Here is a 72,089-nt window from a genome sequence, read left to right on the forward strand (position 1 = left end):
AGCAACACTATTTCCTATTTGCAACGGAAGTGAGTTGGCGCGAGCCAAAAAGTGGTTGGCGCGGTGTAAAAGGTGGATGCGGCGCTCAGTCTGGGCGCCAAGTGAGAGAGCCCAGTCAGTCGATAGCTGGCTACTGGACAGTTTTGTCTGAGCAGCAATAGAGTGAACTGCGCAGGTGCCGGTTGAGGCTTCCAGTATCTGGATGTAATGTGGAAAAAGCTCGCATGTGTGTACAGCTCTAAAATGATGCTCTAGTAATGGAAAAGGTTCTAATGTTGGAAATGTCGTCGCCAAGAAGAAGATAATAGAGCCAATTACATCCAGAGGAGAGACCATAACCGATATGTACTCGCCACCGATATTGCGCAATCACTTCGGCAGTTGTAAGAGGTCAGAATTTTGTCGAAGTATGAACCAGTACATTTAAGTGTTGTTTAATTTTCAATAATCGGGCAAATTATGTGAAACTTGTGTCCGATCCTTTATTTGGTTCCCCTCATGATACCTCATAGGATCCACTCCATATAAATACTGACATCTGAGTATCCTGTATGTGAAAAACGATTGAAAATAAGTGATTGTTAGTGTTGCTTAGTTCTGAATGCAACAAGATATATAGAAATACTGTGGGTTTTATAGAAATCGAGTGAGGTAGTTAGTATTTTATTCACTAAAACCTTCATAATGTCTGATTTGTTTTAATTCAAGGTATTTGTGCTTCAAAGATTAACTGCATTTAATACTGTCAGTGAAAATTTTGTTATTTTGAGGTAAGTTGGAGTAAAATGCATTTAAAGTCATACTTAAGAACCTGTATAAAAGACCACCGGCATTAACTGTTTTAAAAGCCCTGCAAGGTGAGTGAAATTTGTGAAAGAGTAATACCTAAATTTTCATCTTACAACTCGTCTCAGAAAAGTGGGTTTAGTTTGGTTTAGTGTAGTGGTCAGCTTGAGAATCCCCACATTAGTTTTGCTTAGTATGAAGAAACATTCTTGAACAATGAGTTTACTTATTGCGTTATGTAGTAATTCTAGAGTTTTGTGTGCTTTGTGCAATAAAAACTGGAAAGACACTTTGAGAGCCCCAACTAAGCCTTTGCCTATGAAAGATAAAGTTGCTGTAATTGCTTTTATTCATAAAAATAGAAACACGATTGCTTCATAGAAGGTATAAAATTCCTATTGCAAGTGACTTGTAATTATCTTTGTACTATATGAAAAATAACTATTGATACAGGACTAGGTCCATGTCCAAGTTTGGTTTAGTGGTGTCTTTCACAACATTTGATGATGAGATAACTTATATATGACAAAGTATTATTGCTGAGAAGAAATAAGCCGTTAACGGTTATAACTGCTGGTATTCACCGTATCACTTATCTGGTTATAATAGAATTTCATTGCATTTCTCTGGGAATGAAGTAAAGGTAGCTTTCCTCTACCAAAATTCAATACAGTTTCTTTAAAAGTAATGTTCATATTACTAATTAGCTGGCGACCGTATTTTATTTCACTTAAGTAAACTTGGTCACTTAAGATATTTTCCAGATTTCAATCTTTAGCTTTCTGGTTTCTACTGTTATGTGAAAGACTTATTTCCATAGTGGTACAAGTCTATTTTTGTTCATTCTGAGATACAGAGTCCTAAAGTTAAATGAGCGCTGAAAAATCTTTGGTTGAGATACCAGAAATTTTCAAGTATCTCAACTGCAGATTTTTTAGATCTCATTTAACTTTAGGACTTTGTATCTCAGACTGAACAAAAATGGACTTGTACCACTATTGAAATAAGCCTTTCATGTTAAATTCAGGTTGGATAATCCAAATCCATTAGGTAACTCACAGTCAATTTACTTAAATCCTCCCAGAGGGTAACATTTACTGCAACGTAATACCATATTTGGTAATACACGTTGTGCCAGTATAACAAACAGCGCAGTATAGTGTCATACTTGTCTTTTCCCGTTACAGTACTATCTGTTGGGTAGTTAATGTTATATTTGGTTTCCTTGTGACAGGACTAATTTCTTATCGTCGCTAGATAAACTGCATAAATATAACAAACGTTGTAGTAGTGTTATAAACTAAGAGTCTGTTTACCGAGTAGGATATTCAAAAGAGTTACAAAACAGGGGAAGGTGTAATTACATGTCACCTGACATACAACACTGTCAAAAACATGTTGTCTTTGTGGTTTTCAGTCCGAGGACTGCTTTGATGAAACTCTTCTCGCAAGCCTATACCGCGTGGTCTGCTTCATCTTTGCATAACTGCTGCATCTCGCATCCATTTGAACCTATTTACTATATTCAGAGCTTTGTCTCCCTTTACACTTTTTATCTTTGCCCCACATACTTACCGCCGTTACCAAACTGAGGAACCCTTGGTTCCTCAGGATGTGTCGTATCAATCGATCATTTCTTTCAGTCACATTGTAGCTTAAATTCCTTTTTTTCAGCTAGATACAGGACCTCTTAATTAGTCGATATGTCTATCCACCTAATAATCAGCATCATTCTGTAGCACGTCATTGCAAAAATTTATGGTCATTTTTTGTCTGAACTGTTTATTGGTCACGTTTCTACCAGACAAATATCTGCTGAAAGAACTCCCTAACATTTAAACTGTGTTCGATGCTAACAAATTTCCATTTTCGGAAATGTTTTTCTTGTTATTATCAATCGGCGTTTTATACCCTCTCTGCTTAGGTCATTGACAATTATTTTACTGCCAAATAACAAAACGTCTACTGTTTTGATGTCTCATTTCCTAATCTAGCTCCGTCAGCATAACCTGATTTAAGTCGGGTATTTTCTACCGCCCTTGTTTTACTTTTATTGATGTTCATTTTGCACCCTCTTTTCAAGTTGCTAACCATTCCGTTCAATTATTTTCCCATGCTCTTTGCTATCTCTGAGTGGAATACGTCATTAGTTCTAAAGTTTTTATTTTTTTCTCGCTGAAATTTAATTATCTTTCCAAGTTTCTCATTCACTGTCTGCTTGACATATCATTTATTTAAAAAAGTAAGAATTTGAAGCCAGAGAATATTGTTAAATACATCAAAATTGGAAAACGTAATAAAATATTTTATAGGTAGTATAGTTACACACACTAACCTCGTATGTTTGGTACATGGTCTCTATTTCTGAGAATGGCGTGTCTATAGGCTCGGAAGAGTTGCTGGTGGCTTTACACTATGCGGTTGTAGCTACTACCACTGTAATTAAAGATGATTGTGCATTGAGAACCAGTGGGAATCAGAATTCATCTGTGAATAGCACATTCCTCCATTCATTCATGGTCTATACCCATTCTTGTCGCACGCACAATCATTGCATTGCTGGAAGATAATGTGCTCTGAACGTCCGTCAGACAGTATATCAGATGATCAGAGTGCAAACCTTCAGGAAAGTGTAACTTCTTAAGAAAACTGTTTTGCTAACATCACAGGTTTTACAATTAAATTAAGGCCAGGTATCGGCCCCGTTGGGGTTATGGATCACATTCAGCGCTGTTTGGGGGCCGTCTTTGTTTGAGCTGTTACACAGCGTCCAACGGTTCTGCATATGGCCTGCTTGTGGGCTGCTGTTGTTAACATAACCAAAAGATCACAATTTCTTGATACCAGTAGGGTAAACACAATTAACACGTCATGCGTCTAATGCACGTTTCTCCGTTATCCTTGAGTCACGAACCTATACTGAACAAGGATAGTTTATACTCAGTTAATATTATAATTAGGCTTTGTGGAGAAATCTTGGCAGAAATTTACAGTCATAGTTCATTTCCTTCTGTTTTCCCCCTTCCTCTATAACGCACTACTTCTGAATGCTAGTGCTTTACTCGTTGCTTCACTCATCGTCTAACTCCAGGTGCTAACGAGATTGACTCATTGGACGATAAATGTTATCGAAGACGACTATCGCTTTTCATAAAGGGAATGTACCACCCTTTACTGGAAAAAATTAGGAAAGCAACAAATGAGAAGCGATAGCCCTCTTTAGAACAGAGTTCTAGCGATTCTGCTAATTTATTGGATAAGGTGTGCGCTAATTTCCCACAATCAGTACGTGCCACTAAAGTTTCTCCTGACTCTGTTTCCAGGTGCTATGAACAGAAATGCGCAGATGTATATGCTCACTCAATTTGTCTAAAATGAAGCACACATTAAAATCTCAACCGTTCAGAATGACTAGTTCTTCGTAGACAGTGCTTTCCCTGAGAAACAATTCGAGTCATACGTATTTTTCCAGCTACACAATAAAGATTAGTTCACAACATAAATAAAATATAGTGTGCTCCTTCCATTTGCTTGAAATTATTAAATGTGAACATTTTGTTATTGAAGTCATATGAGGAATAAGTTTACTGTTACCTGTCACCGTTTACTTTTCTCCAACGCGTTTCGAATATTTAAACCTCCTGCATCAGGAGAATTTTTGTGCATTAATATCGCCTGAATGTATTTTGTTACAACTTTGAAATATCCTTTGGCACCGATTTTATCTACTATGCAGTGCCGCAAGTTACTCCAAACGTGTAAACAACACATATATGGCAGAGTAATCCACATAACTCCACCTCATATTGGGTGTTTAAACCTCTGACACTCGTTGTGAAAATAAGTTAACGGTGGTTGGTAACAGTGAACTTCATTTCATTCGACTAATATACTTAGAATAAAACTATGGCCGTCTGAAGTGGCCGAGCGGTTGTAGGCGCTACAGTCTGGAACCGCTCGTCAGCTACGGTCGCTGGTTCGAATCCTGCCTCGGGCACGGATGTGTGTGATGTCCTTAGGTTAGTTAGGTTTAAGTAGTTCTAAGTTCTAGGGGACTGATGACCTCAGAAGTTAAGTCCCATAGTGCTCAGAGCCATTTTTTGAATAAAACTACGGACCTCAGCAACTGGTGCGCACACAGATATTAAGTTCCCTCAGGCTGATGCTTACAGGTACGTGGTACTGGAGTTACCTAACTGAAATGTGGAACGACGTAGGACTTACAGAAACTGGGCATGGTGAATGAACAATATACAGAATGTGATTCTTGAATTCTTCCCATATCTTGACGGATGTGACAAAGTATATCATTGTATCAAGTGGTTTTAAAACAGTCAGTGATTCGCCCTGACAATGGTTATACAGATAACATGCGTGACATCAGAAGATGAAATACTGTTGTCCCGGATATACTTTCGAAAAATGATGGCATATACGAAATCTTTCCTCAGAAAACATGTGACCTCAGGTTGTGAGCAAACTCACTTCAAGAGAAACCATACAGAAGACGCGTAAAAAAAAACCGTTGTGGAAAGTAAATAACTACTTACTAAAAATATTTAATGGTATACGTTACCGAAAATGATCTCTATGTCGTTGACATTAACAGTCTGCAATTCGGATGTACCGAGATTGAAGCAGCGTTGTTTGCTAGAAGTTTGGGCGGAAAACGGGATGAGAAAATGTTTTACTCTGAACCTGACAGGTACACATCATACATGGTGAAAATGTTAAAGTATACCGAACCACTCACGATTAGCACAGATAAATTGTGTCTCATCGTGTAGCAGTCATAGGTAACGGTAAAAAATTTCGTAATACGTGATGTGCACAATAGAACCGTGGTGTGTATGTTGGTTCAGATGGTTTAAATGCTCTAAGCACTATGGGACTTAACATCCGAGGTCATCAGTCCCCTAGACTTAAAACTACTTAAGCCTGACTAACCTAAGGACATAACACACATCCATGCCTGAAGCAGGATTCGAACCTGCGACCGTAGCAGCTGTGCGGTTCCGGACTGAAGCGCCTAGAACCGCTCGGCCACAGCTATCTTGGTTCAAAATGTTTATATGTGTGTGATTCTTAAGGGACCAGATTGCTGAGGTCATCGTTCCATAGACTTACACACTATTTAAACTAACGTATGCTAAGGACAGCACACCAACACCCATGCCCAAGGGAGGACTCGAACCTCCGGCGGGACGGACCGCGCAATCCGTGACTAAACGCGCGGCCGCTCCTCGAGGAAGTATCTTGGTCAGTGTGTAATTTCTCAGCCTGTTGATTGTAGCAAACACATCACCAAGTGTGCTTGTGCTGACGCTTAGAAACAAAATATCGACGAGACACAAATAAACATGATAATAGCAGTTTATGAGAACGTAGCAAGATATCGGAGTATTACAAAAGGAAACACGCTGTAGCTGATGTCAGAGAATGCTAACATGAACGATGAAGAGGTACAATTAGATGTGTTGAAACTTTTATCAGCTTTGGCTCTATGATAAAGTGGTATAACGACCGCGTTCAGGAAATAAGTTTGAGGATTCAGTGATCGAAGTGAACTACGTATATCGGCAGAATCAAGAACATAGTACATCAAATAGAAGGCAGGCAGTTTAATGCTATTGCCTCCTGTCTCGCCTCCCCACACACTCATACACACCCAAAAAAGTTGAAGTACATGACTGTGGCGGCAGAAAACGACTCAAATGAACCATTATATCACATCAGACAAGGGATCTCGCAAATTCAGGTAGTTTATTTCTTAAGTAGAGGCTACGAGAAGGTGTTACCTGGAGAGCGGTAGGGGCATAAACAGGTGAACGGTAAAAGAACAATAGAACCTTCGGGGATACGAAGAGCAGACTAACTGATGCTGGAAAAGCCGCAGATTTTCCTCCTCAAAAGTAAAATACTTGCACATCAATTTAAGTGAAATCAAGTAAAAAGAAAAGAAAGCAGGGCAAATTACGTAGTGAAAAAGGAAATCGAAGAAATTAATTGCCCTTAAGGAGCGCATTAGGTTGGGCTGTAGCTCAATAGTACTACAATTCAGCTCGTGGATGACAATTTTTGAAGAAGAGTACAAGAAAAGGAGAGTAGATACTAAGTTGATGTTTGCAGATCAAATAGCCTTTCCGGCAAAATAAAAGGAAGGCGTAGATCTGTTGAATGTAGGGGGCTGCATATGCAGTAGCTGAGAAAAAATACCTCCACACCTGTTAACTGACATTAACAAGTGATGAGTCCATCCTCCGCCTTTATGACGTCTTGAACTCCGCTGGGGAGGAGTGGCAGTCCATTCTTCCTCAAGAGCAGAAATGAACGATTGGGTCTGGAGCAATGTCAACGTTCTAACACGCCCCAAAGATGTTCCACTTAGAACGTGGGGGATCGATACATTTCAAGAATGCCGTTGTCCACAAACCAATACGTCAAAGTTGCTGCTTTAAGGGAAAGTGTATTCTCATGCCGCACAGTAGACCAACTCGCTTCAGAATCTGGATATAATAGAAAAATACGTATGAAGCGCCACAAAACTGTATTCTTTTTGGATTCTTTTAATCGCTGGCCAGGAATCCGATGATGGAATTACAAAACTCGAAATGGCGAGTACAATTTGGCGGACCAAAAATTATAAATTTAGCGGATTCGAGTAATACTCCGGATACAAAATATTGTGAGGTCACAGACAATGAATCAGACGTCGAAGTCGTCGCACTGAAACGTTTTATTTGATATTTTACATTTCTCAATAGAAATCCTAGTCACATTCGCCGCTTGTGTCATTGCTTTCAGAAGGATCGCTGTCTGGTTGGCCACTGGGAGATGGATCGAAAGGCAGATCTCTCACCTCAACTGGCATCTGTTCATCTTCAGTTGTCAGTTTCTGGACTCTCGTGATGAATGGATGCGAAGATGCCAGAAGCCGATGGAATGTGACATGCATCGTTTTCTCACGGGAATATTTGCGTTTAAATTCCTCTAGGTAAAGCTGGGTACCCTTATTCCGATAGCCGACCAAACGGCAGCAACGTAGCAGTTTAGATTATGAGATGTCCGTACATCAAAGGTAAGTGGACTGTTGTCGGCATGGGGCATTATTCTAGACCTTTGTGAGTCCGGTGCTGTTGGTATCCGACTTTCGAGAAATATACTTTTTTTCAGAGTTCTTGATATGTATATTTGAATCCTAGAGTTGTCTGTATATAATTCGATGGACGAGTTTGGATTTGGTGAATTCCTGCAGAACGTTGCCTACCAAACTGAGTAGTGCCAACAATGAAGCATAGAGAAGTTGGTGTTATAGTATGGATTGGTTTCTCGTGTTTGGGGTATGGACCGACCCTTGTTGCACTTAAGAAAACGGTAAGGAGCGCTACATACGAACACATCTTACAGCGTTGAGTTCTGCGTATAGAGGAGGAAAACTGCGGGGATGACGACAGTCTGTGCCGGCACATAGTGGGTTAACTCGCTCAAAGGTTGGACAGATTAGAAGTAAAAGATGAGCGTTCCTACTTTATTCCCGCTAAAGCTTGTGTGGATTACACTAGTGCACGCTTATCCAATGCTGCGGTGTCATTCCAGTCTCAAGTTGATATGATACGTATCGTGACAGTTGACGGTAAGCAGTGAATGAGACAACAGCACATTTTTCAGATACTATTTGCGTGTCGTGTTTAAAATATGACAACGGTCCTCCATAACTGTCAGGATAATATAAGCTGGGCAGCACTCCAGAAGATATATTTCTGACTTTTTTATTCGTTGTAATGACGTATATCGGTTTAAAACTAAACTGCTACCGATATTATCCGAAATCGTTGGCTACATAATTCCTCTGCGTGGTTACACTTTTGTAAATCGCTCTCCAACTACCTTGATAGTATAGCTAATGAGTTAGAAGGTATTTGCGGGGACATATTTGCACATATTTAGTGGTCGGTCATTTTCCTACTGTGCGGCAGTGCTACACGATAAAAATGGGTCCCTCATTATCGTAATTATCTCTTAAAACTTATTTCCACGAAAAATGTCATTAGCGTTTTCTACAGAATTTCTGGTTAGCTATTCAGAATTGCGATTATATTTTTGCACACTGGCAAATAATTTTTTTTTGCAAGAATAAAATTGCCCAAAGTAATTTTGTTTCGGAGCCCTCCACCGTATGTACTGTGATTCTGCGCTCCAAATCATTCGTTTCTAGACATTTACCGTCAAACTGCGTCGCTCTCTACACCACCTCAAGCGTTGCTTAGCTTTGCCTACAGAAATCTGTAGTTTGCGAGGAACTGTCCGACCATTGTACTTCATTCTTTTTAATTCCTTACACACAATCATTGGGCTAGACGAGTGCTTTTTGCAACTCACGAATGATTCGTTCCTCTCATTTAATGCCGTTTTTAAAACTATCACTGGCACTGCTCGACGGTCCCTATCCATCAGTACATGAGGTCTGCTTGATCTTGGTTTGGTTGTGGTTGTTTCTTCGCAATTTTAGAAGAGCTGAAATGTCGCTGATGGATTTGGTACTTACAAGGGAACATCCCCATCGCACCCCCCTCAGATTTAGTTATAAGTTGGCACAGTGGATAGGCCTTGAAAAACTGAACACAGATCGATCGAGAAAACAGGAAGAAGTTATGTGGAACTATGAAAAAATAAGCAAAATATACAAACTGGGTCGTCCATGTGTAATATAGGCACTATTAAGGGCAGTATGAAACTAGGAGCGCCGTGGTCCCGTGGTTAGTGTGAACAGTTGCAGAATCTTCCCTCGACCGAAAATTTTAACTTTTTATTTTCAGTTTATATGAAAAACTCTTATGTTTTCATCACTTTTTTTGGAGTGATTATTACATCCACAAGAAAACCTAAATCAGGCAAGGTAGAAGAATCTTTTCACCCATTCGCCAAGTGTACTAGTTAGGTGGGTCGACAACATATTCCTGTCATGTGACGCACATGCTGTCACCAGTGTCGTATACAAAATATCAGACGCGTTTTCCTGTGGAGGAATCGGTTGACCTATGACCTTGCGATCAAATGTTTTCGGTTCCCATTGGAGAGGCACGTCCTTTCGTCAACCAATAACACGGTTTTGCGGTGCGGTCGCAAAACACAGACACTAAACTTATTACAGTGAACAGAGACGTCAATGAACGAACGGACAGATCATAACTTTGCGAAAATAAAGAAAGCAAAATTTTCAGTCGAGGGCAGATTTGAACCAAGGACCTCCCGTTCCGCAGCTGTCCACGCTCACCACGGGACCACGGCGCCCCTCGCCTCATATTGCCCTTAATATTGCCTATCTTACACATGGACGACCCAGTTTGTATATTTTGCTTATTTTTTCATAGTTCCACACAACTTCTTCCTGTTTTCTCGATTGATCTGTGTTCAGTTTTTCAAGGCCTATCCACTGTGCCAACTTATAACTAAATCTGAGGGGGGTATGATGGGGATGTTCCCTTGTTAGATGACATCGAATGACTAGTCCCCATTCGAAATCATTTTACTCTTCTACTTATTGTATTTATACCACCGTGCACATTATGAGAGAAGGAAAGAATAACTAATTGGAAGTAGCATTTTTTAATTTCGGTCGGAAGATACACTCTGGGAATTTTAAGATTAAGACTGTCCGGGATGCACAAGTTCTTTAGTGTAACCCTCCATACACAAACCCCTCACGAAGCTCCTAGTCCTTCTTTAAATGTTTTCCATCTTTTCAGTTAACGTACTTGCTAATGAATCTTCTGACGAGTACGTTGTAAGTAATTTCCTTCGTGGGTGGATGAAACTTCTAGTAAGTTTCATTCAACGAATGTCGATCTTGTCACTGCCTTCTTCGTGACTGTACATAATAATGTATGTTGTTAGCATCATATATGAAACATTAATTTGTCAGTGGGGCAAGAACGTTTAATTAATGTGGCACCCACTGAGAATTTCGTAGAAGGACGCACAGATTATGGACGATGGAGCATTGGGAGAGACACCACATTGTTATTGGGAACGCCTAGCAATGCCTCTGGAAAATTTGCAGACAGATTTCCACAGATATTTAATTCATAGCAAATATTTTAAAATAAGTTCCACAGCGAAAAATTCTGCAATCATTAACTTGTAATTAACTACAAAATATTTTATTTGCTGATCATTTTGTAACTGTACTTATTCATTCATCTATCATAGATCCATCAGGCCTTCATTTACACCTAACCAAATACACTACTTCTTTTATATTATGCTGAATACGACACTCATGTTACAGGAAATTTAGGATTTAATGAGGGATACAACAAACAATCACAACGTAAATGTGGGAGCACCAGTAGCTTCAGGAGAAAAAAATATATCATGAAAAGCATAAAATAAAAGAAAAAATGTGACTCAAATGTAATGAATGTATTTCATTCTTCCGAGACCTAATTGTACGGTGTCGGAATACATCACAGGGACAGTAGTAGGAGTAGAACAAGGAAAGGTGTGAGAGAATGAGTTCAACGTTGAGTTTTCCTTCTGTTGCCCAAACTAAAACTCTTCCGTTGCCTGATTTCGTAGCGGTCAGGTTCAGAGCCCCTGTTGGGGTACAGATAAGCGTTGTCACAGTGGACCGTGATAATACGAAATATAATGAGTCAAAACGATTTTGTGTTACACAAAAAACTTTGACTGGACTTCATGAGAAGAAATTTACTGTGCAAGGTTCGACTTAACAGCCCGCAAATCGGAGCGAAGATGGCGTGCAAATGGACATGTCACCAAACAAATCCCTTCTCAACACAACATTAAACTGAAAAAGAGAAAATTTCCAGACACATCATTAGCAACAGGATCTGTATTAGACTGCTACAAAATGCCTATGATTATTGTGATTTATTATTTGGAATAGTATAAGTATCAAGAGAATGCGCCTTTATTAAGGCGGGCACATGAAGAAAGACAGCTCCAGGAGACTATTCGAGCCTCAGTTCATCTTTAATTAGAAAGTGGAAAATCATATCAATGATATCTAAAAAATAAAACCATGAAATTGTGGAGTTGATATGACGTCACAAGCTTAATGACGATGTCTGCCATGACAGCTTCCGTAAACATTAGTTTCTGGTGGAAGCGTTCTGATCAAAAGTGGCAGTTTGTATCATTTACAGGCGTACTAATTGTAGTATGAAACGCAATGGAATCACATTTCTTTCAAAAGTAGACTCATTCAGGAGATATTTTCTTCTATACGCATACATTTTCGGTGCTATATTTACTTTAAGTGTAGTTATTCTATTCCTGTCATTTCCCTTTAGATTTACTGTCAGTCCAACACGAAAAATTCTCCGGGTGAACGCTGCAAGAAAGAAAGAATGATAACCGACGAAACGCAGCCGAACATGTTCTCAGCGTTTTCTGGAAAAAGACCTAAGTTGAACAGCAGTTTGGTCAAACTTCCTGGCAGATTAAAACTGTGTGCCCGACCGAGACTCGAACTCGGGACCTTTGCCTTTCGCGGGCAAGTGCTCTACCAACTGAGCTACCGAAGCACGACTCACGTCCGGTACTCACAGCTTTACTTCTGCCAGTACCTCGTCTCCTACCTTCCAAACTTTACAGAAGCTCTGCAAGGTTCGCAGGAGAGCTTCTGTAAAGTTTGGAAGGTAGGAGACGAGGTACTGGCAGAAGTAAAGCTGTGAGTACCGGACGTGAGTCGTGCTTCGGTAGCTCAGTTGGTAGAGCACTTGCCCGCGAAAGGCAAAGGTCCCGAGTTCGAGTCTCGGTCGGGCACACAGTTTTAATCTGCCAGGAAGTTTCATATCAGCGCACACTCCGCTGCAGAGTGAAAATCTCATTCTGGAAGCAGTTTGGTCAGTTCGTATTAAGGAAAATGGCGAATTACGAATTCAGCCTTTTCATATAACATACTTCTCCTCTTGGTTATTCGAAAGTTATAATAAGAAGAAAGTTACATGAACAATGCACCGTATTACTGGATCAAATAAGCATTTAAGAACAGAGATATCACTTCCTGAAGTTGTATAATTCATGAGGAAACACTAATATTTTCTGTTTAAAGCAACTGTTGCGTGCACACGGCAAAACTTAAAAACAAGAACCAATAGTAATGTTTTGGGCCATCTAACATGGGAGCGTAGGCTTCAAAGCAACGTATAGCGTTAATCTTCAGTGCCATCTCACTTTATTATTCCTACGCGAGTAAAACAAATACAATGCACATTTTTGTCTCTTAAGTATAGCAACAGATTAATTAATGACAAACAACAGTGGCAAATTATAGGTAGATCGATTCAGTTTGAGACATCTGCAACAACGGACATGGGAAAAAGTTTGGGAGACGAAGAGAAAGGAGAACGTGTTAGAATACAAGTAAGAAGGAGAGGGTGGTAAGAGAAACGGGAATGTTACGACTGGTTCAGTGAAGAAACAGAAAGGTACCTCGGAAAAGTGGGAATACTTGCTTTACTATTTGACACAAATAAAATGGCCATATATGCATATTTGTTACAGAAATATTTTGAGAGTAACAAAAGACAGTTATTGTTTCCGTTAACGCAACATGGCGTTGAATTGTCAGCAGAACACGAGGCAGTTTGTTCCAGAGGCCGGCAGCAGAAACAGAATACGAGTTTCGACTGTTTTAGTTTCACGGTTGGGCAGAGATAATGTAGTAGTTAAGTGAGTTCTTTTGTTCTGATTACGATGAGATGACAGGAGCGTGATTTATTATTCAGTTAACTGGAGTACATGAGTAGAGAGCAGCTGATGAATTAGACATACTGTACAGTAGTCTCGCAATCCCTATCGTCGTAACGAATCTAACTGACTTTAAATGACACGGTCAGATAGGTGTTGTAAGTGAAACGCACGCAAGCATTCATGGTAGATGCTGAGCGCCTCGAGTTTACATTGATCGTGTCTCGTTGTATTACATACCACTACTGGAGAATGTATAATTACATAACATAGCGTTTAAAATCCTGCAGAAATATCGTATCAAATTGCTATAGGGCATGAGGCTGGCGGATGTGCTCCTGTACGTGGCAACGGTATTGTCTGCCTAGTTGAGGTGTGCATACGAAGATAAACCTGTTTATTGACGTGGTAAGTTTGCCATGATTTGTATTCTTAATCCGTGTACAATGAAATATCAAGTTTCTAATCTCAAAGAACGTAAAAGAGACTATACACAATTTCTATATGTACCAACCGCTCTGAGAAAGTTTTATAATGTCAGTATAGAGATTTAAGGTATATCTCGTACATTTACATTATCGTCTTCAACCTTCGCCACCCACATTTTATTCTACACCAGAAAGATAGTGAGTGGAATAGATCATCACTTTTGAGAAGTAGGTTTTCATTGGCAATCCTTTATCTGAAACCTTTGTGCTGCCAGATGATGATTCAGCTACTGAGACACAACAGATCTACATAATTGTGGAAAAGAAATTTTAATCACTAGCGGCGATCGTACTTCTTGATACTGCTGTTAATACTCTCGAGGAGAACGTCTTACCCGCGTAGGCCTAGAAACACGAAAGTGATTTGTAGCGGCAGACGGCTGCAAGTCCTGCCGCCGGAACTTCGGGCGCTGTTCGCAAACAATAAACTGCAAGAAATCCCTCTTACCGCTTCGCTAGCGAAACAAGAACCCAACTCCAAGGCAGTAACTCCTCTTTATGAACCAGGCTATCTTCTCATAGACTGAAGTAGCGAAAACATTACAAATGGGCTCCAGTATTAAACTCCAGACAAACGATGTATGACGCTGCGGAATGAGATAAGAGATAAGGGATAAAAATTGCTGGAATAATTCAGGACCTGAGTTCCGGCTAAAATACGACTCGTCCTATACGTCTTCAGCGCTCGCAGAGTGAAGACTGAAAGGGAGTGTTTAATACTGCGCTGTCACAAGCAGTGAAGGTCCTCTACGCAGTGGTCCGGAGAACGACGACATCCTAGTTTGCTATAGGCTTCGAAAATTTCATAGTATTTCGAAATTAATGTCTATTTGCAAAGTATTCCAAACACACAACAATTTTCATTCACTTGTAATTCTCTGGGATGTGACTGCGATCCACCTAACGATATTCACAAGTAAACTTCCCTAATAAACTATTAGCACACATGTGTACACATGTGTTTATTTGTGTTCATTGCAATACGGATATATGAAACTGAAATACTTTTACGACAATTCGATATTTTTTAAAATAATTATCATAAGAACTCTTCTCAATCTGTATATCGCTAAAAATATACTACAGACGTAGAATTTCAATTGTCATTCCATTTTTCTTTCGTCTCCTTTTCACTTGAACTTCCTCGAAAGTAGTGAAGCAAAACTGTTCGCAAAATTCTTAGATATTCTGTAAACTTCTTTGACACCAACCATCTGTTTCAGTTGTGTAAAAACACCTAAGATTTGTTGCGTCAAAAACAGTAATCCTTCTTTATGCAAAACTATAGTGATTAAATAAATGAGAGATCTGTAAAGAACGGTGCACAAAAAGCATCTTCGTGAACATAAAGCAGAAACCGTTAGCAGTCAGCTCCTACACAACTCGCGAAAGTCTGTTTTGGGATAATCAATATAATAATTAAGTATATTAATGTAAAAACAATATCTGGAACTGACAATATACGCAGAAAAATTTTAAAGTGTGGCCACCTAGATACAACTGCTCTATTCAGTAATATTTGCAATGCTTCATTTTCACAAGGCTCTTTTCTAAATAGACTTAGGAATACGATGTCAGAAAACTTTTTACAATAGATATTAATGATCGTCGACTTGTTTCGTTATAACTTGTAACTCTGAAGTTTCGATAAAAGTAATAAAGTACTCCAAAAGGGGAAACACATCTCACATCATATTCCGAGACAATCACAATAGGTTTGCTCAAACTTGACATCTAAAGCTTCATCGATCGAGTATTAAGATTTGAAATAATATTTTGTCTACCGATTTGAAAATCACAACATCCTTATGGGGGAATATAATTTTTGGCTTTCAAGACGCAACAGCTTCGAACTAAATTTAATATTTAACTGCTAAGAAACGGAGAGTCGTATTAGATAGCTGTTTCAGGTCGAATATTTTTTTCTGGACGGCAATGAATTAGAGCTGATTTTCCACAGGGTTCACTATTAGGACAACTTTTGTTATTGCTATATGTAAATGACCTTATATATTAGTGTGACATGAGAAACAGTGCTCTTTGGACATCCTGCAAGCATTATAGTCAAACTCATTTGAGATACAACAGAAATAGTAACCAATGAAAAATTGAGAAAAGTTCTTGATACACGTACTAGTAAATGATCTCCCATTTAGAAAAAAAAGCTAAAAAAAACAAACAAAAAACATCTCTCATTCAGTCGAGTATTGTACATTATGGGCTTGAAAGACATTTGCCTTGCATCTAACTGCTGGTTTTGTGATGATGCATCAGAAAAATTGCTTTTTTGGAATATTTCCATTCATTATTATCATATGGAATAATTCTCTCAAACAGTTCCATATTTAGACACAAAGTAGGTGCTCAGAAAATAATTGTAGATATATTATTTCTCATCTATCCTCATACACGATGCAGGTCACTCTTTAAAATCATGAATAGTGACAGAAGACCCCCAGTACACTTACACTCTTATGAATTTTGTTGCTAAGAATGGTTACAGTTTTAGCTATATAATGTAGCAACATTCAGATGCATAGGCCACTAGGAACTGAAATGGCTCTCTTTGAATGAGTGGTGTTTCTGTTCCTAAATTGAAAATATATGCAGATTAATGTACTGTTATGTACATGGCCTCAATATAGCCATTTTTCCACCGATATTACATATTTTATTTGGAAAGCTGGTGACATTTCCCCGTTCACCGTGAGACGTTAGGATATTGGAGATATTATGGAAGTGACAAGAAAATAATTGGACTAAAGATAATTTAGGGCGAAATACGTTTCTTTCAATATTTTAAACAAATTATTAGGTGTTTGAAGGTCGTGGACTAGCCTTACAAGAATCCTGAAAACATTTACATTGTGTTATAAACAATACCTTGACGAAATTCGTAGCTGAGAAATTTATTTTGTTGCCTTACGTAAGAGCCTTCATTGGGATCAAATGCTACTGAAATGAAAACTCTGTCACTGACGTTTTTCAGACATTTGGCCAGCAGATATGTACAACATATGCATTAGTAACCAATGAAAATAATTAGTTTTTGTGTTGTATCTCCATAAAAGACTAACTTATTGGAGGTGCAAATAATCACGGATTACTCTTTGAATACAGCAGAAATCAACGAGAACCCGAGTAAATACCTTATCTGAAGCTTAAACATATTAAAAATATGCGAAGAAACAACTCAACAAAGGAACTGTGCCATCACTTGTGATGGCAAATGGTGAGCAATATATGATTCACTACCAGCTAGTTAAAAAAGTCGAATTGCTTGTGATGTGATGCTTTTTTTAATGTTGAAGAGGTTCTTACAAATATTCCACAGTTGAAGTACAATCATTTTTGCCGGCTGGTTTCTAATCGACTGGTTCATCTCAAACCTGACCTACTGAGGCTACACTGAAAGTGCCTGACCTTAATGATAATCATCTAAATTTGCCAATACATTCATCACACAGCGCCAGTGGATGAATGTCACAATCCACCATCACTGTGTGATTAATGTTTTACCATCTAGCTTCCAAAAACATACATGTACTTCATCCGGGACAGATTTATAATAAACACTTCATGAAATAAAAGTTTACTCAGGGGCACACATCTTGCGTGAAGTGCGTGACGAGCACGGGGCTTCAAGCTAGGCCTGACATATCTTCCACTCACTTGTGCCAAGTCGCACCTGTTTTCTTTCCTGTCGACCACCCTCGGTCAACTCTTGCTCACTTCCGACCCAGACGGTAGTAGGGCATCCGAGGCTAGGAAGTCTTTCATTTCTGCCTTTCCTGGTCCTTGTCCTAGTGCTTCCGATAGCTCATTCTTCGACTGTCGGAGCTCTCTCTCTTTCCATTTATCTTGTAGTTAGTCAACGGCTTCAACGGCGGACGAGGTCTGAAGACCCAAAGGCGAAGAAGGTGGAAGAACCAACTTCAGCAGCGTCTGTACTCCATGTTAGGAGCGGCTGCATCAGTCGTCTGTTCTCCATGTCAGGAGCGGCCTTTCCTCCTGCTGGCAGTAGCTCTAAAATGCTTGGTGAAAGGCTATGTGACGAGCAAAGACTGATGAAGTGCCCCCAGAAGATTACATCATCATCGCTGGTGATCTGAATGTGCACGTAGGATGCAGAAAGGAAGAACTCACTGCTCACAGTGGGGATGGATTCGGAGAAAAGAATGATGACTGTCAGCGTATCTCGATTTCTCAGAAGCTCGTAACCTGTCAATTGCGAACGCATGGTTCAAAAATCGTGACTGACATCTAGTCAGGTATTACAGCGGCACTAACGCCACGCAGGTCGACTGCATCCTCGGTAGAAGCCGTGATCTCAAAGATGTGCTTGATGCAAGGGTCATCCCCTATCAAACACTTGCGACACAACACCGTCCTTTGGTCAGTAAGCAACGAATCAAGTAGCCAACAAACAAGTATGTAGATCGCACAGAACCTGCGAGAATCAAATGGTGGAAATTCAAGGATAAGGAAGCCGACATCATAGCCCGAATTACTTTGCCACCAATTACCACAGCTGAAGAAAGCTGTGAGAAAGTGAAAGAGTCTGCTCACGAAGCTGTACATGCAATTCTTGCGACAAGACTACCAGGACGACGGAGGAGCAATAGAAATACGCGGCTTTGGAATGATTCCGTCAAAGACGCATTACACACAGAGAAATGATTGTAACGTTTCTTGCCGATAAAACACCGGAGCGACCGAATGCGTACAGAACAGCCCGACGAGATGCAAAACAGGCTATAGCAGAAATCAAATCCTCATGTTATACTGATCTATACGCAAAACTTGACACACGTGAAGGAGAGCGGGACTTTTATTGACTCGCCAAAGTAAGACATCGCAATTCAGAAGATGTTCATCGGTTCTGCGGAGTCAATGATGAGACCGGTAATCTGCTTGTTGACTGGAAGAAGGCCACAGAACGATGGCGCAGCTACTTCAAGATCTCAACAGAAGAGTTCCCCCATCCACCATTACCCACCGGTCATGCTGTTGAAGGGCCAGTAAGAGAAATTGCAGTGGAAGACTCAAGACGTCTTTGAGGAAAGTGAAGCCTGGGAAAGCCACCGGCCCAGATGATCTTCCATCAGAGTTATGGTGTTCCCATCATTGGAAGGCAGCCGAATGGTTAACGGAACTCTTCAACAAGATCAGTGACGAGGGACAAACACCAACTGATTGGCAGCGGAGTATCACCGTGCCCATCTTTAAGAAGAAGTGAAATCCCGCTGAGTGCACCAACTATCGTCCAATTCGCCTTCTCTGCCATGCCATGAAAATCTATGAGTGTGTTCTGGACCAAAAAATCCGTGAGATTACACAGATTTCCAGAAACCAAGCTGAATTTGTGAAGAACTGCGGCACAACTGATGCGATTCATGCTACGAGACTCTTAGTCGAGAAACATCATGAGTAAGCCAAGCCGCTACATTTGGCATTCATGGATCTCGAAAAGGCCTTTGATCGGGTGCCACACAGTCTCATCTGGCTAGTATTTCGACAGCATGATGTGCCATAGCAACTTATTAACTGGGTGCAGTTACTTTACGAACAGCCGAGAAGTTATGACAGTACAACCTCAGGACTATCCAAGGACTTCCCCATCACAGTGGGCGTCCATCAAAGTTCTGCATTATCACCACTTCTGTTGATTCTTGTAATGGACAGTGTGACAGCTGATCTGCACCGGCCATTTCCATGGACCCTACTTTACGCTGACGACGTGATGCTGGCAGCAGAAAACAAGCTTGTTCTGCAGAGCCTAACTGAAGAATGGTGTGACCGGTTGGCGCACCACGGTTTGCGCCTTAATTTGAATAAAACTGAGTACATGACATCAGACATGGAATGGGAACCATCACGATTAATGGTGAAGATCTGACTTGTGCGAGTAAGTGTAAGAACCTCGGTTCCACGTTCACCGTTGACGGCCGACTCATCAAAGAGGTCAACACCAGAACTCAGGCAGCCTGGATGAAGTGGCGAACAACAACCGGAGTCACTTTCGGCCGCAGTATGGAAGATCATATAAAATCAAAAATCTATCACACTGCCATTCGACCAGTCGCCTTGTATGGTTGTGAGTGCTGGCCGACAACAGTTGAGACAGAATGCCGCCTAAGTGTAATGGACATGAAGATGCTAAGGAGGACAGCGGGCCTGACTAAGTTACATCATGTTTCTAAAGACAGCATTAGGAAACAGTTTGGTGTCGCACCGATTCGAGACAAGATGCGTGAGAGTCGTCTTCGATAGTTTGGGCATGTTTTACGAGCCGGTGATGACTCTATTGCCAAGGCGAGTAACACATCTGAAGTCGTCGGCATTGGACCCAAAGGACTATCCAGGCAACGTTGGGCTGATACAATTGGGCTTAAATGCGTGTACATCCACCCAGATGCAGCCCGTTATAGTGCGAAATGAAGGCAACGGATCCATTTAGTGGACCCCGCAGGAACGCGGGACAAACGCTGAAGGAAATAAAGGTGTTGCTGGTTCTACATCAACAAAATGTTGAAATTACATAACTTTCCAAAAATGGTCCTCTTGGAGAAGCTGCAGATGATTTGTGCTTCAATCACTAGCTCTGGTGGAAAATTTGATTCCTTTTAAATGTTAGCTCAGCACAAAAGCCTTTACCCCGTACAGAAGTAATGGAAGTGAAACATAGCAACAGGGATGTGGCAACATGTCACACACTGTGCATTGAATTCTGCACATGAATTTTAAATTCTGCTGAAATGTCGACAGAAGTGTATAAAAGAATGTGTTGACTAGTAGTGGCACACTTTGTTTACGTCGGAGACTGGCACACCAAGATCGTTGACCTACTAACGTCATCATCCTTATCACTGACATCAGTGATGTCATCACTCTCATGAGTGATGTAATCATTCTTATCAGTGTTAAACCATGACCCCTCTCCCCCTCCTAACGGCCACTCTCCACTCCCTATATCCATCTAATTGTAGTGCTGCGTTAAAATGAAACAACGAATGGAAGCTCCAAGATGATGGTACTAGAGAAGTTGTTATAACGAAAAATTAAAAATCATGTCCTCCTCGCCCTGTCTCCAACCCAACACTGCACAGTACTCCTTATTTCGAACCAGTCATATAGCCGCATGAAAAATGAAGGAACTAATCAAAAAAATTCAAGATGGTAGAACTAAGCCAATTGTGGGAAACTGAAAATCCTCTCCCCTCCCCTATCTCCGACCACAGCACAGTATTAAAAATGAAACAGCCAATCGTGGGAAAATTAAATGCTCTTTGTCCTCCACCTCCCAACAAATTACAACTAAGTATTAAACAATGAAACAGTCAATAGAGAAAACTAGCTCCGTTGCGCTTTATATTCAGTGCCTCTCTCTCCTCTTTCCAGTCAATCAGAGTGTGATACTAAAATGATATGAAAAATGATAGCCAGTTCTTGATATTCACTTAAAATACTAAAACTTCATATTGTACCACCTCCCTCTTCTCTCCTCGAATCAGTGTCTAGTATTAAAATTAAAGAGCCAACTACAATATAGCTCCAACTGGGCTGTGCTCAAGAGTACCCAAAAGACTAGAACTATTAATATAAAAAATGAAATAGAAATCACTCCTCCAGTCAGAACCTAGTATTCAAATGGCCAAATGCCCATTACAATTTAGCTCCATCCTCCAACCAGAGCCTAGTGGTAAAATGTAGATTGTAGCTACATCTGATCTGTGCACAGAAGTATCTGAACTACCATCATTATTTATCAAAAAAATACATCACCCGTAGATTCGAGTAAAATTTGTATTATTTTTAAGATTTCTCACATTCTTTAAGCACAACGAGCCATCAAATTAAACATTTCGCAGCTAATATAATCTGTAGTATTTATCGAAATAGGCAGACACGGCAGACAAATGGTTCAAATGGCTCTAAGCACTATGGGACTTAACATCTGAAGTTATCAGTCCCCTAGAGTTAGAACTACTCAAACCTAACTAATCTAAGGACATCACACACATCCATGCCCGAGGCAGGGTTCGAACCTGCGACCGTAGCAGCAGCGCGGTTCCGGACTGAAGCGCCTAGAACCGCACGGTTGACTTGTGAGGGCTTATGACGTTATGACACATACAATATCTTACGTAGCATCACTCATCACAACAAAACTACTGATATGCTGCATACAACAGCTAGTATCAATGTTAAAATCCTGAGTTGCTATTGATGGTGCTCTTTTTCCCCCCATAATAAGAGCTGTTCTAAGTAAAGGACTGCTTCCCTGTGTAGCAAGACAATGACGATGTGCACATGTGACATATCATTTTTATGGTGCGTCCTGTATCAATAATAGAAGTACGACTGCAAAACTGATAAAAGTGTATATCAAGTGTAGTTAGTTACTCTGCTTACAGTGAACATCCAGATTTTTTGAATGTTTTCACCTTATTTTAAATGTTAAAAGGGAGTACAAATTAATGGATCACATATGTTGTACTATGCAGATGCTGCCATGATAATAGCATGTTGAGATACAGGTACATCTTGGAACAGTAGAAGAAGTCCCTTCATAGTAATCCCAATTTACGACATTGTGCTTTCAAAGCAAACATGGGCGACGTCCTTTAGTATCAAAAACTAACGTGCATCATACACCTTAATGTAAAAACGTCTGTCGAGGTCCGGAGCACACCTCGCAATGGGAGCCATTACGGTGTCAGTTCCCTGATGCTCTGACACGACATTGCGCAAAAACGACAGCACTTTCTGTAAAAAATTTATTACTAAGTTCTGACGTCGAGAAAAATAAATTACCTATTCGTCAAGAAACCTTTGTTATCTTTTTGAATTGGTTAACACCGAGGAGTGAGAAGAACAATCGCATACCGCACATTAGGTCCTTTACGAATTATTAGGTTTACAGAAGTATGATTCTGAAAATTCAATGTGGTGTACGACAGTACTGGAATAAGACTTCCACCTGTCGCTGCATGGAGCTAAACTGAGGTTGGATATGTTTCTGAAAAACTCCATGCACACTGTTTGAGCACGAGTTGATAAAGTATCAACAATGGATGCTACATGACCACGCCCCAAGTATAACCTTGCTGCATATAATGCTCCAGTAATGTGCTTCAAAAACTGTAATGGCTGCTTTCGCTACGAATACGTAGCAGGCTCCCGGTTGACAGCCACAAATTTGCAATCATAAACATAGAATTAGGCTAATTTAAGTTCAGGAGGAACCCTAAAAGCATTTATTATTCCTATATGTCATCCATGAAAAGAACATGTGAAAGATGTACGCGAAACATTGTACATCCAAATTGTGAAAGAGTGGCTAATCAAAATTTGCAATGCACAAGGTACCGACTCTGCGTTAAGGTTTATAAGAATTATTTAAGGCGGTATCGACCTCACACTTACCTGCTATCGAAGGATGTGTTAATTAGAGAGATATTCCCTTAGTTGCTTTCTATCACTTAGATGTTTTATTTAATGTTTCACGTACAATGCTTTTAACACGCCGTCAGAGAGTAAGCAGATGAAAGAATGCGCAAAAAATTCAGTCGTTCGCTACTATTTTTGTCCATTAATAACGTGAGGGTAGAAGATTGTAGTGCAAGACAGAGATTTGAACACATCCAAAAAATAGCAGAGGACGTGAAGTGAAAGTGCTTCTCTGAGAGGCTACTGCAGAAGAGGAATTTCTGGCGGGCCTCGTCCAACCTGTCACAAAAGACAGGCGGGCCGAACCAACTTCATCCTCTTAGTCGCGAATCGCAAGGATTTTTGGCTGTTATCGATATCAGTATTGGCAAGATACTGATTCCAGAAATTCCAAGGCGGTATCAAAATTTCTACAGTACTTCCTCAGAGTAGCCCGGACATGCAAGAAGAACCTACCAGTGGACTTCAGTTTACATATGTACAGAGAGAAGAGTTAATAAAACATTTTTGGTTACTTACTAAAACATGAATACATCTTACTTTTTATATTCGCATGCAAGAATGCTCGTGTATTATACTTTCGACGGATGACGAATGCAATGTATGTTCAAATGGCAAAAGATATATTTGGTTGATATAATTACAGTTTAACAAGTTTCAGATTTTTTACTTTACTTGTACTGTAGTAGTTCTCAGTCTAGGGGACTGATGACCTCAGATGTTAAGTCCCATAGGGCTCAGAGCCTGCCGCAGCCGCCGCCGCTGCCTCCAACCCTGACCTCACCCCAGCTGCAGCCAACACAGCTTCGCTCTGGCATCAATGGGCTGCCCTCCCTCAAGCTAGGGGGTTAGGGCCACAGATACCAGGCTGCTCGCAGAGGCCCAATTCTGCAGCATCTCCTCATCCGCTGTCAAATCGTCGCTGAACACGTAAGGTACAGCACACACCCCTGTCCACCTCATCACATAAGCCCAAGGCCTGATCATACCGATCCCATATGTGAAACACTTCCGTGCAGTGCGTGTGTTTACCATTGCTCACGGTAAACCTACAGATACTGATGTCACAGATCGTGCTGAAGAAAACTGTTCCAGAATAGCACAAACTGTGATCCTAATGGAACATACGAGCTATGTCCATCCGTGCACACCTGCCCCAACATAACTGACACCTTGCAGCATTACGTCTGTGTGGCTACTCACCATCCAAAAAGGTTCTCAACGTTATTCTGACGTCACATGGATATGTAAAATAAGAGCCACGTTGACCTCTCGGAAGTTGTATAGTGTCCCAAAAATAGTTATGCTCGCTTTCTTGATGTCTCAGTTTGTACGCACGAAAATTCTTGCCCTAACAGAGCCTGTTTACGATAATAGCGCGAAATAACGCCGAATACATTCTTCCTCGCGGTATTAACGCGGCACCATGTCGATCATGTGTTACCCTTCCTGCTTTCAACAGATGCAAACGTTATCACCACTATGTAGATGCTCCCATATCCCAGCACAAAGGATGTCATGTGAATGAATCGAGCATTATGATTGGCTCTTATCGAATTTACCCTCCAAATAACTGATACAGCTAGTATGAAACTACCATCCGACTTTTCTTTATTTTTGCAGACAAGACTTTCAGCGACAAAAAAAACTGTTTTACACAGATAGCCATACTGCACTGACAATTAAACCCTGAAACCCTGCAAAGTGCCTCTACATACCATCAAATATGGAAAGACTCTTACTCATTTACACTCCTCTCCCACTGAGGATGGGAGATTGAATATTAGAACGTGAAACCGATCTCCAACCCAGCAACATATCACCACGTACCATGTCGATGTAGTAAACATACATTTCCTATCCTGCACCATACAAAATCATCCCTTTTACATCATTCATAATATACCATGAAGACAGACAGCATCATATGTACTGCTCGCAGCACTAAATATTTCCATGTGATGTCAGCAGACATACACGCCCGATGGGTGACCAGAGCACCCACAGTGGACCAAAGTCAGTCTCAGAACTGTTCTACAAATTCCAGCTCATTTCCCCTCAGCACAAATGTGTTGCTGTTTCTCGTCCAGATCTGCTTGCTTGCTCTCTTTTCTGCACCTATCTCAAGACTCGGGGACAGCAGCATTCTACCGATCTCTCACGCAACATAATGCCCAGGATATAGAGTGGAATTTATTTCTCTGCAAACCCCAAACCTACAAACACATAACAGTGCCCTCTGCTGGTAGTAAAGTGTACTAAGTCATTTGGACTCTGGACACCATGGCGACTACACTGGCTGGTGGTACTGCCTCTAATTGTTTAAATAAGGACTGGTGCATGCAAAATAATAAAAACTTATGTCTAGCAAATGCCTAATCCACTTCCCACCATTTCCTAGGAGGAGGTGGCAGCTGGATGACTTAGGTTAATGGAGGCAGCCCAAGTGCCCTTTGTCTCTCTCCATTCTCTTACATTAGTAGAGATAGCCCAAGTGACCTTCCTTTACAGCCAAAATTCAAACTTCTCGCCAATCGCTAGCAAGAGGTGGTGGTCAGATGATTTAGGTTAGTGGAGGTAACCCAAGTGACCATTCTTTCCTTACATTTTCTTAGGTTCGTAGAGGTTGCATTGTCCTCATGGAATTTGAACTTTCTTCCATTTCCTGGGGGAGTGGGTTAGGTTAGTGGATAGTGGTGGTAGCCCAACTGACCTACCTTACCACCAAAATTCAAACTTCCTGGCAAAATCATCCATCTTGAATGATGTCATCGCCATGATCTTGGATGATGTCATGAGCTGTTGCCAAGTCTATATGCCGCCATCTTAGATGTCATCATCTTCGCCATTTTGGATACATTTGGCAACAATGCCGAGTGCGCCAGAAAGCTCTTTGCCCCAATACTCGTGTGAACCAATCAACGATACATCATCCATCAATATAGGCTTTCAGAGCCAAAGGCCCACTCGTGTACCCCTGATGACTGCATGACACAAAGCTTTATGCTATTCCTGGGCCTGTCATCACTCATATGGGACTGTTGATGACTGGAAACATGTTGCCTGGTCAGACGAATCTAGTCTCAAATTGTATCGAGCAGATGGACATGCGTGTGTATGGAGATGATCTCATGAATCCATGGACCCTTGACGTCAGCAGGGAACTGTTCAAGCCGGTGGACGCTCTGTAATGGTGAGGAACGTGTGCAGTTGGAGTGATATGTCTAGATACAACTCTAATGAACGTAAATATTCTGTCTGATCACCTGCATCCATTTATGTCCACTGTGCATTCCAACAGACTTGGTCAATTCCAGCAGGACAATGCGACGCTTCACACGTCCAGAACTGCTACAAAGTGACTCCATAAACAGTCTTCTGAGTTTAAACACTTCTGCTGGCCATCAAACTCACCACAAATGAATGTTATTGCGCATATCTGGGATGAGTTGTAACATGCTGTATCCAAGATCTCCACACCCTCGTACTTGTACACATTTATGGATGGCCCTGGAGGATTCATTGTGTCATATTCCTCCAGCAATACTTGAAACATTATTCGAGTCTATGCCATGTCAAGTTGCGGATCTTCTGCGTGCTTGGGGGGCGAAGAGGTGTTCGGCAGGTGTAACAGTTTCTTTGGCTCTTCAGGGGGTATGTGTGTCCTTTGATGTTTTCCTGTCACAGTGTACGTCCGTACACTGGTTAAAATGACGCCACAGTCACTGACATCAGCAATTACCACTGACGTGAAACAGTGTAATTGACAAACCGTAACATCTGCGTCTGGTTCCTGTCAGTTGTGAACCTTTTACAACCATTGTCCTTGCACTGTGGTACATGGCTGCATACGGAATACCATTCCTTGTAGACATGTAGCGCAGTTCGAGTTGATACACTATCAAATGAGAAGACTTCACACACGGTAAATGTCGTGTGACTAGGGCCTATGGGTAGACTGCAGGAGTGTCTTAGTAGTAAAGAATAACTGTATTAAAATTTCATGCATGATGCGGCATTTTTTTCATGCATCTCAGCGTTTATGACGTCACATCTCTTGAACTGTGTCTCAACCAATGATGTATTTGTGTAGGTACATTCAGAGGCATGTGTCGATACTGACTGCAAAATGTGTTGCGAATAGAGTTAGTAGCAAGGGAGTAACAAATTTATCGATCATGCAGAATGCGGCGTTTTTTCATCTGTCTGAGTGTTATGATATCTTATCTCCTCAACTAAGTGTGGTGCTACGATATAATTTTGAACGTTCATCTAACTGCATATGTGGATCCTGACTATGAAGTTTGTTGGGATAGAGTTAGTAGCACAGAGGTAATAAATTTAAACGTCATGCATGTAATTTTTCACGTGTCTTATTGCTTATGACGTCATATCTCATGAACTATGGTAGGTAGGTGTTTTTCCGGTTAGCTACTTCTTCTTTATATACACTGTAACCTTAAATAGTCAGGAATTTTAGTGTAACGCGACGCAAAAATTAAATTTTGCCTGTTTACTATTCTATCTGAATTTAGCGTACATTTCGTAGAATGGCAATTTGTGAATGTAGGATCATCGTATACGGTCTAAAGGTCATAGATACTAGCGTGTTTTATGTTGCCTCTGCGAGACCGCAAGGAATGCGGAGTGTTTAATTGATAATGCTCGATTGTAATGAGGCTACCTATTTTTCTGCTTGCGAACACATGCGTAAAATTTGACGATAAATGAACGATTGTGCCAGCTGGGTATTGTCCAGGTACGAATAACTTTAGCCGGTATTGAATCACCAGTAATTTTCCTCTAATAATGGAAAGCTTACGTGCTACCAAACCGTAATGAGTGTTGATGTTACGTATTTCACATCATTAATTCCATGGATTGCTATCCATACAATTTTACTACATAAATCTAGTAGCTTCCAGTCAGCCGGTAATTAAGAACGTTGTTTAACGTGTGTGATTTTTAGGATGTTAGCTGAATTAACCACACAAAATGCCGATCTTAGAGCTGTCAAGTATTTAAATGCAAACAGAGATAATTATATGCCACACACGTATATCGGTTTGTAACAGTTGTTTGTTGTCCGAAGCTGAAGGAGAAAATTTTTACTCATGTACAAAAATGATATTAACCTAAATGAAGAATTTAGTGATAGCTGAGAGCTGCAGGGGAAAAGTGAACGTAGTTACAAATAGGAACTCGTAAAACACCGTATATGAAACATAACAAACTGTTGCTGTTGTGGTCTGGTTTGATGCAGCTCTCCATGCTACTCTATCCTGCGCAAGCTTTATCATCTCTGAGTAACTACTGCAACCTGCATCCTTATGAATCTGCTTAATGTATTCATTCCTAGGTATCCCTCTACGATTTTTACCCTTTTCACTTACTCCAATACTAAAATGGTGATCCCTTGATGCCTCAGAAGGTGTCCTCCCAACCGATCCCTTCTTCTAGTCAAGTTGTGCAAAAAATTCCTTTTCTCCCAAATTATATTCAGTACATCCTCATTAGTTAGGTGATCTACCCATCTAATCATCAGATCTGTAGCACCACATTTCGAAAGCTTCTATTCTCTTCTTGTCTAAAGTATTTATCGTCCATGTTTCACTTTCATACATGGCTACACTCCACACAAATACTTTCAAAAAATACTTCCTGACACTTAAATCTATACTCGATGTCAACAGATTTCTCTTCTTCAGAAACGCTTTCATACCACTGCCAGTCTACATTTTATATCCTCTCTGCTTCAAACATCATCAGCTATTTTGCTCCCCAAATAGCCAAACTCATCTGCTACTTTAAATGTCTCATTTCCTAATCTAATTCCCTCAGCATCATCTGATATAATTCGACTACATTCCACTATCCTCGTTATGCTTTTGTTTATGTTCATCTTATATCCTCCTTTCAAGACACTGTCCATTGAGTTCAACTGCTCTTCCAAGTCCTTTACTGTCTCTGACGGAATTACAATGTCATCGGCAAACCTCAAAGCTTTTATTTCTTCTCCATGGATTTTATTTACTATTCTAAATATTCGTTTTGTTTCCTTTAATACCTGCCAAATATACAGAGTGAATAACATCGGGGATAGGCTGTCTCACTCCCTTCTCAACTATTGCTTCCCTTTCACGCCCCTCGACTTTTATAACTGCCGTATGGTTTATGTACAAATTGTAAATAGGCTTTCGCTCCCTATACCTTACCATGCTTCAGAATTTGAAATATAGTATTCCAGTCAACACTGTTAAAAGTTTTCTCTGAGTCTATGAATACTATAAACGTAGGTTTGCCTTTCCTTAATCTCTCTTCTAAGATAAGTCGTAGGGTCAGTATTTCCTCACGTGTTCCTACTTTTTAATGGAATCCAAACTGATCTTTCCCGATGTAGGCTTCTACGAGCTTTTCCATTCGAATATACAGAATTCGTGTTTGTATTTTGCAACCGTGATATATTAAACTAATAGTTCGGTAATTCTCACACTTTTCAGCGCATGCTTTCTTTGGAATTGGAATTATTATATTCTTCTTGAAATCTAATGGTATTTCGCTCGTCTCATACATCTTGTTCACCAGATGAAATAGTTTTGTCGTGGATGTTTCTCCCGAGGTTATCTGTAGTTATAACGGAATGTTCTGTACTCCCAGGGCCTTGTTTCGACTTAGGTCTTTCACTGCTCTGTCAAATTCCTCACCCAGTGTCATATCTCCCATCTCATCTTCATCTACGTCCTCTTTCACTTCCACAATATTGGCCTCAAGTACATCGCTCTTTTATAGAGCTTATATATACATCTTCCACCTTTTTCCTTTCCATTCTTTGCTTACGACTGGTTTTCCATCCGAGCTCTTGATATTCATACAGGTGGTTCTCTTGTCTTTAAAAAGGTTCAAAATGGCTCAAATGGATCTGAGCAATATGGGACTTAACTTCTGAGGTCATCAGTCCCCTAGAACTTAAAACTACTTAAACCTAACTAACCTAAGGACATCACACACACCCATGCCCGATGCAGGATTCGAACCTGCGACCGTAGCGGTCACGCTGTTCCAGACTGTAGCGCCTATAACCACTCGGCCACCCCGGCCGGCTCTCTAACAGGTCTCTTTAACTTTCCTGTAGGTAATATCTATCATACCCCTAGCGATATATGCCTCTACACTCTTAAATATGTCTTCTAGCCATCCCTGCTTAGCCATTTTGGACTTCCTCTCTATCTCATTTTTGAGATGTTTGTATTCCTTTTTACCTGCTTCATTTACTGCATTTTTATATTTTCTCCTTTCATCAATTAAATTCAGAATCGCTTCTTACCCAAAAATTTCTACTACCCTCGTCTTTTTATCGACTTGGTCCTCTACTGCTTTCACTATTTCATCTCTAAAATCTACCCATTATTCTTCTACTGTATTCTTTCCTCCGTTCTTGTCAATCATTCCCTAATGCTCTCTCTAAAACTCTCTACAACCTCTGGTTGTTTCAGTTTATCCAGGTCCCATCGCCTTAAATTCCCACCCTTTTTGCAGTTTCTTCAATTTTAATCTACCATAACAAACTAAGTTGTAGAAAATCTACTGCATGTCCCCACCAAGTGTTCTCTGCAAAATAACGCTCATCAAATACTTCTTTGTGTCCAACTCTGTTTGGTAAGCTTCATTTAGCGGCCACATATTTAATCAAACTCATCGTAAATTATTCAACTAGAGACGAAGAATGCACATACAGAAGAACCATAGAACGGTCTGAGCTGTGACCTCGTGGTTATTGTACCACTATCACACCCCTTTTTAGATCTTTTGATGCGCACTGCCTGAGGGTCGGATGTGAATTTAACTTCCTCCCTTTTCTGCTACAGCCATTCGCTCACCTACTGGTCTGACATAACCTTAAATCAAATACCGTTTGACGAATGTACCATCCCTCAACATGCGAGCACAATCACAATCACCTGTGCCACTAAACTTCCAACGTATTTCTTTCGTAACTTTGCATTACCTTACTTTCCCATGAAATATTTAATTACTGTGTTCCTTTTCAACGCATTTGCACTTCTTTCCTCTCTCCGACACTTGCACCACTGTTAATCACCACAGGATTCGATATAGTTCGTTTCACCCAATGTTCTTCCTACGACCCGTCGCGCCACGCTTCCATACTTGACTCTCGGCTCCTACCCTGCGACTTTTAGTGATGACTTGAAAACATAAGCTCGCTCGGCTCGAAGATCTCGCTCTGTCGAGAAACGCACAGCGAATGTCCATCTCCCAAGAAACTTGTCACCCCGGTCTTTATGGTGTCTTTGCGTCATGCAGTCCAAAAGTTCAACAGCTACAGAAACGGTGTATTTTTAGAAATTCCTGAGAGAGACTGAAAGCAGCATAATCCATTCAAGCTGACGAATTCAGTGCCTGCCCTAACACTCAGTACATACTGAGGTACTCCGGGAAACTCTGGCCGAGAGAGTAGGTGCTATGGTTGAGTCATTGAGTCGTATTCGGAAAGAGCGTTGTTCCAATTACCGTCCACTCGTAATGATTCAGATTTATTGAATTCCACAACTGAGAGAGGCAAATGCTGCGATAGTTACTTTCTGAGCCGCATGACTCATTCCCTTCTGCACCCTTATTAAATACGAGCTCTCTCTAATGTCCTTATCGTCCTTTTTACTTCACGTTTTAGGCAAACTGCCTGTTACGGTACTTCATCTTTTGGAACGTCTTCCAACATTTGTCCTTCTAGTGCATTTGTAGTTGAGAGCCTTTACCAGGAATCGTTCACTATCCACAAAGTCTACATGTTCCACCCGTTTTCTCCTATTTTCATTTCGTTTTCGTTTAGCTTATTTATTCCTAAATCTTTCCTTGCATAGTCAAATTTTTTACCATCTTCCCTTGTACCTCCTTTCTCCCTTCTTAGAAATCTCATTTCTTGAGCCTGTATTCCACTTTCTTGGTGTAATGTTGTCGCTAATGCTTCAGTTTCTCAAGTAAGGGTAGGCACTGTTATTGTTTAATAAATCATCAGCTGGGTTTCGTTCCTGGCTCTATTCTGCAAACCTATTACTATCTTTCCACACATAGAAATAAGTTTGTTTCGGTTTTCGTCTACATCACAACTATATTCGTAGACGACGACGCATCTTTATCACTTAACATTTTGAGCTTCCTCCAAGATTTCATTATTGAAGACTATTTTAGATCTTACTGGTTGTCTGCCCTGAAATGTCATGAGTTTCGTATTGTCAACATGCAATGTTAGGTTGCAACCTTAGGCTATCTGTTGCAATTTATAGACTTATAGCTGAAATCAGACTTACATAATCTCTACAATTACATTTAGTCTAGTATCACGATCGAAAAACACTTCTTTTATGTTCAGCATTTTCCACATGTTTAATGAGAAGTTTCGGAGAAGTACATCATCCTTGTCTTACCCCTCTGCCTGGGTTTACTGACTTGGTGATTATGTTTTCCATATCAATAACAATTTCGGAGTTTGTTTAGGCTACTCTTAATAGCATTTATCACATGAGATGGATAATTTCGTTCGTTCATTATGTTCCGTAGAATTTCTCTATTCACGTCATCAAATGCTTTTTGCAATTCTATAAAAGCAAAATGGGTTTCCGTGTTGAATTCTCGTCTGCTCTGTATAAACTGTTGAAGTGTAAAACATTGTCAACAGTTCATCATCCCTTTCTAAAACCTGATTGTCCTTTAGTTACTGATGTTTCCATTATGTTTTTTAGTGTTGCATTGAGGATTTTCACATATAATTTATAGACTGAATTTGGAAGCTTACATATTTACAGTTACTACATTTATTTTTTTTTGCCATGTTTAAGTATAGATATTGGTTTGGCCTTTAGTCCTCTTTTGGTATATTCTTATTTATCCAGCATTACTTAAAGACGACAACATGTCCCAAGTGTAAGAATAACCCTCCATATTACCACAGTTCCATATTTACAACATGTAAACCAGTGGCTTTCCTATTCGTTGCAGATTTTAGAGCTTCTTTCAATTCTCTCATACAACAATCGTACAGGCCTTTGTGTCATTTAGTTCAGGTAATGACAGTATTAAAGTACATCAAAACAAATTTTTTTATAATGTGCTATCCATCAGTTCTGTTCTGTATTATTTACACACACACACACACACACACACACACACACACACACACACACACGCACACACATACACGCGCGATCATTCTGTCGTATGTTGAGTGATTTCATCACTTTACTGACGATAGTTTCCCACCATGTAATTCGTGCTGTATATTGCTAATAAAGCGTTCCCAAGGGCCTCACTACGTTTGCTGCTTTATGTACTTCGCGTTATTTCCTTTCCCTTTTTAATCATTACAGCTTTTAGATCTTGCAATCTTGCAAGCTTCCTGCTTTTCTTTGATTGCGTTTCCTATCTCTTGTGTCCAAACCCTTACTTCTCTATGTTTCCTGTATTTCCTGTTCTTCCCCAGGGCCTTATTAGCTATGTCTGATAGGATTATTTTTAAGTTTTTCCGCGCTTATTCCAAGTCTTCTAAGGTTCCGAAATTCGCTAACGTTTCTGTCAGCCGAGTTTGGTGGCGATCTCTTATGCTGTTATCTTCTAAATGATTCACCTAAAAACGTTGTTCTTCCTTTTGATCCTTAATTTCTTTCTTCGGTTTCCTCCATTTTGCATAGAACTCAGCATTGACACAAATGAGGAGTAGTCTGCTCCTATATACACTCCTCGACAAACTCCGGTATCTGTAACCTGTCCAGAAAATCCTTCATTTATTATTACATAATTGATAGTTCATTATTTTATCTTCCCATTTTCTACGAATGAAGGCGACAAAAGTTTTACTTGCTCTTTGTTCCTCTAGATTGTGATATAATCATCTACATATTTAGCTGCAGATGTACTCTTCTTTGTTACTGTAATTGCTGCAAAATATATTCGTTTATCTTTCAGATGTTTAGAAGTTTTGGCGTCCTTAAGAGCAGTTCCTTTATCGTTCCAGGTAGCAACTTTCTCGGCTTCATTAAACTTTTTCCTCTTGTTCCTGTTTCTTGTCCATGTCGTATGCCAGCGATCTATCCTTCCGAGGCGTTTATTGAGTCCATGAATGGCGTATTAGCCCATCACAGGTAACACTGGTGATGTGAGTGCCATCTCTGAGCTTTGCCAGCCACCGCTCGTAACTTACATGAGTATGCTACAGCATTTCCTCTGTATTCAATTTTATAGTCATACTGCCAATACTCAGTCGTCAGAGGCTCGTCACGATGGCAGGATACATCAGTATCCTGGCAGATGGCCGGCCGCTGTGGCCGAGCGGTTCTAGGCGCTTCAGTCCGAAACCGCGCTGCTGCTGCGGATGTAGATTCGAATCCTGCCTCGGGCATGGATGTATGTGATATCATTAGGTTAGTTAGGTTTAAGTAGTTCTAAGTAAAGGGGACTGATAACCTCAGATGTTAGGTCTCATAGTTCTTAGAGCCATTTGAACCTGGCAGATAAGGTTGACACTTGGAGGAGAGGAGCTGTATATTCGCAACATCACGCCATTAGTAGCCGGTCATCTTATAGTAAAAGAGCATCCGGAAAACAGAGATCAATGGCTACAATTCCTGAAGCTTTCGTGGGTGATTCTGTGAAGCCCAGTTCATGATCTGGGGAGAAAGTGGAGTATGTTTTGATTTATGGGTGCTTATTTTAGTGCTTACAACGCTTGGATCCATTTTCTCTTTGATGCTTATGAAAAGACCGTACGGTGAAAGGTAGGCTGGAGGGCTCAGTTCAAAAAATGGTTCAAATGGCTCTGAGCACTATGGGACTCAACTGCTGTGGTCATAAGTCCCCTAGAACTTAGAACTACTTAAACCTAACTAACCTAAGGACATCACACACATCCATGCCCGAGGCAGGATTCGAACCTGCGACCGTAGCGGTCGTGCGCTTCCAGACTGTAGCGCCTTTAACCGCTCGGCCACTCCGGCCGGCAGTGCTCAGTTGAAACACCGTTGACAGCAGAAGACGACTTTATTTAACTCCAAAACATATCGCGGCTCAGTGAGGCAAATAGGCCAACCTGACGTATGGGTGGCGTCTTCCGCCCTGAATACTGAGCCGCCGCCCTGTAATCCTGACGGCATTCCCGTGATAGGCCGGCAGCTTTTGGAGGCCACAGCCATTGGTGTCAGTGCTGCACTACTCATATTTCCCTCAGTGGTGTGGAACCATGGTGGCCCATCGATCCACAAAAATCACTGCCGCAGCACTGGGAGATAGTTGTGCAGCCGGCCGTGGTGGCCGAGCGGCACTAGGCGCTTCAGTCTGGAACCGCGCGACCGCTACGGTCGCAGGCTCGAATCCTGCCTCGGGCATGGCTGTGTGTGATGTCCTGAGGTTAGTTAGGTTTAAGTAGTTCTAAGTTCTAGGGGAGTGATGACCTCAGATGTTAAGTGCTATAGTGCTCAGAGCCATTAGAACCATTTTAACACTTGTACATAAGCTGTGAGTCGTTGCCCTCAGGCACGAGTTGAACAATGGCTGGTGCTGGCACGACAGATCCCACTAGGAACTCAGTGTCAGAGGCAGCAGGCATGGACATCATCTGGGCAGGTCTGTGGCGCCAGGTCCCGTGAAGGACTTCGTGCTGTCTACAGGCGTTGCTAGTGGCGCCCAGTCGTTTTGCCGTCTGGCCTTGCTCTGGTGTCATGATGGTGCTGCTGGTATTCGACAACAAGAATAGCATGTCTGTTATTCCGACTCATATGTCAACCACTGCTGGCTACCGGCTCACTGCTACTATTGCAACGCTTAACGGCGGTTTTCTCGCTGCTTCTTATTACTTTGGCCAAAGACTTGCACGTGCTCAAAGATTGGATAGCGGGACTATTCTTGATTGGAAACAACCTTGCTCTGTAGTTGAAGACGCTAACACACTACTCGCAGGTTGTCGGAACGACTTCTGGTAGTTGCATAACTTTTTCACCAGCGGTATGTGGCCGGAAAAAAGATATGAGGTGGTAGCGTACGGTTCTTATCACCTGACTCTGGACCAATGCCCTACATTAAATATCAAACCCCCCTGCAGTGTCACCTGTAGTGAGGGAAGTGACACTGTTAACGGTGATGTAATGCCCCACGCCTCCCTGAAGTTGTTCGACAAGGCTATGTGCTAGCACCATGTCTCACCCTCTCACTTGTCTCATCATCATTCAACACATACACGACACCGCACTATAGACAAATCCTTAACAGTCAGCTAAACTCAACAGTTTCACTTACGACACAATTATCACAGGCTGAAAGAAAAGGGATCCTTGATCGCGGAAGAGGAAATCGATTATAGAATAAACCGCTGAATCTATCCCTCGGGTTCTAGTAGCATACAGTGCACATTCGATTCTTTCTTACTTTTTATCGAAAACCTGCATGTTCCCGTATCTATCACCACAATTTCGGAAGTATTTAACTTCGGATCACACAACCGTCAAGACTATGTTCAGAATCAAACGCAACTTGCTAACTAAGCATTAACCATTCTTGATATATGATATAACCCATATTAAAGTTGTAACTGAGGCTCAGACTCTAGGCAACCATTATGATCACCAGTACATGTTTCCCGGCAACTGGAACATGCGTCACGTACCTACAAGCCAAAACATTATCGCGGCAAGCCTTAGCGAGACTTGTCGCCTCGTAGCAGTGCTGGAACATGACGTGTAGGAAGAGTATATAAACTCAGCATATACGAATGGGGAATCATTGCAGCAACGTTACGAGCCGCAAACGGAGAAATTCACAGACGTAAGTGACTTGACTAAGGGCAGAGTGTTATGGCCCAGTGCCTTGGGAACAGGCATTTTAGAAACATTGTAGCTGTTCGGCTCTTCCTGAGCATCTGTGATGGAAAGTGGCTGAACAACGAGGAAACCACGAGTAGCTGACAAGATCTTGGACGTCCACATCTCGTCACACAACTTGGTGGTCGGAGGCCCACCTATTCTGTAGATCGGGATAGGCGGTAGTCTGTAGCTCATATGACGGCTGAGTACAATGCTCGCGCTGGCACAAGTGTTTCGGAACAACATTCACAGCAGATTGCTGAAGGTAATGCTATGCGGTAGACGACCCAAGCGTGTTTCCACGTTGACTCAATGACATCGTCAGTTACAGGGGATGATAGGAACATAGCAGTCAGTCGTAGTCCCACTGATTTTCAATGCACTGAAGAACTTGATAGAGAACTCACATTGATGACTTGGATTGATCTGAATCAGACAGAGCACATCTTGGACGCTATCGGCAGGCAGCTCCGCACCCAACAGTCTCCGTAAACTATGTTATCTGTGCGTATACATCTCGTTCCACTTAACTCTGGAAACCTAACAGAGACTTGTCGAATTCATCCACCAAGGAATATCTATTGTACTGAGCACCAAACGTGATCCACACGCTACTGATCATGTGATCATTATATGTTGTGTATAACTGTATTTTCTGCGGTCCTTAATGCCACTGTACGTTTTTTCAACAGCCAATCGCAGTGAACTTGAAAATGGCAGAAAAGCAAATATTATGATAAAACAGACTATGAGCACTATAAATTCATCCTTTTTAATAACTGGTGATCGTGACACTGGACACTGGATGCTTCTGTAATTAAATTTACTTTCTGACTTTGCCATTCAGAACTTTTAATTTACTGAATGATATTTACTTTTGCACAATAAATTCAGCTGAATCTGTGTTAATGTGTAGTTATTTACACTCTTCCCAGACTTGTATCTGACATTTCAGCGGCACGACCAATATTCATATTTTTAATAATGTAGCTAAAAATGGACATGATATCTGTTTGGCAATAGTGTGCATAAATATTCATATCATACAGCTTTAGTCGATACTATTCTACAGAAAAGTGGCATCGATTCAACGAAGTCTACACTTTGGGTAGAGTCAAACATGCCACTATTTTTTCCTGAAACGGCTGCCTTAACATGAATAATCTAGGTTTCGTGCCAGCGAATAGACTTTACCTACGAGCATGTAGAATAATGTATTGTTAGTACCGATAATGCTAGTATGGGTAAAAATACGTATATCTCTCTCAGAAGACTACAAAGTCACAGATGACACTCGTATTGCTGGAGAATTTCACCATTGCATATTTTTGTGGAACTTTTCCATCCAAAGAGCACCCAGTCGTAGAACAGAATTAAATCACATCTCACGCCACTGTATATGGAGTGTCTGTTAAGAATTTCAAGAGTTACAACGTGAATTTTCTTATGAGTATATACCAAGAAAGAACAAAATATTAAAAAAAGACATTAAATGATCCTATTACAGACGTGCGTAAGTAACTAAATTGACAACTTCGGTTGTAAACAGCGATAAGAGACTATTGCAATAAAATTTCATAGATGAGGTATATCAAGCACATCCAATGTGATTTTGTTTTTATTCAAGTAAGTCACCGATTTAAAATATTTCTAGAGTAAAGACACAGTATTAAAATATTATGTTTTACCGGAAATGGGATTCTTAAAAATATGTCAATGCATACTTAACATCGTTTTCTTGCAAACTGCAATGTGGATTATAATTGACTTACCACTGTCCGTATGTAGGCAAATCAACAAAACATTATGGTGAAACCTTCCAAAAATAAAAATTTGAACCATCCGAATTGTTTGGATTACTGACAGAAAGACTTGCATTACCAATTTTTCCAATAATCAAGTTTTCAATAATCAAGTTGTTTTACAACCCAAAAATTAGTAAATCATTCACCACAATATGACATTAACTTTATTGTCGCTTTACTACAGCACATAAACAATGTAAAGGGTGGTCCTTTACGTTTCTACCACCGCTAAAGCTCTCTGTTTCACCAGGCCTCGGATGGCTTAACGGTACTGACTGAGCGCCGAATCATCCTGAGCCTACAGGCGTCACAGGATGTGAATATGGAGGCGCATGGGGTCAGCACACCACTCTCTCGGCCGTTGTCCGTTAGCGAGATCAGGGTCGCTAGGTGTCAATCAAGTAGCTCCTCAATTTGCCTCACAAGGGCTGAGTGCACCCCACTTGTCAAAGAGCTCAGCAGACTGGAAAGTCACCAATCAAAATGCTAGCCAAATCCAACAGCAATTAACTTCAGTGATCCGACGGGAACCGGTGTCATCACAGTGGCAAGGTCATTGGTTGTACGTCCACACTCCAACGTAAATTAACGTTAAATATGGTAAGGGACACAGCATAATGTTGTTTACTTCCTTAACTAACTGTTCACTTTTGCCTAACCAGCAACAATTTTTGAAACACGTTTACCCTTAGAAATATATTCAGGATCTTTATCTGAATTTCCACATCATCTTCGGATTTGTAAAAATCCTCCCTGAAATCCCGAATAAGTTGCTACTACTCATAGCCTTGTTTCTCGCGATTACCACTGTTTAATCAGGCCTGGCGAAACAGCGATCCGCAAGCGTGAGCGCTCCAGCCTAGCGCTCTGTGCATAGTTGAGAGTTGCACTGTAGGGTGAGTACGAAAACGACAATGAAACAGGCACCTGGACGCCGCTATAGCTGGACAGTCAAATTTTCAGGTGGCAAGCAGTTTGCTGATAGTACTACTTGAGTTAAATTAGGTTTACATTCTGCATTAAGAGTACTTTGGCATCTACACATTTGTCAAAAACGGAAAAATTGGAAAAGTCACTGGCTCAATGCCGAATGGGAATTGCGTTACTTTTCATATCGTTTAACGGCCAAGCAAAGGGCTTTTTATGCCATCGAACTATTATGCGCTGTAAAAACACTTACTGTAACGTCGTGACAACACCAGCCATAAAGACGATACAACGCACGATTGTGAATGGCGATTGTACTGAAGGTGGCCATTGAGAATAAAAATGGGTCAAGTATAGCTAACCCGTTTAAAAAATCTTTTCTTGTTGACATCACAAATTATTTTAATTCTTTAAGTGTTTCAGTACAAGTGAGGAATCAATTTGTGACAGATGCAGAAAACAAGACTGATGTTGTCAACCAAAAATTAATCCCTTGAAAAAATCAGCCTCAAGTTCGTCATGAAACATTTCCCGTAGTTCAAGGCAGTCATTTGTGGACCAAACATGACTGAATACTTCTGAGTAATTGAAACATTTCGTCATGAATTCCCAAAGAAGTTGCAAGACATTGCCAGACCATTTCCGCTTTTCATTGCTAATGTGCCTCATTACTTCCGACTTCAGATGATACATGTACAGTGGAGCACCTCGCTCAATGATCTGTTTGTCCAAACGTTTATAAAATGTCACATCAAGAGCAACCAGTCATATTCTTCGTAACTCCATGTGTTTGACTGTATCACAAACCATAGTTCCAGAACTATTACTTGTTCTAATATCAAAATATGTATAAATACAGTGTATAAACAACATAACGTAAACGCCTGTATGTAATGGTTTTTGTAGTTCTAATCACCATATTAGCACTATACAATATATTTATTTAATTGAGTAATAAAAGTAATTTATTTGGCAGAAAAATAAAAATTTATAAAAAAACGTTTGATAAACGGCTGCTTATAAAAGTATACTGAAATATTCGTCTCTTAAAAGTAGCTGCATGCGTTGCAAAATTGTCTTCCTAAGTTTCCCGCGTGTATAGTTTGCAGCATATAGCTGTCTCACTCACTGCTGTCAGGAATAGTGCAGCGGTGGGGAAGCTGGAGGGCTCATCAGACTCGAATGCACCAGCAGTCTGGAAGTACAAATGTTTACCAGTCAGATTTACATGCCCATATCATGACAAAGCTGCCATTAGCGAGCGTCTGGAATCTTGCCTTTTCTCGTTCCTTTCGGGAAACTATCAATTAATTCGAATAAATTACATCACGTACTACGTTTCATATGCAATAACTCTGATTCCAGGACAAAATTTTCTCTCTGTAGCGGAGTGTATACGGGTATGAAACTTCCGGCCAGATTAAAACTTCGTGCCGCACCAAGGCTCGAACTCTGGACCTTTGTCTTTCGCGGGCAAGTGCTTCAAGTCTTGGGTTTGAATATGGTTTTAATCTGCTGGGAAATCTCAATAACCCTGTTTCTGATTGGCTGTCCCTTATCATTGTTTACAACTCAGTTGTTCAATTGGGTAAAACAGACTGCCGCAAAATCTGCTTGTATTTTATTCGAAAAATTTTGGAACACGTTTCTGTCCAAAGTAAAATAAAATGAAAAAATGGCTCTGTCATTGGTCCTGTCACATTTATACTATTTTATGCAGTCCATGAGGAAGAAATACTGGAACCAAATGACGACTCGAATCAGTAATCAAAACTTGCGCCAGTTAGGATACATGAGACCATGTAAATGGAATGACTTTCTCCTCTTGTCTCACCATGATCTTTCAGTGCTCACATCTTCATGTGAAATGCTTACTTTTATTCTATACATGTAGTATTCTATACATGTAGTACAAGGTGCTGTATCTCCAGTGTACAAACTTTTTATTCAATATAAAATTCTCACGCGTTTCTAGAAATGACTGGCTACAGTTTAGCACGAGGGTGTGCTGAAGAGTAATGCCTCCGAACTTTTTTACATGAAAACTCTTAAAGCTTTTCCAATAAAACAAACATTATTAACACTCTACATCTTTATTCCTCACGTCGACATATGTGTTTCTCAACACATTTCTCCCAACGAGAAGTAGTTTGTTGAGATGTTCACCATACAGTGTTTGATATCGTTGACGGGGCCACAACCGCACCTCTGCTTGTACCGCTACATCATTGCCAAAATGAAGTCCTCGAAGGTGTTCTTTAACTTTCGAAAACAGATGAAACTCGAACGGGGCCAAATCGCGACTTTGTCGGGGGTCGAGGATGGTCGATGACAATGAACCCAAGCCGTCGCATTGTTGCTGATGTCGCAGCGCTCGTATGTCGTTGGGGATTGTCATGCTGTATGTGAGAGTGATCCATGTGTGGACGAACTCTTCGAATTTGAAACTCGATTACAGCACGTTGTTTCTCACGCACCGACATAGTTGCGTCAAACACTGCCATATTAGACGCTACAATTCGGAGCCCTCTAGCGGCAGAGGGCTGCAGATATGACACATGAAGAATAAAGATATTGAATGTTAATAATGTTTGGTTTATTTACAAAGCTTTTAGAGTTATCACATACAAATTTCGTAGGCATTACTTTTCAGCGCCCAGTCGTAGATTTACTGTTTACCACACCGCGGATGCAGCCTTCTTGAGAGGGACGGCCCATTCAGTTGCTGTGTTACGTGCGTTTTAAATGATTTAGTCAAGCATCATGATAATTTCAAACAATATTACTAGTTCGGTTGGTATCACCCATTCTCAGATCCGAAGGACAAACAAATTTAAAAATTAAAACACATGTCATGGAGATTACGCCAACATTGAAATACACTATGACAAAAAAGTAAAATACCATAACACACAAGTCGTGGTTCAACTGTACCACTCCCTCGAACCATATTGTCAATGAACTTGCATAACGAGCGTCCTATACACAAAGTGAACATTAACAAGACCGACACACACTGCAGGGACCGGTCTCCGACTGCAAATGGAGAAAAAAGATCTTATGAACATGTGTTTGGATATGCATCGTTGCCACGGTAGATGACGCTGACGAATGACAGTTCCTCTGACCACATGCCGCGTGTTCCTTGTGTGTTACAGGCTCCGTGATTGACGCAGCGTACTGTAAGAGACAGAGTTGTTCGGCATTCAAGTCGGAAAGAGGCCGAGATGGTGTTTGTCTTACGGTCAAGCAGACGGAAACTGTCGAGAGGCAGCTTGGCTATACCAAAACAAGTACTCCCGCAGACACCAATCACATCATACAATATCTCAAGCCGTTTTTATGGGTTTACGTGACCATGGGGGTTTTCAGAAGGACGAACGTGTAAGGATGCGGTGGACTGTGCGTGCACCAGATTTGGAGGAGCAGGTTCTACAAGTATATTGAGACGACCACTAGTAGAAGCACCAGGAAAGTGTCCCACCAATGTGTTGTAAGCCAGAGTACGATTATGTGTATCCTGCACTACCACCGTTACTATACCTGTAGTAGGTAGTATATACCAACTAAGGACCATGACATTCAACTATTGCGCTTGAAGTGGGCTTTGACGTTTACCCAGTACTTGCGCATCCTCTGGCTGTGTTGTTCCTTCCTCTCCTGTGACCAGAGGGCACCATTCTTGGTAGTCTGTCGTGGAACCTCATGTCTGAGGTTGTTCCTTAGTATTGTCCGATCCTTCAAGTTTAGTCCTGTTGTTCCCAGTTCCTGGAGATCTTTCTCCACTTCCATCAACCATGGTGACTTGGTCTTCCTCTTTTGCCAGTAACAGAGAAGCTGGTTGGTCAATCTGTCACAATGCATCCTGTAAACCTGTCCATAAAATGCTAGACGTCTTTTCTTAGTTACATCTGTGATACTTTCACAGTACTCCTTGATCTCTCTGTTGGGTCGCCTTTTACAATTGTCGCCTTCCTTGACTGGCCCCAGTATCTTCCTCATTATCTTTTCCCTCCTGGATTTATAGCTTTTCAGTAAGGCCCTTCCTACTGAGTATTAAACATTCTGAAGCATATAAGGCTTCAAAACGGATAACTGTCTAGTAGTGCTTCAGTTTAGTGTTACGGGAGAGACATTCTTTGTTATAAGTATTCTTGGTCAGCTGGTATCCCAACTTTAGCTTGTTGAGTCGAGTTGATAGTGCTGTTACTTCATATAGATTAGGTTCCAGCTATTATCCCAAGTGCTTAAACCTGTTCGTTTTCTTGATCCCTCCTTGGTCTAGATGCTGTGTGCCAGGAGATTCACCTATGTTCGTAATGCACTGCGTTTTTTCAAGTGATACATGAAGCCCAACATTTGCCGCTTGCTATCTGGGAACGTTGAGTTGTTTCACTGAAGTTTCAATTGAATTTGATAGAAGTGGTAGGTCGTCGGCAAATGCCAGGCAATCAACACTGAGTCCATTGCACTTATGTCTCAGAGAGATACCATTTGGAATCCCCTCTCGTGCTAACTCCTTCCGCCACTCTCTTAGTACCTTTTCCAGGGCACAGTTGAAGAGGAGAGGGGACAGACCATCTCCCTGTCTTAACCCTGATTCGATTTCAAAATTTCCTGAGAGGATCCTCTGAACTTTACTCGTGACCTAATGCCGCTTAAAGTCTGTTGGATGAGGCTGTGGGTCTTCTGACTTAGCTCTAGTGCTTGCAGAATTTTCATGAGAGTAAGTCTCTCGACTGAGTCATGTGCCTTCTTTAAGTCAACGAAGATAACTACATACTTCTTACCAGCCATTTTTACTTGTTGTAGCACTGACTTCAAGTTCATTATCTGCTCTGTACAAGAGCGTCCTTCTCTAAATTCTGCCTGGTATTCCCCTAGCTGTGGGTCTAGCTGAGGTTCGGCTCTGTTTAGTAAGGCCTTGGAAAAAATCTTGTATGTGACAGGTACCAATGAGATTCCTCGATAATTATTGATGTCAGTCAAGACCTCTTTCTTGTGTTAGGGACCAATCAAGGCAGAGGTCCAATCACTAGGTAATGTTCCAATCTCCCAAATGTTTTTTTTAGGATTTCCGTCAAATTGCGTCTTGTCTCCCGCCTGCTTCCATAGTTCTGCCACTATTGACACTTCTCCTGATGCTTTGTTGTTTTTCAAGGACTGGATGATTTCTATTACTTCTTCTTTCGTCGATGGTTGCGACTTTATTATAATAAAAGAAAAAACGCGTTCTTTGCATACATTAAGTGTTAAACGCAAGGAAAAACAGAGTAAAACCCCACAACTCTTATGGTGGCAAACCAGATAAGGAAACAAGACAATGGAAGAAAATACTGACCAAAATCTACACCACCAAATACCAAATGCAATGTGCTGTTACAGCGCTATGGCGAGTGATTACAATGCTAGGGCCGGCAGAAGTACTGTTCCTAGCGGTTGGTAAACACTGCCAGTCTGATTGTCTAGGCGTGGTTATAAAGCCATGTCGACAGAGTACTACATGAGTCAGATGAGATCCGACTGGTGGAACACTATCACATGTTGTGTGGCGAAGTAGTTCCATGTTTATTTGGAAAGTCTGTTCTTGTTTCTGGCCGCTGGCGGTATTTCTCTTTGCACGCCTGAATGGGTGTCAGCAACCGAACCTGCGTGTCGGTTGTGCGGGCCCTCTGACAATGAGGGGCCGCTAAGACAATTCCTTTCACCTGCAATCCCATGGAGCTCACTTTGAACTTGTATTGTGACGTAGATGCAATGCATCTCTGTACTGTTCCGGGACGATTTATTGTCGTTACATGCATACCATATATTTCCGGACACATTTTCTTAGGACCTATTCCCAGTCAGGAATACATCCCTGCAATTTGTCGGTTTTATTAATGATCATCCTGTGTAAGAACTAATTCCTGGTGGAATATTGACTATTAATTTAGTATTGATATATTCCAGAAAATGTTTTCCAAATGATTTTTAAGAGCTTTAATGACACCTTTAATTAGTAAAATGTGTGAAACAGCACTACAGACTCCACATTTACCGTTTTTTACGACAGATGTGTGATGTATTTCCAACAAGCAGGTGCGTTATGTAAAACGGTACGGCATTACGTTGATAAGTTGACATCACTTGTATTTTACATCCTACTTAAATATCAACTGAATTTTTACGTTGAATAAGAAGTATTTTGTAAATAGACATTATTGTTAAAAGGATGGCTTGAACATATTAAGGAACGTCTACAACACACGTAATTCTGTTTCTGACTAGCAGAGTGCACCAACGTCCTGCTCACCGCACGCGTGCTAGTTTCGTCGTAGAGTTTGTCACCTCAATCCTACCGGCAGGCCGCATGCAACCTCTATTCACCATGTACTTGCAGCGTTTGCATGCAGCTCCAGATGACATGAGGAGTAATACGTGTTTATAAAATACCCCCCCCCCCCCCCCCGAGAACCATGAACCTTGCCGTTGGTGGGAAGGCTCGCGTGCCTCAGAGATACAGATAGCCGTAGCGTAGGTGCAACCACAACGAAGGGGTATCTGTTGAGAGGCCAGACAAACATGTGGTTCCTGAAGAGGGGCAGCAGCCTTTTCAGAAGTTGCAGGGGCAACAGTCTGGATGATTGACTGATCTGGCCTTGTAACACTAACCAAAACAGCCTTGCTGTGCTGGTACTGCGAACGGCTGAAAGCAAGGGGAAACTACAGCCGTAATATTTCCCGAGGGCATGCAGCTTTACTGTAGCATGTAGAGCTGCTTCAAACCAGTCTCTGGACTGAAGACCACAACAACAACAAAATACGTCAAGAATGTTGAGGTACGCATCCCTTGCCAACTCACGTCTCCAGCTTGAATAAAATGTCGTTCTTCCGTTGTCACACTGTTCATTGTAATTTACTCGGTTTTGTTGGCATAGCGCTAGTTTCCATGTACCACTGTACCTAAGGTGCATACAGAAGATAGTGTCAAAAAATATCCTCAATTTTTTTTTTTGTCACTTCCCCGTGCAGCACATTACTGAGCCGTAGAATGAGACCAACTCCACAAGTCAACGAGCGGACTCTACAAACAACTTCCAGTGCGGAATAAACATCACTGCAAAATACTTCTCACACATCTGTCCGCAATTCCCACAAGCATTCCTTCCTCCCCCACCCCCATTCTACACAGAGTAATTCCAACAGCAGTTTACCGTTACTCTGGTGGTCAAAGAAGACGCCCTATATATTACTGATTCTCTATTGAGTTTTGAATCGCAGAGTGATTGCAGGAAACTCTGAAGAACATGGTCATGTTATACTGTAACAGGGTACGGAACCATACACATCTGCTGTCAAAAGTATCATTATCTATGCTAAATGTGAAGGAAAAAAGCACAAAATTTCACTACCGAAAAGACGACTTCTCCGTGAATTTTCACGTTCCAAAAGTTTTGGAACAGAGCGCTACATGCAATCATACTGACGTATCCTGCTGTCTAGTTGAAATGACTGCAGAATTACGTGTAAAACTAAAGGGAAAAGGAAAACCTTGACTCAGTTCTAAGCTGTTGAAACGTGACTTTATCGTAAGTTTGTGTGTGGATTTTGGAGGTTACTTATATTGACATAGTCGAATGCTGGTACTGGTTTACACTTTATCCAACAACTCAAAATTTGTAGCTTTAAAAACTTATTTTGTTTAACTTTATTTATGCCACCCAGCATAATAGGAAGCGGAAGGCACAACATTAATAGTACTAAAGCTATGAAGTGTTGCAGGCTTTCGAAGTGTTACAGACTGTAGCGAGATAAAGTAAGTTTGGGCACTTTCTGTTGTTGTTGTTGTTCTGCTCTTCAGTCCTGAGACTGGTTTGATGCAGCTCTCCATGCTACTCTATCCTGTGCAAGCTTCTTCATCTCCCAGTACCTACTGCAACCTACATCCTTCTGAGTCTGCTTAGTGTATTCATCTCTTGGTCTCCCTCTACAATTTTTACCCTCCACGCTGCCCTCCAGTACTAAATTTGTGATCCTTTGATGCCTCAGAACATGTCCTACCAACCGATCCCTTCTTCTAGTCAAGTTGTCCCACAAACGTCTCTTATCCCCAATCCTATTCGACACCTCTTCATTAGTTATGTGATCTACCCATCTAATCTTCAGCATTCTTCTGTAGCACCACATTTCGAAAGCTTCTATTCTCTTCTTGTCTAAACTATTTATCGTCCATGTTTCACTTCCATACATGGCTACACTCCATACAAATACTTTCAAAAACGACTTCCTGACATTTAAATCAATACTCGATGTGAACAAATTTCTCTTCTTCAGAAACGCTTTCCTTCCCATTGCCAGTCTACATTTTATATCCTCTCTACTTCGACCATCATCAGTTATTTTGCTCCCCAAATAGCAAAACTCCTTTACTACTTTAAGTGTCTCATTTCCTAATCTAATACCCTCAGCATCACCCGACTTAATTCGACTACATTGCATTATCCTCGTTTTGCTTTTGTTGATGTTCATGTTACATACTCCTTTCAAGACACTGTCTATTCCGTTCAACTGCTCTTCCAAGTCCTTTGCTGTCTCTGACAGAATTACAAAGTCATCAGCGAACTTCAAAGTTTTTATTTCTTCTCCATGAATTTTAATACCTACTCTGAATTTTTCTTTTGTTTCCTTCACTGCTTGCTCAATATACAGATTGAATAACATCGGGGAGAGGCTACAACCCTGTCTCACTCCCTGCCCAACCACTGCTTCCCTTTCATGCCCCTCAACTCTTATAACTGCCATTTGGTTTCTATACAAATTGTAAATAGCCTTTCGCTCCCTATATTTTACCCCTGCCACCTTCAGAATTTGAAAGAGAGTATTCCAGTCAACATTGTCAAAAGCTTTCTCTAAGTCTACAAATGCTTGAAACGTAGGTTTGCCTTTCCTTAATCTAGCTTCTACGATAAGTCGTAGGGTCAGTACTGCCTCACGTGTTCCAATATTTCTACGGAATCCAAACTGATCTTCCCCAAAGTCGGCTTCTACTAGTTTTTACATTCGTCTGTAAAGAATTCGCGTTAGTATTTTGCAGCCGTGACTTATTAAACTGATAGTTCGGTAGTTTTCCCGTAGGCAGTGTCCATCTTACCCCTAGTGAGATAAGCCTCTACATCCTTACATTTATCCTCTAGCCATCCCTGCTTAGCCATTTCGCACTTCCTGTCGATCTCATTTTTGAGACGTTTGTATTCATTTTTGCCTGCTTCATTTACTGCATTTTTATATTTTCTCCTTTCATCAATTAAATTCAATATTTCTTCTGTTACCCAAGGATTTCTACTAGCCCTCGTCCTTTTATCTACTTGATCCTTTGCTGCCTTCACTACTTCATCCCTCAAAGCAACCCATTCTTCTTCTACTGTATTTCTTTCCCCCATTCCTGCCATTTGTTCCCTTACGCTCTCCCTGAAACTCTGTAGAACCTCTGGTTCTTTCAGTTTATCCAGGTCCCATCTCCTTAAATTCTCACCTTTTTGCAGTTTCTTCAGTTTTAATACAGTTCATAACCAATAGATTGTGGTGAGAGTCCACATCTGCCCGAGGTAATGTCTTACAATTTAAAGCCTGGTTCCTAAATCTCTGTCTTACCATTAAATAATCTATATGAAATCTCTCAGTATCTCCAGGTTTCTTCCATGTATACAACCTTCTTTGCTTTCTAAGAAATTTAATTCTTGGAACATTACACGTTCTCAACCTCACTTAAAGAGGAAAAGCAAATTTTGTATCGCCTACGTCCTGTTCCAGTGCGCTATTGCATTTAAGCCATGTGTGAGTGGTACGACCTACCTAGTAACCAGCGTGTGATACAAAAATCTACATTGCATACGAGGGGAGACTAGGGCTTTTACTCTAATCTTCAGCTCAACTTTGATCTCACTATATCCCATCTGTCTTTCTCTGGTCCAAAATCGAATCAGTACACAACAGACAGGTCCCTTCGTCAAAGTAGTAATGTTACCTCTAAGCAAGAAATTAGAAAAAGCTACTTCATGTGACGTAAGATGGTCGTTGAAGGTGCTAAACGTTCAGTCGAAAATTAAACGCATAAACTACACTGGATAGCCAAGGAAACTATTACACCTGCCTAATATCATGTAGGGGCCCCCGCTAGCACGCATAAGTGCCGCAACACGACGTGACATGGACTCGACTAATGTCTGATGAACTGCTGGAAGAAATTGACACCATGAATGCTGCTGGCTGTCTATAAATCCGTAAGAGTACGAGGGGGTGGAAATCTCTTCTGGACAGCACGTTGCAAGGCATCCCAGATACGTTCAATAATGTTCGCGTCTGGGGAGTTTGGTGGCCAGCGGAAGTGTTTAAACTCAGAAGAGTGTTTCTGGAGCTACTCTGCAACATTTCTGGACGTGTGGGGTGTCGCATTGTCCAGTTGGAATTGCCCAAGTTCGTCGAATACAAAATGGACGTGCATGTATGCAGGCGATCGAACAGGATGATTACGTACATGTCTATTCCCAGAGTCGTATCTAGACGTTTCACGGATCCCATACAGCTCCAACTGCACAATCTCCACACCATTACAGAGTCTTCACAAGCTTGAACAGTTCCCTGCTAACATGCAGAGTCCATGGATTCATTAGGTTGTCTCCATACCCGTTCTTATCCATCCGCTCGATTCAATTTGAAACGAGACTCATCCGACCAAACAATATGTTTCTAGTCATCAACGGTCCCATGTCAGTGTTGATAGGTCCAGACGAGGCGTAAATCTCTGTGTTTTGCAGTCATCAATAGTACAAGAGTAGGCCTTTGGCTCCGAAAGCCCATATCGATGATGTTTCGTTGAATGGCCAGTACGCTGACACTTGCTGATGGCCCAGCCCTGAAATCTGCAGCGGTTTGCGGAAGGGTTACACTTCAGTCACGTTGAACGATTATCTTCAATCGTCGTTGGTCCCATTCTTGCTGGATCTTTTTCCGGCCGTAACGATGTCGGAGATTTGATGTTTTACGGGTTTTCTGATATTCACGGTACACTCGTGAAATGGTCGTACGAGAAAATCCCCACTTCATTGCTACCTCGGAGATGCTGTGTCCCACTGCTAGTGCGCCGATTATACCACCACGTTCAAACTCACTTAATCTTGATAACCTGCCATTGTAGTAGCAGTAACCGATCTAACAACTGCACCAGACACTTGTAGTCTTATATAGGCGTTGCCGTCCGCAGCGCCTTATTATGCCTGTTTACATATCTCTGTATTCGATTACGCGTGCCTCTACCAGTTTCTTTGGAGCTTCAGTGTAGTATTTTAGTAGTAGTAAACTTTTCAGTCATCACATCGATAAAATACGTTACGTTATTAATTTTTAGTGGTTTTGCATAATTGTCTGCAATCCTGGTATACACTGCAATTGTGATTCTAAAGTAGATATAAGTATCTGAAAAGAAGTCAAGATGGGATATTATCCTACTATTTCATATTATTTAACCTGTACACTGTGCATGAAGTAAAAGGAACAAAGGAGAAATTAGAAAAACTACTTTAAGTTCAGGGAAACTAAATAAAAATTTTGAAGTTTATCGAGGCGATGTAATTCTGTGAGAGGCCGCAAAGTACTTAGAGGATCAGTTTAGTGGAATGTAGGTCTTGAAAACAGGTTATAACACCAACATATACATAACCTGTAAAACAAGAGTAGGGGAAGGTAACAGAATTAAATCATGTGCTGCTGATAGAACCCGATTGAAAAATAAGATGCAGAAGTTTGTTGATGGCTTTAGCTATTTTGGCAGCAAAACAACTGACGATGGATGAAGTAAAGCGAACATAAAACGCAGACTAGTAATCAAGAAGATAATTTTGAGAATGAGGGGTTTAGTACACCGAACATATGTTTAAATGTGAAGAAGTCTGTTCTAAAGCGATTTGTTAGGAGTATAAGCTTGATCGGAAGTAAAAAGCGTACGATACAGCAACTGCGACAAGATGATAATGGGTGCTTTTGAAATGTGGTGCTATAGAAGAAGATTAGATGGATGGATCGAATAACTAATAATGTGATTCTGAAGTGAACTGGGGAGAAAATAGATTCATGGCACAACTGATCTATAAAAACGGGTGGGTTGATAGGACAAATTCTGAGGCATTAGAGGTAGGTCAGTTTCGTAATGAACGGAAGTGTGTGTGTGTGTGTGTGTGTGAGGGGGGAGGGCGGGGAGGGGGGGGGGGGTAAAACTTCGAGAGAGAGACAAAGAGTCACAGGTTCAAGTGGATGTTCGATGCAGCAGTTATGTGAAGTTGAAGAGACTTGTACAGTAGAACAGCGCGGGGTGCTGTATCAAACCAGTCTTCAGACTGAAATTAACAAGAATTGAAACAACGAAAACGTGTGGTAATTCGTTTTCGGTAGCATAGGGTACTTTGCAGCTGTAGCAGGTCAGTCCAGACGCATAAAGAAGTCATCTGGATTGGCGTGACACAGCTGGAACATATCTTCTGCAGCCGAGAAGCAATAATCGCACGGTACTGCATTCCATGAATGAGGTAAACCATTTTGCCATGAATCCTCCAGCGGAGTACTAAGATACTGTGGCTTGGAGATTTAAGCTTTACCTTCAGACGCACATAAAATTAATTACACAACTTTTTTCGTTAAGTCCTTATCACTACCTGTCGTAAATGTTGTCTGAGGATATGTTGATTCACTCATTCACCACACTGACACCTAAACGGGACATAACAGACACTAGGCCATAATAATGAATTTGCTCATCCGAAATTGTTTCACCGCGGAAGATTGTAACACGGTCTGTCCCTTTAATCGTCGAACTAATGCCGAAACTGCGGATATTGAGATAATCGTTCGCAGAATTGCCAAGCAACTACAATTGCTTTGTCGCGGTAAAGCATCACGACGAGATGAGATACCTACCCGACTCTACAAAGATTATGCGGAAAGCTTTCTCCCCTTCTAACAGCAGTGAATCGTAGATGCTGAAGTAACAATGGGTACCTAGCGACTGGACAAATGTGCTCGTCACTCCCTTTTTTAAAAGGGTCGTAGGACACATGAATTTAATTATAGGCTTATGTCGTTGACGTCAGTCTTTTGTAGGGTTACGGAACATGTTTAATGCTCAAGAATAATGGCGATTTTGCAGAATGAATATCTCCTCAATAAAAATCAACACGGAAACAGTAAACAGAAATCGTGCAAAACTCAGGTCGCTCTGTTCCCCCATAGCGCCGTAGACAATGGCCCTCGGGTTGATGCCATACTCCTTGACTTCAGGAAGGCATTTGACACCGCCCCGCACTGCCGGTTAGTGAAAAAATACAAGCTTACTACCTACCAGTTTTGTGACTGGATTCAAAACTTCCGTACACACGGAACTCAACACATTGCTCTTAATGGAACAAAATCGACGGATTTAAAGGTTATTTCCCAAATACCTCAAGGAAGGGTGTCAGGGTCACTACTGTTTACAATGTATATAAATTATTTAGCAGAAAGTTCTTTAAGACTGTTCGCAGATGAAGTGGTTGTCTGAAGGAAAGTAGCAACGCAGAAAGACAGTACCGACTTGTAGAATTACCTGCAAAGGACTGATCAATGGTATAGTTTCTGGCAGTTGACCATGAGTGTGAATAAATCTAAGATGTTTCCCACACACAGGAAAAGAAATCCACTAGTGTAAAACTGCACTATTGACGACAAACTACTGGAAACAGTATTGAGACGCCCTGCTAAACACGCACGACATGGCAGGTAGTTTAAGTTGTGGAAAGGGGCCAAAATAAGCGGCTGTCAGTTACACTCGAAGATACAACCTTTTATTTGATAAAACGTTACAACAGCAAAGAAATTTTTTTTAAAAGAAAACACACGGCTTTAGTTATGGAACTTAATTGGCGGTTGAATGCGCCGTACAATCTCATACCTTAAGGGCAAGACCACTTTAATTTAAAAACTGCTGAAAGCCAAAAACTTAAAGCTCAACCAAAATCAGAAATTTAAAGGGGAAAGCCTTATCTCAAAATTGTTCCTGAAGGCCCAAGGAATCCGACACTTTAACAGCAAACAACTTAAATTCAAAATCGGCTGAAGGCCCAACACTTAAAACTCAATAACATTAATTTTAAAAATGCTAAAGGCTTTACGTAAAACAGTTCTTAAATTAGGCTGAAGGGTCAAACCATCCGGTGCCTTAAGGGCAAAACAACCTTAATCTAAAAATCGGCTAGAAGCCATACAAGTACAAACAACAAGGACAAGAAAAGTCAGTACACCCTAGGGCGCTCAGAAGTTCCGAGGGTCGGCTTGGAATTCAAACACTAATGCTCGCTTAGGTGAGACAGGCAGTCGGTCCAACCATTGTCGATCGACGACAGTCCAACCTACAGACAGTCAACGGACCCACCGACAAAATCACATCCGCTTCACCCGAGCAGCACACAACAGGGAGTTCAGTGAAACAACGTAGAAGGTATTGGCGCCCACAACCAATTATACATTGAGCTGTGAAACTACACACCGTGTTGGACAGTGACAACATGATGAGGTAAATACACTGCCTGAATTTACGTCAACGGCCTGGGCAGGTAACCGGAACGTTAATGGCCACAAGGCAAAAGATTCCGCTGGTGCACTTCAATTCAAATAACCAACTCCACCGGAGGTTGGCTAAAATTTGCCAACTTGAAAACACACGTTGTTGCTCGCGGGAATATTCCAACATCCGACAATGAACTCCAAACAACACAATGTGCACAGTCGTGACTTGCTGGTAGATTTAGTCAAAACTCAACTTCCATGTCCAGAATCAGTGAGCCGCGAACCTCATAGCAATGGGAGCAGCACCACACTCTCTGACACTGCATAGAGGCCGCCAGCGGGCCTGCCCAAACCACACGCCGCGGAGATTTCCTCGCTGCTCCACTCCAACTGACCAACTGCCCACACACAGTCCAGCCGGAAACTATAAGCGCCAGGCCAAAGATAGTCAAGGGTGCGAAAATCGATGCACACCGTTGCTGCCACCCGCGGAAAGAGAGGATAACAGCATAATAGCGATAACCACGGGAGACTAAACACAGAATAGCAACCAAAGTTTAATCCAACACATAGCATGAGCCAGCCACGGCTCAAGTATCTACTGTAAAATATCAAGGAGTAGCTATGTAGAGCGACCTAAAGTGGAATGACCACATAAAATAAACAGAGGGGAAAGCAGACGCGAGACTGAGATTCGTAGGAAGAATCTTAAGTAAATGTAACTCGGCCACGAAAGAAAAGGTTTATAGATAGATTGTTGTAGCGGTTCTTGAGTACTGTTCATGCATATGGGATCCTTACTTGGTAGGACTGATGGAAGAGAAGACCAAACGAAGAGCGGCGCGTTTCTTCAAGAAATCGTTTATTCAGCGCGAGAACGTTACTGAAATGCTCAAATAACTCTAGTTGCAGACGTTACAAGAGAGGCGTGGTGCACCACATAGTGGTTTGCTATAGAGAGTCAACCTTGCGGGAAGACTGGGACAACGGATTACTTCCTCCCACATATATCCCGCTAAGTGACCGACAGCAAGAAAGCTCGAGAAATTGTTGATACAGAGGCTTAAAGACATTCATTCTTCCCATGCGCCATTCGCTAGTGGAACATGGAAAGAGAAGTACCTTCCGCCACATACCGTTACGTGGCTTGCGGATTATGATGTTGATGACGTTGGTGTAGATGCACATGGAAACCACATTTCAAGTTGCAAGCGATGCTAAAATTGTGCAGAGAATGTCTGTTGTCAACATGCAAAACCTACAGTTCGGAAGCGGCTAGGGCTACGGCTACTGGTAGGTGGCGACAACTCGGGGCGAGAGCAGAGGTTTCTGGAGCGGCAGCAGCTATCGTCGGGCAGTTTGCAGCTGCCGCTGCGCAAAGCCTTCGCCCTTATCGGCTGCGGTGGCTGGCCGAGATCAGTGGCAGCAGTTTCCAGAACAGCCTTCCTCTCCAGGGTCGTTTGTTCCTTCGGTACCCGGTGACAAGGCACTACAGTCTGATGTCTAGGCTACTGTTTCCAGATAAACACACACCCAAACAACACGCCTCCCAAACCACATATCAATGTCTTGTGAAATGGAGTGGTACTTTTATCTTCTTCTTAAAGGCTCCACCCATTACAAACGAAAAACTCTTTGTCTACTATTTATACGACTCATCTTGACGAGCGATTAACAAGCTTCGGAGCCATTTTCAAATTTGTCCGCCGTAAAACCTAACGTAATGACGATTAATATTTTTTTCTCGTTACTGTAATATCATTAGTTCTTCTCTGTGTCATACGCCTCATTTATATGCACACACAAATCAAGCAGCAGGCCGTTCTTCTGAATGCAGTCAATTACAATTTCCTGAATTGGAGAGCAGTTTCGCCTTATATAATTCACTTTTCAGTTTTGTTATTACGAGACATATTTCAGCATTTGAAGTGGTATCTCCAGTGTGATTTTAGTTTATTTTCTTGCTCACATCAACAGATTAGTAGCGTATGCTGCTAGCTTTATGTCTACAATATACTAAACAGACTTCAGAGAGTAATATAAGGCTCACCGGCCATTTGACCATCTTCTGTGCGGATACACAAACAGCGCCCGAACTATTACGGGAGTCGGCAAAAAGCCGCAAGTGATAAAACCCGCAAGTAAATTACTAATGGGCAGGGCACTATGAATATAGTGCGGGACAATAAGTCGGGAATATGGGTATCACGGGAGCTGTGCCAGAGATAAGTCACTGCAGTCGCACTATCCTTTCGGTGGCTCAGATGGGTAGAGCATCTGCCATGTAAGTAGGAGATGCCGGGTTCGAGTCCGGGTGGGGACACAATTTTTCAACTGTCCCCGTTGACTTATATCAACGCCTGTATACAGCTAGGGGTATTAATTTCGTTGTAATATGTATTTCTCTCCTGTTATGTCACATGCAAAATATTTTAAAGCGTACTTGTTGTTACTTCAGGTACTATTTGTATATGTATATGAATCTCTTATAGTTAAATAGTTCCTATCTACTGTGTTATTGTCATATTTCTATGAGTGTTTTATTATCATTTAACTTTTATCTGTCCCATTTTTATGTGTAGATGCACAGTTTATTGTCATTTAACTTTCATCTAACGCCAGAATTTACAATATCTTCTTTCATAAAAGTTCTGGCGTGATTTTGCAGTAAAAGTAATCTGGGTATATTTACTCACTAATGAGAACTGCTTACGCCATCTCTCTGTGTAGTTTACTTCTTTGACAGTGAAATACGTCACAGACAATTTGATACTTGTATTAATTGAATTGATAGTTGTACTACCATATACAGTCTTTCTGAAGTGAGAACTACATTACACTTTACAGTCTATGTGCTCAGTTAGTTGAGCGTAAGACTAGATCTACATGTAAGTACCGTAAACTGGGGTTACTTTGGCCCAGCTATTGCCGGTCTTTTTATATGTGGCAAGGAAACAAAGGACAGTACAAGAGAGAAAATCCCAACTATATTTTTCTAGTATTGCCAAGTACATGCACCACCAAGTTAAATAAGTTATCAAGCAAAATATTCACTTCTGTTGTGTAGTACTATTAAAAATGCCCGCACCCGGGGTTACTTTGACCCACCCAGTCATTTCTCCACGAAACAGTGGTAACATGATGTTGAGACTAAGTAAGCTCAATGAATTTCTCTAGAGTAGACATTCAGGAGCGTGAGGAACAAATGAAACACTACATTTTGGAGGTAAACACAGGGCATATTGAACGTTATTTCGAAAGTGATACAGTAAACATGCAAGTGTTGTATATTTCATCAATTGGCTAACTATTTTCAAGTTACGTGTTACAGTATAGTAACCATTTGCAAACAAAATATATAACATGTTAAGAATACAGCACAGCTTTATTACACACATTGCAAAAACTGTAGTTCTCAAAAGTAGCCTCGTTTTGTTAGTCGTGTTGGACTGATAACGTCGAAACTTCCCAAGGATAAACTAGTTTACCGTTTTGTTCTGGCCATTTGGAGTAGAGCTTCGTCTTTTCCATACAGTTCTCTTTAACACCCTCATCACTCTCCTTAGTCCCAATTTTGAAATATTCTACTTTGTTGTATAAAACAGTAGCATATTGCCCAGCGGCTAATTTATCTCCTAACACTTCATGGTGTTGGACATAATCTTGCATATCAGAGAAATTTTCAGAATCCGCACCAGATTCTGGCACCACTTAATCTGTGTTATGGGGTTACTTTGTCCCGGGCTAAAGTAACCCATATTTTGTAAAAACGTGCATCATTTTACAGAAGCATTAGGTATATTACCTAAATTGGATTTCGCACCAATAACAGTTTCTCATCTCATACCTAATCCTGACAGAACACAAAATTACACCCACCATATTTTTAGCTTAACTGATGTGAACCCTCCAAGCAGAAATTACAGACATGTACTAGCTGTTAAAATATTTATGATTAACTCTGAGTACACAGCCATCTAGACCACTTTTCACATACCGTAAGTGCATATTACCTTCTTCATTCAATGCTAATGATGCAGTTTTAGCAGAAAATATATTTAAATCTTTTTCCGACAAGTCGGTCGAAGTTAGCCTCAAAAGCGCCAAAGTAACCTGAGCTTACTGTACTGTGATTGTCACGTTCGTGCGCTGTACTGTTAGGTGTTACTTATTTTTCGTGATATCAGTAGATCGTCCCACAGCTTATGTCTGATGAAGATTTTTCGAAACGCTTTACATTTGATAACGAATTGTGCGATCAAGGCTTTTCCATAAATCCAATTTGTGTCAAATCTGAACGGCCGCTGACCTTTACTCGAAACTTCCTTCTCTCGTTTGTTACGTTTTAAAGTGCTCATTTCGTTTAGTTTTTGTTTAATTTGGTTATGTCATGTTCCGTAGATCATTTTCACGATTATTTTATTGATGTGATGTGGAACAAGTTATATTACAAGATATATATACGCACATGAATAGTGAATTTTTAGTTCTACACATGCAACTACATTTAGGGGTACAAATTATTTTTTTTACCAGTTTTTAAACAGAAACTCGTCCGTGGTATAGAAGGCGTTGTCCAAAAGAAATAATTTTAAGCTAGATTTAAAACTTGATCTGCTACCTGCCAGACACTTTATGTTGTTGGGCAAATGATCAAAGATTATAGTTGCTGAATAATGCACTGAGAAACTGATAGCTTCAGTAAGGGATAGTAAAGGTCATTTTTTTCCTCTAGTGTTGTACGAATGAACATTATTGTTCTTCGCAAATTGAGATGTATTATTTATAACGGATTTCATTCGAGAATATACGCGCTCTGACGGAGAAGACAAAATACCAACACCATGAATAGGTGCCTACATGACGTCCTTGGGTGAACATTACTAATTATTCTCACTGCTCTCTTTTGTGCAATCAACAATTTATGTATAAGTTGTGAGTTACACCAGAAAACTATTCCATAAGACATTATTGAATGGAAATATGCAAAGTACGTTAGGAGGTTGCTCTATTTATTACCAAGACTAGAGATTATACGAAGGGCGAAAAAAGGTGAACTTAATTGTTTGACAAGCTCAGTAATATGCTTCTTCCAGTTTAAGTTGTCATCAATGTGAACACCCAAAAATTTAGAGAAATCTACCCTGTTAACTGAGACCTGTTTATATGCTACATCAATTGTCAGTATGTCTCTTCGGTGTACAGAACTGGATAATGTGAGTTTTTTTCAAAATTAAGGGAGGATCCATTTTCTGAGAACTACTTAATAATTTTTTGAAAGACATCCTTGACAATGTCTTCAGCTGATTTTTCTGGAATGGGATTTATTATAACATTCTTGTCATCTGCAAAAAGTGCTAGTTCTGCTTGCTGAACGTTACGTGAGAGGTCATTCACACGAATAACTCCCCATTCACTAGAATTTTCCACCCTCCCAACATTATTAGTGTCATTCAGCACAACTTTTTGCTTTCTGTTCGTTAGGTATGATGCAAACCACCTCTGTGTATAGCCTTCAATTCCATAAAATCTGAGTTTCTCTAAGAGTGTAACATGATCGACACAGTCAAATGCCTTGGAAAGATCACAAAAAATACCAACTAGCGATAATTTGTTATTTAGGGCTTGTACTATTTGTTGGGTAAATGTGTAGATAGCATTCTTAGTCGAGTAACCACTCCGGAATCCGAACTGTGACATGCCGAGTAAATTATTTTCACTTAAATGTGAGACTACTCTTGAATACATTGCTTTTTCGAATATTTTAGAAAATGAAGTTAGCAATGAGATTGATCTATAATTATTTAAGTCACTCTTGTCCCCTTTCTTATGAAGAGGTTTGACATGTGGGTATTTCAATCTGTCTGGAAAAATTCCCTGTGTCAGCGTAGCATTACATATATCACTAAGGACTTTTAACAGGATAATTTTACTAAGTTGTCTCTACCTCTATGAATAGATGATGAATGCAGTTAGCCGCTAACTTTGTGTAATGTCTTGTCTGTATAGACGTGTATCTGTTGTCTTTAAGACCCTTTCACCTTCACACATAAATCTATACAGTAATGTAAGGGCCTCCCGTGTCTTGGCTGATCCGTGATACGACAGGCGAAAAGTTATACTAATGGAGGATTATTAATATTATCTCTAATTTCATTCGCTCTCTCTCTTTCTCTCCTTTATCTAATTACAATTTCTATTATAATATTTTATTACGTGAAATAAGCCAAATAGATCTTTGGTGGAGTCCTTCGTCTTGGTAATCAGCGGCTGGCTTGCTGTAAAAGAACTTTACATTTATTATTACTGTTAAACACTGTATTCAGTCGGGAGAATCAATCGTGTGGACAATTTGTTCCTTTTACGAAAGATTGCGAATTCCAGATGTGTACGAAGCCTTTTTGGACGTTTTAACACAGACTCAGTGATTAGAGCTCTCTTCGACACAGCTAAAACTTCCCCACTAATTACAGGGCCAACGTGATCATCAAATGGTTCAGAAGAAAACTCATTCTTTCATTCACTCCGGAACAAAAAGTCACAAACCTTATTTATGAAGGAAACTGTGTATTAAATCCATCTCCATTACATGTCCAGATCTCCAGTGATTCCACGTCTTAATTATTTTCCGTTTACACTCTCTTTCTATTCAAACAAACCGCTAGTGGCACACAAGTTAATTCGCTCGATTTAGCGAGAAGAAAATCAGAATATGTATCTCTCATAAATAAGTCAATCCCTCAATCCCTACTCCAGAAGCTGCCCTAGTTACCACTCTAACCACCATGGAGAATGCATATATGCATTCTGTTATTTCAAAGAATAAACGCGCTAGAAATTACTTTCGCGTCGTCTAGCTGTCGCCGCATATTTTACGAGAAAATCAGATCAGATACTTTTCCAAAGTGAATGAATGTGGATGGTTTGATTGACAATGATTAATTGGTGCGTGGTAGAGGGTATTTTCTGTGGGGACGTTACAATGCCCCTCGCAGCGAGCGAAGTTTGTGAGCCTAATTTTGATTTAACGAACACACTTCGCGAGCTATCTATTAGTGTGGGTAACCCGGAAATGATGAGTGTCAGTCCTCCGACTGAAAAAGATTAATTATGTTTAAGACAGACGAAGAAAATAAACATTGGAAACAGAAGAAATGAAGAGACAGGTACCGCGGCAGTATTGCTTTTACGTGCATCAAGGTGTTATGTTTGCTGTGCACAACCAAGGAAGATGATCTTTCATGAGACTGTTATCAGGGTCTACCCATTCGGGAACTTTCTTAAGCAGGGAAACCTTGGAAAACCTCTTAAGCCTAGACCCCCAGTTTACGGTACATAGAAGATAGGAAAGCCTACAGAAGAGAAAAAATAATTTTGAAATTGATCTCTAAAGGAAAGATAGGGATCAGTTTATATAACGATTTGGAGAAGAGTGATTTGTGCCTCTAGCAAAAAAAATTTTCAATAAATAACTCGAGTTTCTTTTTTTTTACAATCTTGTTCTCAGGACAATATCTTGCGATGCTGAAACTCCCCCGGATCTTGCATGTCCCCGACGTCCACATTTGTAGTCTGTCTTCCATGCCTCTAGCAAAAAAAATTTTCAATAAATAACTCGAGTTTCTTTTTTTTTACAATCTTGTTCTCAGGACAATATCTTGCGATGCTGAAACTCCCCCGGATCTTGCATGTCCCCGACGTCCACATTTGTAGTCTGTCTTCCATGCGGCCCACAATGGGAAGAGTAGAAGGAACAGGGATATCAGATTTCACATGCAACAATCATTCCAAAAGAATTAGCAATGACTGAAAGGGAAACTCTTCCTGTAAAAGAACTGGTTAGGTTCCACCGTCCAAGATTCTCCTTTTTGAAAACAAAATCCCTATGGCTTCATGCATCCTTTTTCTTACGATGTACTGCAAGGGATTTAGCCATTGACTTAAAGATTCCATTTATCCATTGACTAATGCTGTTGCCGAAAACATCATAATAATTACTCTAGTTTGAATTTTCTTTTGGACTTCGCATCACCATTTGTGCTTGTAACTCCAAAAATTCTGACACATTTCTGTCAATGATTTGTTCTTCGTAATTTAAAGGATTCATGCAACTTGCAGTAGATTTTGGATTCAAATCATCGAATAATGGAAAGTGTGGTTCATTTTATACAAAGACATAATCCATCATTTCTTTGAAAAGTCATATCATTTATCTATACTCATAAAAATTTTATCCTAATTACATATATTTCTCCGCTTGATTGCTGTAATGTAAAAGTTATTAGTAGTGAGGAATGTGGATTCTCTTCTTTCATTTATTCTCTAATTCATCAGGCATTCATACATGCATATATATGGAAATGGATTTTCAAATAAAATTCCAAAGTGAATAAGACCCATTAAATAACTACTAATTCTATGAATATTACTTTCTTTTGACATTCAACAATAAATCAAGAACTCTTAACGTCTAATTATGACACTTTTTTGAAGTTCAACATCAATCAGTTTCCCCCCGCGTTTGATGGGAGTCTCTTACAAAGCATATCTGTGTCGTCTATTTCGATTCTAACTCTCGCACCGGCGTCAATTGTTTTGCGCGGGAAATTATCTTTTCGGCGTTAACCGTCACTCATGATTCACTGCCTAAACGCATCACTTCACACGTTTACACATCTAAGCGTGCACTTGAAATTATATATGAACATTCACTGGGAACCTCTTTTGAATATCCAGCGTCATTTTCGGAAAACATTTCTTTCTTCTTGAAGGTCATTCAGATCCTTTATAGCCGGCCGAAGTGGCCGTGCGGTTAAAGGCGCTGCAGTCTGGAACCGCAAGACCGCTACGGTCGCAGGTTCGAATCCTGCCTCGGGCATGGATGTTTGTGATGTCCTTAGGTTAGTTAGGTTTAACTCGTTCTAAGTTCTAGGGGACTAATGCCCTCAGCAGTTGAGTCCCATAGTGCTCAGAGCCATTTGAACCATTTAGATCCTTTATAAATCTTGATGACATTAGCAATGCTAAAGTTCCATGTTTACCCAAACACAGGTGAAGCCTATCTCCACTGTCTTCTTTGCAGCACTCGATAGTAATAGTTAGTCACTATTTCTACAATCTGTGTCACTGATTAATTATTTCAGTTTAAAGTTTTCTAACACTAAACACACACAGTTTATTTTTATGTTTTTTCGGGCGTTCATCTCTGTCACTCTCAATGGGGAGCAGTATGGGCTTTCAGAGGGTTCGATCAAACCCCATTTCAACATGCGATCTATTTCCTTTTGAACTTGAGCCTTTAACCTCCAGGGAACAGGATAGAAAGTTCTACAATAAGTTTCGTGCGGCTTAACGTAGAGATGGCATATGTATCCCTCAATAACTCCTGGCCTTTCATCCAAAACGTTTTCATACGTGAATAATAATTCATTGAGCTGCTTCTTCTGATCTTCGATAATGCAGTCGGATTCATTTAACTTATCAAACACTAATTGACCGAAATCTTCTTTGACTTGGAACTCATTAATTACGTGCTCTTTCGAATTTTGGGCCGTCCTGATTACTTGCACACTGATCCCACAATTATATTTTCTCGTAAGGCTTTTTTTTCTCAACAACTCCAACTCAATTTCTTGTTTATTAACATTCAACCAAATTTTTCCTGTTTTAAAATCTATTCTGCATCCGTATTGACGTAGGCTGTCGACTCCGATAATGCAATCTATCACCAAATTTTTCACAACAAGGAATGTGCTTAATATTGCTACATTTCCGACTTCCACACCAAGTAGTGACTGCACCTTTACATTAGCCGATCGAGCCCCAACGGCGCCTATTATTCTGTAATTTTGAACTGTAAAAATTGGTACTCGTCTTATATTTCTGATCCTGTTGAATAGTGCCTCTTAAATAACATTTGTGGTTGCAGCTGTGTCTAAACCCGCCACTATGGGTACGGTCTCCATAACGACTTGCACTTCGGCTACTGTGGGGACGTTACAGACTCCACTCATTAAATTAGAACAACACTTCAAAATTCTGTTAGAGACTCCATCAACACCATATGCAAGCTTGTTTTTCAGAATATTTATAATTCCGTTAATTGCAGTGGGGGATGTTGGTGCTATTTCTAAAGGCCTAAAGTCCTGGGAAATGAGATATTTTAACATATGTTTTTGCTTCTTCAACTGAACCCTTTAATCCTATGTTTGCTGCTACATTCAGAAACTGATTGTTAAAAAACTTGCAACTTGTCAATTATCACTCACAACATCATCATTTCGCTTTATTGCTATGATATGCTGTGCACTGTCAGGTTGTCCCATCTCACATTTAACAATATTCGATATAGTTTTAATCTTATTATCCGCATTATTAATTTCTGTCAGAACACATAAGCTTCTCGACTTCTAAATGACTTTCCTTAAAATATTACAGTGTCTTTTGTAGCAAGCAAGTAACGTCGGATCCTGACTTGTTCTGGCCTGTACTTATATTTCCCTCTTCCTCTTACATGATATCTTAATTCCCTTAGTAATCCATGGCTTACTTGACTTACAATGGCTTTTTTGGATAACGTTTCTGGAAAGCAACTCTCAAATATTGAGACAAATTTACGGTGGAATAAATTGAATTTGGCATCAGCATCATTTGCTGTTTATACTTTATCCCATTCTACTTCTTCTAGGCAGCTCTTAAGTCTGTATCCTGTTCGCATCAATAAGCCTCCCTGCCTTCTATGAACCTGCCTCAAGCCTGTAAGGTGCTATATGTGTTATTTCCATTAACTGTGCATCATGATCAGATAGCCCATTAACAACTGCATAAACATTAATTGTTTCTGCCTGAGCACAATCTATGAAAATGTTATCGATAAGTGACCTATTATCCTGCTGCACACGAGTTGGAAAATTTACGACAGATACTAGACTGAAACAACCAAACAAAGATTCTAGCTCATTTTTCCTACTCGTATCTCTTAATAAATCTACATTATAATCACCACAAACCACTAACTGCTTGTCTTTGTCTGACAGGTAGCTCAACAATGCTACATTTTTCGTGAAGAGCTGAAAGTTAACTTGAGGGGACCTTCAGATTGTTTCAAGTACTATTGCTATTTGTGTCGATATTTTTGGCTTTGTGTCCAGTTTTTATATAAGTAGCAACTCCCCCTTTTTCCATGTTGACTCTACAAGAATAAGATGCCAATCAGTAATCCCTTAAATTTAACTTCTCCATCCCTGCGGATACATGGTGTTCAGAGAGATACAAAACATCTATACCTTCAGAATTTACCCCATTTTCTAGGCATACAAGAAGCTCATGTATCTTATTTTTCAGTTCTCTAATGTTCTGATGAAACACACAAATTTTGTTACTTTGGATACTGCTACACACATTACGGCACTGTTCTGTTTTAATCTCTTTCAGTACTCTCTGTCTGTAACCTGACTCTAACCTAAAAAATGTGTCCCTCTGACTCCAGCAATCACAGGTATTTTGTCTTGTGTGCATGTGGTCCCCCTTACATTTTCTGCAAGAAGATCAACTAATCTATTCTTCCCCATCCTATTCTGGTGTAAGCCATTACTAGTATAACCCCACCTCCCAGTTGTATCAACATGCACAGCAAGGATATGAGATTTAGTTGCCGGTCGAAGTGGGCGTGCGGTTAAAGGCGCTGCAGTCTGGGACCGCAAGACCGCTACGTCGCAGGTTCGAATCCTGCCTCGGGCATGGATGTTCGTGATGTCCTTAGGTTAGATAGGTTTAACTAGTTGTTAGTTCTAGGGAACTGGTGACCTCAGCAGTTGAGTCCCATAGTGCTCAGAGCCATTTGAACCAATTTTTGAGATTTAGTTTCTGCCAACAGTAACAACCCCCCCGCGCCCGGGTTCCCGGGTTCGATTCCCGGCGGGGTCAGGGATCTTCTCTGCCTCGTGATGACTGGGTGTTGTGTGATGTCCTTAGGTTAGTTAGGTTTAAGTAGTTCTGAGTTCTAGAGGACTGATGACCATAGATGTTCAGTTCCATAGTGCTCAGAGCTCTTTGAACCATTTTTTTTTTTTGTTGCTTCTCCTATTACATCCAGGTGACACCTAATACCATAGTCCGAATTGCTAGCCAGACTGTTTCCCGCTCCTCCTACTGCAAGAACATGGTCCTCACCATCAAAATCTTTGCACAAGGTCCCTAGGTTTTCTGTAACCTGGATACGCTTAGCACTAAGTTTCACAATGCTTGTGACCCGGTACTCGATTCCTAGCCTATCCTGTAAAAACTGGCCTAAACCTCTCCCGTGACTGCTACCTAACAGCAGGACTCTTTACTCCCGACCTAGCATTACAATTGTTACCAGGAGTCTGCTGCACCCTACTTTGCTCAAAAGCTGTTTGAGGCTTTTCTACTTCAGATAACAAATCAGACTGATCGCTCACTGCAACCTGAACAGTGATTTCTGGGGGTTTTCTGACTACGATTTGTTACCTGTTCCCAGCTCCCATTGTCTCTTTCCCCCTTCAACCTGTCTGATTCAAAGTGCACCATTTCTAGTTCAGCCTTAAGGGCACAAATCTTTTTTCCTTGTTCCACGATTTTCTTGTCATGGCTACTGAATCTACAACTCAACTGGCGAGCCTCATCTGGCACTATAACAGTTTCCCTGTCACAATCACCCTAGTGAAACACCAACTAACAATCCTGTCATTTCACTCCCGTGCTCACTAATCTACGACAACATCCACATTTGTCACACATGATGGCAGATTAAACAATATAAATTACACTACAAAGAATTCCGCAGCACAAATTAATAATTAGTAGAAAATAACTTAGCTTCCGATGAGATGAGCAGATAACTTCATTTGCTGTTGTCATTTCTTGCTCTTACACACGGATATGATGTCATTTATCGGCAAAACGCAAGATTTCCGCCGCAATTCCCAGCAAGAAACGACAGAAAAATACGTGCGAAACACGGGAAGGAAGACTAAAACATCAAAAACCCATGACAGGCTGTAGAACGTATGTTGAACATAAAACTACCAGCATAGACAGCTAACAGCATCATGTGGGCATGGAAATAAATTAAAACTCAACTGCAAATAGCACACAAAGTACTGAAACGTGTGTGAATATAATAAAACTATGTCTAACATAAGGCAGAATTCCTCTCCAGTTTTTCCTTAACAAGCATTGAAAATAAGAAGAGCTACGAAATACCAACGGTAATTTCAATTTCCTGTCCCAGTTAAACTAACTTCTGCAGCACTTTATACTCTTTCCCGTTATTTCTAGAATGTCGGTACAATTATTTTGGTCCACAAAAATGAAATCGTTTTGTCTGCATCGGAATTATCTGAAACTAGAATATTATTTTAAAAGTTGTGAATGCTATCAGAACAAATGGCGCGGAAGGTATAATCATAACAGTCTCCATTGACAACGTCCATTTAAGTTCATAAAAGTACTTTAAACTGTTAAGGACGAGGTCTTTGCGCGTGCATGGCGGAGAAAAACGCTTGATAATAAGGTCAGACGAGTGTGGCGGACGTCAAGTGTACCGAAGCACAAATCGGTAGGTCACCGTGATAAAACGACAGTCAATAGGCGGCAAGCGCGCGGAAGTTTGTCCGTCAAGCGGAAGTTCTTTGAGGCTACGACAATAATTTGCAACATGTCATGATATTTCATTTAGGTGCGCCTATCCTTTCCACAACGAGGTAAATTTTGCAGCGATATTGAAGAGAGAAATTTCGAACATATTCTGTTGAAAGATAAAATATACAGAAGAGGAGGAACAGAATTCGTATTCTTTTTCATTATTGTCTCAGTTCACACTAACTAATCTACGTGATTATTGGAATAAAAGTTTATCATCAGTTCGTTGTTCTCTACCCAGTACATGTAAACACTGACAGTGGGTAGACAAAAATACGAAAACAGCGGAAACACAACACATTACCACGCCAAACACCATGTCGGGAAACCGTCGACATTCAAAACAGCATCCGGTCGTCTCGAAATCGATAAATACAGGTCTTATACGTTTTTTAAAAAAAGCTTATACTATTCTTCCTGCAAAACAGTGGCTTTTTCAGTTAACGATGATGGAGGTGGAGAGCGATCACGCACCTTCTCTCCAAAGCAAGGCTCAATATTATTGAGGTCTGAATGCTGTGACGGCCAGCTGAGATGTGATAGTTCCTCCTTGTGATAATAGAACCACCCGGTGACGATGAGAGCTGTGTGTACAGGGGCCCTCTCCTCTCGGAACACAGCACCAACCTCGGGAAACAAACATGGGATGGATCTAATCAGACATAACGGTCACATAATCATTGGCAGTTTCTTAGTCTTGGTGAATTATTGTTGTAAGTCTGTAGCGATATTTGGAAAGGTAGTACGACTGCTCACTCATCTATTGAACAAAAGAGTGAGGTTTCACTCATCATCGGAATGAAAAGATGTGTTCAGTTGGTTGAAAGACTATTAAAACTGGACTAATGCTGATTTTCCACAAGTTACGCAAAAGAATTCATGCTGTCATGCTACGTGAGTAATCATGTGATCAGCTGTGTTTTAAGTGAAGAAGTCGATGGGGCACAACCTCCAGCTACTTATGTCTTCTGCCAGATGTGAATAGAGTAGAAAAGGGACGCAGAATCTCACATATGGTTTGACAGACTTTCGATGTTATTTGTATGGGAAGAAATTTAAAGTCATAATGGAGCATATACTCTTGAAACGGCTCTGAGATTTAAAAGTTCCATCGAACAGAATTCACAGAGGACGCAAAATCTCAGTGAACTTAATTTCGAAGTTATTCATCAACCAGGCAAGACACACGGAAACACATGAAGGTTGAGTCAGCATATCAAGCATTACAGTGAGTAGGTTCTAATATTGCTGAATGACAGAAGATGCAAGGAGATGGCGAAGTTTACTAGCTACTTGCAACAGAGTCACAATTAATTGTACCCAAAAATGTGTTATGAAATCTAACAAAGCTCAGAATGTGTATTGTGGTACTAACTGCACTGCAGAATGACATAGTAGAGTAAGTGCTTCTCATCTTTCAGCAGAGCACGGAGATCTTAGAATAACGGAATGACATTTGTAGGAAACATGTAAATAGGATGTGGAAAAATATGAATATAACTGTGTACCACATGCATAGAAAGCCAAATTAAGTCTACAGCGCATTCCCCCGCTGAAATTAACAGTGACCAGTATACCATTTGAAATGATCATTTTGGATTCATTGGTCCCTTTGGGCAGACCCCAGCTGTAGTAATAGGTCACTTTTGTTCTACAAAGAAATGGTTGCTTCTGAATCAAAAAGTTAACTCTGTGGTGCAAGCTACAATTAGTAACCGGTTATTAGAGTTTGGTAGTCCAGAGACGACGATTGTAATGGCTGATTACAAATGACATCAGACCACTGCAATATTCACTCTAAACGTTGATTACCTTTGGCTGTGTTGTGGTGCAAGTTGTTTACTGTGTTTCTGCTTCCGCTGTATTATGGATCTTGGTCAGCACAGCCCACGTACCAGGGTTTAAAAATTCCTTGCACAGCACTGTCTCACTGCATTTTTGCTTTAGAAATGATGTGTTCAACTGTTGAAATAGCGGCAGTCACCTGGCTTTACTGTACATTTTGTATACTGAGAGAAACTCTAGATTCTCGTTGTTACAACCTATATGTTTTGACAGATTTAGCTAAAAAATTGCAAAATGTCTTTTTTTACATCTGTGAGTGTTTTGCTATAAAGTTTTAAACATTTGGCAAATTTTAGAATGGCTAAAATCCTATTATCAGCTTCAGTAGGTTGTTGTTTCCTATAGTTTCTAATGACTATTTCTATAAGGATGCGCTGAAAAGTAATACCTCTGAATCTACTCTCTGCGTTAAGGATAATAGCAGAATGTGGTGCCACATAACGTGGCACTACACTAAACTGGCGCTAACAACATAGGCCCATAGGTAACACACACAACTCAGATCTGTACGTCCACAGTATTGGTGATAAGATGAGAAAACCGTCCCAAAACACATGTGCTACAAAACGCCACTTTTTCCAGCACACATACCCCGACAACAATATGGGATATTATCACCATGCACACTTACACAGGCCGGACAACGGGCTGGCATACTATGGATTAGGTGATCGAGCAACTACTGGGGTATAGTCTCCCATTCTTGCACCAGTGGCTGTCGGAGCTCCTGAAGTGTCGTAGGGGGTTTGAAGACGTGCAGAGATACGTCGACCGAGAGCATCCCAAACGTGCTCGATGGGGTTTAGGTCTGAAGAACAGGCAGTCCACTCCATTCGCCTGACATCTTCTGTTTCAAGGTACTCCTCCACGATGGCAGCTGGGTGGGGCCGTGCGTTATCATCCATAAGGAGGAAGGTGGGAACAACTGCACCCCTGAAAAGGCGGACATACTGGAGAAAAATTACGTCACAATACACCTGACCTATTACAGTTCCTCTGTCAAAGACACGCAGGGGTGTACGTGCATTCCCACCCCACACCATCAAACCACGACCTCCATGCAGGTCCCTTTCAAGGACGTTAAAGAGATAATATCTGGTTCCTTGTTCACACCAGATGAAAAACCGGCGAGAATCGCTGTTCAGACTATACCTGGACCCATCCGTAAACATAAGCTGGGACCACTGTTCCAATGGCCATGTACTGTGTTCTTGACACCAGGCTTTACGGCCTCTCCTGCGACCATGGGTCAGTGGAATGCACCTTACAGATCTCCAGGCGAATAAACCTTCTCTGTTCAGTCGTCTGTAGACTGTGTGTCTGGAGACAACTGTTCCAGTGGCTGCGGTTAGGTCCTGAGCAAGGCTACTTGCAGTACTCCGTGACCGTCTGCGGGCACTAATGTTGAAATATTGGTCTTCTTGTGATGTTGTACACTGTAGACGTCCGTACAGTAGCGCCTGGACACGTTCCCTGTCTGCTGGGATCTGCTGTGTCTGACCAGCCTCAAGTAGCCCTAGTATTCTACCCCTCATAACGTCATCAATTTCTGTTTTTTGATCCATTTTCAACACGCAGTCACCATTAGCACATCTGAAAACGTCTGCGCACTTACTCGCTGCACCGTACTCTGACATGCACCAACACACGTCTACGTATGTGAACTGCTGCCTGCGCCACCGTGCGACAACCGCAGGTCAAATGCACCGCGTGGTCATACCCCGAGGTGTTTTAAACCCGCAAACCGCCCACCAGAGCGTTGTTTCACCACGCATCAGCATTATCATTAATTTATGAGCATGAGTCTATTATGTGGAAACTCTTAAAGCTTTTTCAATAAAACAGACGCTATTAACATTCTTCATGTCTACATATTTGCAGCCCTCCGCTACTTGATGGGTCAAAATTGTAGCATGTAACATGGTGGTGTGTGGAAAATAGCGTGCGGTAATCGAGTTTAAAATTGAAGAGTT

Source organism: Schistocerca serialis, chromosome 2 (assembly GCF_023864345.2).
Source record: "Schistocerca serialis cubense isolate TAMUIC-IGC-003099 chromosome 2, iqSchSeri2.2, whole genome shotgun sequence".
Classification (NCBI taxonomy): Eukaryota; Metazoa; Arthropoda; class Insecta; order Orthoptera; family Acrididae; genus Schistocerca; species Schistocerca serialis.